Source organism: Eulemur rufifrons, chromosome 5, assembly GCF_041146395.1.
Source record: "Eulemur rufifrons isolate Redbay chromosome 5, OSU_ERuf_1, whole genome shotgun sequence".
Lineage (NCBI taxonomy): Eukaryota > Metazoa > Chordata > Mammalia > Primates > Lemuridae > Eulemur > Eulemur rufifrons.
This window is the reverse complement of record NC_090987.1, coordinates 53,407,655-53,478,290: the sequence shown is the minus strand read 5'-3', so window position 1 is coordinate 53,478,290 and position 70,636 is coordinate 53,407,655. Positions and strand designations below refer to the sequence as shown.

The 70,636-nt window shown below is 49.5% G+C and overlaps 1 protein-coding gene across 2 annotated transcripts; it reads left to right on the top strand.

Annotated features, from left to right (window-relative positions):
• Positions 1-13,972: 13,972 nt before the first annotated feature.
• IMPA2 (inositol monophosphatase 2) lies at positions 13,973-68,495 on the top strand. 2 transcript variants are annotated; one of them, XR_011233595.1, is made up of 9 exons: positions 13,973-14,272; positions 28,840-28,973; positions 36,477-36,581; positions 44,601-44,646; positions 46,530-46,638; positions 60,222-60,330; positions 60,899-61,050; positions 62,429-62,779; positions 67,552-68,495. XR_011233595.1 is itself a non-coding variant. In XM_069468572.1 (8 exons), the coding sequence occupies exons 1-8, from the start codon at positions 14,177-14,179 to the stop codon at positions 62,542-62,544; spliced, it is 867 nt and encodes a 288-aa protein (XP_069324673.1). In that variant the 5' UTR covers positions 13,973-14,176; the 3' UTR covers positions 62,545-67,363. The 2 variants fall into 2 exon arrangements, 1 of the variants encoding a protein (XP_069324673.1); XM_069468572.1 differs by lacking the exon at positions 67,552-68,495 and having other exon boundaries at positions 62,429-67,363.
• Positions 68,496-70,636: the final 2,141 nt, after the last annotated feature.

The window sequence follows — 70,636 nt, the reverse complement described above, 5'->3', positions numbered from 1 at the left end:
TCAATGAAATCCAAGAGAAAATGGAAAACCAACTCAAAGAAACCAGAAAAACAATTCAGGAAATAAATGAAAAATTTACTAAAGAGATAGACATATTAAAAGAGAAAACGAGGCCGGGCGCGGTGGCTCACGCCTGTAATCCTAGCACTCTGGGAGGCCGAGGTGGGTGGATCCTTTGAGCTCAGGAGTTCGAGACCAGCCTGAGCAAGGGCGAGACCCCATCTCTATTAAAAATAGAAAGAAATTATATGGACAGCTAAAAATATATATATGGAAAAAAAATTAGCCGGGCATGGTGGTGCATGCCTGTAGTCCCAGCTACTCGGGAGGCTGAGACAGGAGGATCGCTTGAGCTCAGGAGTTTGAGGTTGCTGTGAGCTAGGCTGACGCCACGGCACTCACTCTAGCCTGGGCAACAGAGTGAGACTCTGTCTCAAATAAATAAATAAATAAATAAATAAAATAAAAAAATAAATAAAAAAAAAAGAGAAAACCAAATGAAACTTCTGGAAATGAAAATTTCATTTAGGGAAATACAAAACACTGTGGAAAGGTTTAAGAATAGACTAGACCAAGAAGAAGAAAGAATTTCAGAGCTTGAAGATAACTCTTTCAAATTAACTCAGCCAGTCAAAAATAAAGGACAAAGAATCAAGAGGAATGAACAAAGTCTATGAGAAGTATGGGTAGACTTTTGGTTGTTATACATAACAGAATCATAGCATCCCCGAAGGTGAAGATGAAAAAGCACAAGGGCTGGAAAATCTATTTGAGGGAATGATTGAAGAAAACTTTCTTGGTCTTGCTAGAGATTTAGACACCCAGGTATGATAATTTATGCTCAATGAAAACCTGGGAGATTCACTGCAAAAAGGGAATCACCGAGTCATACAGTCATCAGACTGGCCAAAGTCAACATGAAGGAGGAACTCCTGCAATCAGGAGGTAAAAACATCAAGTAACTTACAAAGGAAAACCCATCAGACTAACAGCAGACTTGTAAAGAGAAATCTTACAAGCCAGAAAGGAATAGGATCCTATCTCTAATCTCCTTAAACAGAATAACTGCCAGCCAAGAATTTTGTATCTCGCTAAACTAAGTTTCATAAAATAAGGATAAATAAAGTCTTTCCCAGACAAGCAGACACTAAGGGAATTTGCCACTACTACACCCACCCTGCAGGAAGTACTTAAAAGTGCATTTTACATGCAACAGCACAACAGACACCAACCATTGTAAAAATACCCAAAAGGTTAGCTCACAGCTCTTATAAAACAATAGCACAAGAGGGAAAACAAAACAATAAGATGTCATCCAACATCAGGAAGAGAAACCATCAGACATATCAATACTAACACTCAATGTGAACAGTCTGAATGCCCCTCTTAAAAGACATAGACTGGCTACATGGATTAAAACACAAAACACAAGTATCTACTGTCTCCAGGAAACACAACTAACCCACAAGGACTCACAAAGACTCAAGGTGAAAGGATGGAAAAAAATATTCCACACAAATGGAAAACAAAAGAGAGCACATATAGCCATTCTCATATCAGATTAAACAGACTTTAAATTAACAATGGTAAAAAAAAAGACAAAGATGGTCATTATATAATATAATGGTAAAAGGAGAAATTCAACCAGAAGACATAACAATCCCAAATATATATACACCTAACACAGGAGCTACAAGTTTCATAAAGCAAATTCTTCTAGATTTAAGCAAAGAAATAAACAGTAGAATCTTAATAGTCAGGGACTTCGACACTCCACTGACAGTACTGGACATTGAAGCAGAAAATGAGTAAAGAAATGCTGTAAACAGGACTCTAGAACAAATGGAGCTAACAGACATTTACGAACATTTTACCCAAACACTACTGAATACACATTTCGGATTCCAGCAGGGTCCACTGGCACTGGAACCCATCCTGGACTTGCCGCCTGGTACCAGCACGAACCCATCGCGTTTGAACTCGCTCCCAGGGAAGCCACTGGCTGGAGGCAGAGAGTTCCTGCAAGCTAGACCTCCTTTTTCGTGGTAAAAGTCTGAATTTACTTTATTCTGAGCTTTCTTTAGGGCCACTGAAAGGAGCAGTAAATCCTAGTTTGCTAAGTTCTTCCGGGGTTGTTATTACTTTGTTCTAAATTGCTTTAAAAATAAAAAAGGAGAAGGAAGGGAAAGCAAGCATTGCCTCCGTTAGATTCACGTTTGATCAGCTTGGTGTGATCAGCTGATTGTTTGCTCTTTTCAAATCTTTTTTGTCTGCACCAGGCCTTTACCTTGTATATGAGAGCAACTGAGATAAAATTGCTCCAAAGATAAAGGACACTTGCTCTGCCCAGCCCAAAGCTCGAGTATTCTTAGGCTACTGAGAATCTTGTGGCGGTGTAGGCAGGGGGAGAGGCCAGCAGTCCCACAGGGCTCCCTCATAAGCAGAAGATCATTTAAACTGCGTAAGCCCCTCCGGGCAGTGCCCAGTAAGAGGTTGGCACTCGGACAACCTCGCTGCCCCCTGGACAGGTGAGCTTTCCCACCACACAGGGGGCAAGAGCCTGAGGGTGACACTCGCAAGCAGCACACTTTCCACCCAAGCTCGTCCTTAGCTTGGTACGAAGGGGGAAGGAGGGGAAACAGGAAGTAAGACGTCTAGCGTGGAAACTATCAAAGGAGGGCTGCCTCCCAAGACACCCGCTGGATTCATGACTGCAAATTACGCACCTCATCTTGTAAATGTTTGGCTCATTGGATCAACATCACTAAAAATTAAGTTAGTTTAACTTGGCCAAAATGGGGCTCATTTGAAGTTCCAAAATTGGTTTATTTACATGCACAATTGGAAAGAGCCAGCTGAAAAGTTAAAAAAAAAAAAAAAAAAACCAAACAGGGACAGTTATTTCAAATAACATTTAAAAACTTCTAAAAGGGGGAAATGATAAAAGTACTTCCACACAGGAGGTGAACCTCAAGATCTTGGAGACCGTTTCTTGACTGGAGAAATTACCTGAAGTTTCCGCTTCCTCACCTTCTCCCGCTGCCACTCCTACCCGTCCTGGACCTTGTTGTCCTTTACTTTCAGAACTGCCTCGCCCAGACCCTCCTCCTCCACTCCCTCCTGCACCACCCAGGGAAGTTTTAGGCGCGCTGTTTAGGGAGAAACCAAATCCAAGGGAGGAAACTTCCCATACCTGTCCAGGCTGAGCAACACAGACAGACACAGTCTGTACAAAAAAAATTTAAAAATTAGCCGGGCATAGTGGCACGTGCCTGTAGCCCCAGCTACTCGGAAGGCTGAAGTGGGAAGAGCACTGGAGCCCAGGAGTTCAAGGCTGTACTGAGCTGTGATAATGCCACTGTACTCCAGCCTGGGCAAGAGTGAGACCCTGTCTCAAAAAGACACTAAAATAGCCTTTTCCCCTGGACTAAGGAAGACCTCAGAGCTCTCACTACAGGCATTTCCAGAACCCAGCCAGGATCGTATAGTTTTGCTGAAAAATTCAGCCTAACCACCAGAACCTATAAACCTGGCTATTCAGATTTATACTAATTAACTCACATGCTAGTATCTGAAAGAAAAACTAGGGAATGGGCATCACAGGTAGGCTGGAAGGATCCACTAAGCAATTTTCATAAACAGACAGCTGAAGACAGGGAGAGGCCTGAGAACTAGCAAATCCACAGGTATCTGCTGAGACACTGGCTGGTCTAAAGCCCAGCAATATAAATAGAGACCAGACAAGACTGCGCCGGAGTGTTTTGAAAGATTTGAAAACATTTTCAAACAATATTAAGAAATAAATGAAGAAGGTCTAAGGAATCATCAGAATGATTCTTTATTAAATTCAACCTTCCTTAACAGATTGGATGAGCAATTGGCCAAGGTGGCCAAATTGCACCAAATAAATCAGGATTTTGTGCACACTTCAGAATTGGTGAACTTAGCTAATAAGTTGGCTAAAGTTATACAGAAAAAAAAAAAAAGATAACAAGGCACCTAAAATCATGAATTTACAACTCCAATAGCTCGGGTGGCCCCTCTTTCAAAAGGGAACCTCAGAAACATCTATATTTGTCTGTTATTATCATAAAAAAACAGGACATCTTTAAAAAAGATTGCAAAAAGCTGAAATGTGTACAAAAACAAGAAGGGGGGAGGAAAAAGGAGAAGAAAGATGGGGGCTCTGAGGAAATAGAGAGGGCTTTTCCCTTCCTCTTAAGCAACACCCTGGGGGGTGGAGATTTGAGTAAAGGGAGAACAAACCGAAACGTGAGTGGACAGGGGAGCTGCCCTTTCTGCCTCAACTCTGCTTCTCTGAAGAGCCCTCCTCCTCAGCGTAATCAAGCCCTTCAAACCGGAGGGGTGTCTAATCAAGCACTTTTACTTAACAGAAGTAAACATTCGGGACATTTAATGTCTAATGAGGGACCACACATAAATATGGACTGAGTAACTGGAATTCTTACACACTCCACCCAAACACTAAAAGACAGCGAAGGGGGTCTCCGGGTTTAGCTGGCTATTGCCGTCACTGGAGCCCCAGCTTTTCTGTGTCTGTGTTGCTGAAGAATGACCAAACCGACCACATATATTAGACATCACAAGGACAAATAACTATTCAAAAAATTTTTTTCATCTTATGAAAGCCCGCTTTTTGGGCCACCTAAATTATCAGCTGCTGTCTCTCCTTTGCGTTCCACCCTCAAAACACGGAGGACAATACAGGCCTATTGGTTACTGTGGCCGGAATTAGACTCTGTAGCATGTGGACTGCCCTGGCCTGAGGCCATTTCAGCCGTAGTCATGCTCCTTAAAGCCACTCAGGGAACTGTGGCGGAGGCTCCCCAACCATTCTGTTCATGCTCTTTTGATCACATCACACAGCGCTTTGCTATATTCTCTAATCCTGCTACTTTGCTGCCTGAAATGACTCATGAAACACCTCCTAACTGTATTTTCCTAACAAGACGTGTTTTGATGCCCAAACAGGATTTACGGGAGACAACACTAGAAAACACTGGTGTTGTCTGGTTCACTGATAGATCATAACTAAGAGATAAATACTGGAAATATTAGACAGGCTCTGCTGCTGTGTCCCCTGTAGACAACACAGAGAATAATCCTTTACCTAAAACAAAATCAGCACAGCTAGCTGAGCTAATAGCACTCTCTCGAGCATGTCAGTTGGCCAAAGATCAAACATCTAATACACTGACAGCTGTTATGTTTTTGGTGTGGCTCATGACTTGAAAGTGTTATGGAAACACTGAGGATATTTCGCTCCTCTGGACAACCCATCAAACACGCTCTCAGGTTTCTGATCTTCTAGACGCTGTCCAATTACCGCCCCCCCCACACACACACAAAAAGGGACTATTATTCAGATTCCTGGACATTCCAAACTCAACTCCCCGAGGAATAAAGAAAGTAATTTTGCTGATACAGCAGCCAAAAAAGCTGCTTTAATGACAATATCAGAAGAAACTATAGAGGTGGCTATGTTTAAAATAAGCCCTCTCAGAGGCTCACAAAACAGGGGTGAGTGTGACTTACGGACCCAGTAACAGACCTACTTTGCTTTTGGGATTTCAATTTCCTGTACTAAGCACATCCATGAGTTCACTCACTGGATACCTAAAAAAATGATTATTTGAGGAAAACAATGTTACCAAAAACCCTCACTCACAATATCTCATAAGATTTATACAAATTTGTCCTAAACATAATTCAGGAAAGTCTCTTCACGGATCTCAAGGGTATCTTCCTCTCCCCACTGGGCCTTTTGACAAACGGATTTTATCCAGTTACCCCCAGCCTAACAGTATAAATATGTACTGGTTATGATTTGCATGTTTTCTCATTGGGTTGAAACATTTCCTTGCAAAAGAGCCACAGTGCAAGCAGTAGGAAAATCTTTATTGGAACAGCTAATTCCCTCTTGGGGAATTCCTTCCAAATTACATAGTGATAGGGGAACTCACTAGCGGAACTCTCTCACAGGAGAGAGGGTCTACTCAATTTGTAAAATCTGGCCCATTTTCCAACATTTTTATGTACATACGACCCCCCGTTTTCTGGGTTGATAAAATGAACAAACGAAATAATAAAAACCAGCTAACAAAATGAATGGAAGTCTTCTGTGTTACTTGGCCCAAAAATCTTCCATTGGTTTTGGTTACTCTAAGAACAACTCCCCTCAGAAAACATCAGTTGTCCCCATATGAGATAATTACATGTCAACCTATAAGACTGAATGGAAGATTATATGAACCAACCTTACTGAAAGGGGATATATTCCATTATTGTAAAGGCTTAACTAAACTTCTCTCCCAAAAGGCTAAATTGATAAAAGACTCTTTTTATAGTGTGCTACCAGGGGGCAAAGATCTTAAGTATCACGACCTCCAGCTGGGGACCATGATTACTGGAAAAGACATCACCTAAAGTAGCAGTCTCCAACCTTTTTGGCACCAGGAACCGTTTTCCTGGAAGACAATTTTTCCACAGATTGGGGAGGAAGGAGATGGTTTCAGGACGATTCAAGCGCATTACATTTATTGTTCACTTTATTTCTATTATTATTACATTTTAATATATAATGAAATAATTATACAGCTCACCATAGATTGGGGATCCCTGACCTAAAGGATTCCCTGGAACCTCATTGGAAAAGACATTACCGGGCATTATTGACTGATCGTTGTGCAGCTGACTTGAAGGGGTTGACTCCTGCATTCACAGTTCCCATTTAGAAAAAGCCCCAACACCTGAACGGACTTCTAAGCCTGCTGGAGACCCCCCATTAAAGATCTCTAAGATTCCCAACTCCTCTGAGGATGAGAAAAAGATGACATCTGAGGTCATCAGCTATTCCCAAGATACCAGGCCAGGCCTGACCTTATGATGAGTTTCTTCTACCTAGACCTTCCTGTACCTTTTGTTTTGGTATTTTCTTGTTACTATGACTGATGTCTGGTAACTCCCCCTCCTTTGTTTGATCTCCATTCCTCCTACTGGGAAACTGCTAATCTAATGAATATGGAAGTAGGATACACCTTTATGTTTCAATAGCAAGAGGACATTAGGACCCTGATATCAACTTCTTAGAATTAGCCCAATATTCTTATAGCCTATGGCACCTTCTTTTCAGGTATAATATACTATTTGGGCCACCATGTAGGAAAACACATCCAGGAAGTTCTCCCAAATTTCATCGTATTTGGTTGGGCAGTTGTTACCTTTTTTTTTTTTCTTTTTTCTGTTACCCAGGCTGGAGTGCAGTGATTCCATCACAGCTCACTACAGCCTCGACTCCTTGGCTCAAGTGATCCTCCTGCCTCAGCCTCCCTAGTAACTGGGGAGTACATGTGTGTAGCACCACACTCAGCTATGATTTAAATATTTTACAAATAGGTCACTGCATTACCGTGAATACAGATGATCGATGACTATCCAAAGTCCTTGGCTATAATGGAAGACTGTTCTGTACCTTTGTTACAATATTTCTTGTCCTAGGGATCAGAGGCTCTTTTACTGAAAAAAGACAGCTGCAAGAAAAGTCAATACTTATCAATCTAAAGTAGATTAGAAGGAATAGTCTTTCAGGAGGAAAGTAAGGTTAGGAAGCTGCATGGATAATGATACCATATTTTCCCAGTGGATAGTTGATGGGCCATGTTAAATAATAATATTTGAAATCCAATTTCAGTTCTAGATTGTAAACCAAATTCAGGAAGAATGGTACTGTCTCCAAAGCATTTGGAATCCTGAAATCAGAGAAACTTGGCACCTAATTTCTATCCCTGTTCAAAATAATATATGATATATGGGACAAGGACACTTTTTGTTAGAAAGAGAAAAAGATGTGACTGTAGCTATTTCAGAATTTGCTCACAACCAGACAATATTTGATTTAAATCGTACTGCTATTTGGCATAACACTGGGTTCATAGGGAAGCTACTTTTAGAACAAAACAATACTTACGATAATGAGGACATTGATAACCAAATATTTTGGAAATTGGAACTCAACTTCCCTCAAATTGCACTCCCAGTGGAAAATAAATGGCTGAATGAACAATTAGGTATTATAAATTATCAGTTAACTACAGTTCTAAAAGAATCCAATCAATGGTATCATAAGATACAAATACATACCAAAAAAAAGAAATAAAACTATAGTATTAGTCACAGACTATTAAAATGTATGTTCAGGGCTCCTTTCTGTGACTCTTTTTTTCATTGTCTTTTCCTCAATGGACCTCTCTTAGTAATTCACTACATTATTGATTATTTTTCTAATGTTTCTATGTTACAAATATAAATGTAGGGGTTACAGATGTCGCTGAAGAAATAAAACTCCAGCTAAAATCATGCTAGTTCATCAATTTGAACTAACATACATAAAATGTACAGAAAGGCAGTCTCTGTTGCCTGTTTGTCTACCACATTCTTTTCCTCTATTTCTGACCAACTGAGGAAGGGCATTGCATTTTGGTTTTTATCTCAGAACTCCCCAGGTTTATTAAAAGGACATCAATTTGGATATTCTTCCACCAGACTCCTTAAGGCTCCTCACTGATACTGCTGACCCCACAACACGTCATCACCTCTGAAGAACAGTGTAGGGTCCGTTCTCTTTAAATCCCTCAAATTATTTGGACTTCAAAGTCCTCCTTTGGAGGATTTTGACCAAAAGGGGAGAATTGTCAGAAAAGAAAAAATCTGAAGGAGACATTGTTTCAGTGGCCCAAGACAGCTGCAGTGTGGCCACGTGGGTAAGGGAGACCAGGCCTTGCCCGCAGGCTGGACTCCGGTAGACAATCCACTGGCGTGCACCCGTAACGGCCTCGCCCGTCAGATGCGGCACAAGGCAGCAGAGAATCACCCATCTCTCCGCAGACTCTCGCCGCCTGCGTGTCGCCAGCCTTCTGCCCTGGGCTCGTTAACCATACATTGGTCACTGAGCACCAGTCAGCATCATAAGAAAGTCGCCTTTGCTTCACCGCCCCCGCTCCCATTTCTGTGGACTGGGCACATACGAATGCATGTCTAGTACAGCACACGCCAGGACACGTTCTTGGTCCACACCGAGTTTGTGTTCCTAGACTAGCAGTCCTCAAGCTTGGCCCAGAATAAAGCTCACTTTATGAAGTATCACAAGAATGGAAAAACAAACACCACGTGTACTCACCATTAAATTGGAACTAATAGATCAACACTTACGTGCACACATGGAAATAACATTCATCGGAAATCAAGCAGGTAGGACGGGGGAGGAAGGGACGGGTAAATTCACACCACATCGGTGCAGTGCACACTGTCTGGGGGAGGAGCACACTTGTGGCTTCGACTGAAACGGTACAATGGCAATTTATATGACCAAAACGCTTGTACTCCCGTAATATTCTGGAATACAAAAAGAGAGAGAGAAAAAAATAAAACTCACTTTAGATTTCTTTGTTATAGTGCCTATTATTTAACTCTTCAGCAACATCATCATGGAGAATTTGAGATGCGCAGGATTGAAAATATCAGAATTTTTTTTTCATAGGACTAAGGCCTTGCAGGTTAGGGTTTTAGCAGATTGAAGGTGGCACCAGTTATTGAAGTCCGATTTCACAGCCTCCAGGATCTGCGAAGGTGGGATCTGCAGGCGTAGAATCCCCATAAGGAAGGACTGGAGGGCGGATTAAAGAAGAAAGCGTCCGGAAAAACCTTTGGAAAGATGTGGAAGCCTGCACACCATGTGAATTCTGAGGGAGTGTCTGGTACAAGGTTACACTGGGCAGGAAGGGGAATGATCAGCACGTTCACCCCTTCCTCAGTGGCATGTAATGACTTGGGAGATTTTTCCAGAGTAGAAAAAAGTGTCTTTCGTTTTATAGTAGAAAGAAATAAGTAGAAATAACCCTGTGGAGAATTTTTTTAAATGGACAACTCTGCTGAAACACGGCTTAGTAATGCTGTGGGGCCACGCATGGAGTGCCGGGTGACACTGAAATGCAGAGCATTTGCTGCTAATCATCTGTCTGACTAAATTTAGGGAAAAGTTGTGGTGCTGGCTGACTGCGATTATTGCATAAGTGAGCCTGAGCAGCTCTGATATTCGGTTCCTGGAGAGCTTTGCACTCCCTGCGGCCTTCTGCAAGGCCTCTTGGCTGAGAAGAGCTCCTTACAGCCGTAGCACGCTGGTGCATGCACAGGGCAAAGCTCCTTGGCTCCCAACCGTGTCAGTCTGCTCAGGCTGCCACAACAAAGTATCACAGACTGGGCGGCTTAAACAACAGAAATGTATTTTCTCACTGTTTTGGAGGCTCACAGTCTGAGGTGAGGTATCAGCAGGGTTGGTTTCTCCTGAGTCCTCTTTCCTTGGCTTGCAGATGACGGCTCACCTGCCGTGGCCTCATGTGGCCTTCCCTCTTGCATATGAATTCCTGGTGTCTTTCTCTGTGTCCAATTTCCCTCTTCTTAGAAGAACATCAGTCATATTAGATTAGAGCACATCCTAATGGTCCCAATTTAACTTAATTACCTCTTTTTTTTTTTTTTTTTTTTGAGACAGAGTCTTGCTCTGTAGCCCCAGCTAGAGTGCAATGGCATCATCACTGCAACTTCAAACTCCTGTGGACTCAAAGTGATCCTCCTGCCTCGGCCTTCCAGAGTGCTAGGATGACAGGTGTGAACCACCGCGCCATTTTAACTACCTCTTTAAAGGCTCTATCTCCAAATATAGACACATTCTGAAATTAGGATTTCAGCCTATTTATTTAGGGGGAAGGGACACACTTCAGTCCATAGCATCAATTTTCCACATGTAAGGTTAAGAAAGGTTAGACATTATCTTGGGCCACTTCTAGGGATTTAGATGAGATGAAAGAAACAAGGAAAGTGCATCAAATGTCCAAGTCAACATGTGTCAGTCCTGGAGAATAAGATCAGATTTCAAAGTAACCTGGGGAAGCTAGAGAAGTGGACAGAAGAAAAGAAAAACTTTGCCTGACATTTTATTTAAACTGTTTTGTTCCAGAAGGGATATGAGGGGAGGGGACTCCCAGGTTAATAAGGACACAAATTGCCCTGAGTGCTTTTTCACCTTCTCACTGCCAACCCCTGGCTTTTCTGACCCCTGCCCAGCACTTTGCATGCTGTCTCCCGATGACCAGGTTGTCCACTGGGGCTGTACCCTGGGAGTTGGGGTGGGAAGGGGCAGTTAGGAAATAGCTTCTCGAGCCAGGGCACAGTGTTCTAGGTGCTTACCAAGGTTAGTGTGGTTTCCAGGGCCTCTGAAAGAGGCAACGTGCAGATTAGTGCAGAGTACGTGCTGATGAAAAGCTATTTTACATTTCCACTAAGAATCAGCATTAATGCATGAGAGATTTGTGTAAAGTAAAAATAAAATTCAGGCCAACTGAATGGACCCCTTCTTGGCCAAAGGGACTCCAGAAAAAACATTAAAACTGAGTGTTCCTGGCCATGAAGGGAAGGGAGGTCAGACACACCTCATTATACCCCCTCCCTTTTAGAATTTAGACACAATTGACCAGCATTAATGTTAAAACAGAGATCATGAGATTGACAGTACAGACTCTTTGTGATAATAAGATACTAAATTATTCACAAGATCTAAGGCCATACAAGGCAAAGTTTAAATCACACCTACAGGCCATCAATTGGCTTAACAGATCACTTGAGTATATTGTCATTTGTCTCTGATTAACAGACTTTCCTATCTTAAAACATCCCAAGCCTTTAGACAAAGCTTTATTTCTTTAACCAACTACAAATCAAAAAAATCTCTGAACCTGTAAGTCCCTACTTCAAGATAGTTCACCTTTTCAGGCCAAACCAATGTATACCTTCCATGTATTGATTTGTAATTTTACCTGCAACTACTATCTCCCCAAAATGCATACAATGAAACTGTAAGCCAACCTCCTTGAGATCACTTATTCGAGGCTTCTTGGGTTTGGTTACCCGGACTGACAGTCACTCATGTTTGGCTCAGAATAAACCTCTTTAAATTATTTTACAGAGTTTGGATTTCTTTTCTGTTAACATTTGCATTATCCATTACAAAAAGTTGATTTCAGTATTCAATGATTAACAGATACTTACTAAGCACATGTTAGGTGCCAAGCAGTATGCTGATTGCTTGAGGCTACATTGGTGCACAAGTGACCAGTCTTTAATAATAACAGCAAACATGTATGTGCCAAGCACATGTATATTAACCCATATAATGGTTAACAAAGACCGTTTTACAGTTGAAGAAACAGGGGCAAAAAACGTTATTTATAATTTGCTCAAATCCACAAGGAAGAAATGTGGCAAATACTTTAATTTCAAAAAATCTGACTGGCTCCAAGCTACATTCTGGTAAAAACCACGCTATTCTGCCTTAAGATATTTGGCAGTTAGGCAAGGAATTTTTAGTCTTTTTCTCTAGATGTTTAGATGGCCTGAGATCCATAATCAAAATTTATGTGAAGACATAACTGACTCCAAGACAGTCCAGGGAGCAGGGGCAAAGGTGCGCAGCGGAGCTGGGAAGAGGCCGAAGAGAAATTTCATCACTTCCTAATTTTGCTGGGTGTTGGAAGTGATCTCTAATGAAAACTTGTTGTGAAGACCAAGAACTGGATACATTCATTTTAAAATAAAGCATTCAAAGCCCAGTCTTGTTTTCGGAAGTCCGGCTCTCTACCCTGAACACCATGACAAAAATACGAACAAAAGCGACAGAGCACAGCTCACCCTTAGCCGTCCCGCACTGTCGACATGGGAGCTGGGGCGAGCTTGGTCTCAATTTCTGCACTGCAGGATTAGGAGACTGGGAGAGCCTGGCGTCCCTAAAGCTGTATCAGCTGCCTTTCTAATTCCCCTTGTTCGTAATTTTTGTGTCTTATACTGCACACCTCAGGTTTCTCCACAAGGCGTTTCAATATGAAGTGCTCACAGACAAAAACTAAAAGCGTTTAATACCATTATTAGGTTTCAAAAAAAAAGACCCCTCAAAGGTTCTTGTACATTGTTTTCCCAGACTCTCCGAGGTGCCACTCCTGAACCATTTTCTGTGGGTCGGCATTTTTTACACAAGGGGTAGGCACAGTAGCTTATGAAATTAAACTCCTGGAAACCACGCAGAGACTCTCTCAGGAGGCGCCTTGTACTGATGTTCACGTGGTGCCAGTTGAAGAATCCAAGGTTGAAAAGGTCATTCCTCACTACCGAGAGCCTCATCGCACTCAAGTTCAGCCCCAACATTTGAGTTTCGAGTTTAAACAGTTTATCAAACCCAGTCACTGCCGCCGTAGAGTTAGGTTTTTAGCTGGCATGAAAGCTTGCTCGCATCCCCAGACCCCTGCGCGGTCCGCGCACCCGCGGGAACACCTGGGCTTTGCGCCCCGCAGAACCGAGCGCCCAGGCGGCGGCCGCGCACACTGAGGACAACGCGCGGCGCCCCGGGGCCTTCCGCTAGCCGAGAGCCACCGGTCGGAACGTGTGGACCGGGCCGCCCCCCGCGCCCTGGCCCGGAGCGCCCGCCACAGCCCAGGGGACGCCTCGCGCCACGTGCGCGCCGGCCGCCGGGCGGGACCAGCGGGTGGGGACGCTCCTGCACATCCGCTGCTGGCCTAGAGTCGCCTCCTCCGCCGCTCAAGCCCACCCGGGCAACAGCGCCCCGGGACCCCGCATCGCCGTCCCCACCCCTCCCTTCTAGGTCGGGGCGGGGCGGGGCCGGGCGCGGCGCGCGGCGGAGCGGGGCGGGGCTCGGGTGACGCGCGGAGGGAGGCGGGACGAGGCTCGGCGCCCGCAGCGGTCGGGACACGCTCTGGGGGGCGGGGCTCGCGGCGGGGAGCGGAGGGGCGAGGCTCGGCGCTGATTGCGCTCAGGACACGTCTGGCGGGCCTGGGCGCGGAGCGGGCGGGTCCGAGGGCGGGCTCGGGGGCGGGTCGGGGGTGGGGTCGCTCAGCGCGGCTCCCGGGCACCGCGGGTTCGCTGCCCTTCCCGCCCGCGCAGCTGTGGGGCTGGCTGCGGCGAGGCGCGGAGTGGCGGGAGCAGGTGGAGGGCGAGCGGGGCCTGGTGTCAGGGCGGCGGGAGCCGGTGGGTGCTGGGGTCTAGTCTCTGGGTCCGCGAAGGAGGGCTGGAGGTGGCGGGGCCCGGCGAGGCGGCGATGAAGCCGAGCGGCGAGGAGGAGGCGGCGCCCGGCGCGGGCCCCTGGGAGGAGTGCTTCGAGGCGGCCGTGCAGCTGGCGCTGCGCGCGGGACAGGTGAGCGCGCGGTCTTAGGCTGGGCCGGCTCGGAGGGCCCGGGAGGGCAGCCCCGCGGGGCGGGCTGGGCTGGCGCTCTGGCCGCGTCGCGCCCTCTCGGAACTTCTGCAGGTCCCGCAGACGTCCAGGCGGCCGCGCGGAGCCTGTCCCCGGGGCCGCGGGCGTGCGCCCGGGGGTTCTCGGTGCGGAGCAGGCGGGCGCCTGGTGTTCGCGGACCCGGGTGCCGGCGCGGGATGCGGTGAAGTGTTCGCGTTTGCTTCCTGGACACACCTTTGTTCCCTTCGCCCTGGGGAGGGGGACGCCGCGTTCGTCCCGGCGCCGGCCGCCCCTCTCCTTTGGCAATGGCGTGGCTAGCCGTGGGTTTCTTAACCTTCGCGTCTGAGAGTGGGCTGGAATGTAAAGGTCCCTCCAAGGCTAGAGCACTACTGTTCCCAACTGTTTGTTTTTAAGGACTTTGAACTGACCCAGCGGCCAGTCCGCGTGGGCATCTGGCAGCGTGGCGGTTTGATGGCCCTGCCTTAGGCATCCTGAACCCGTACTTGCCAGACCCACAGCCCGACAGGGGTTCGTTCCTCTCGGTGCTTGGCGCAGACTCAGTGTTCAGGAGGAACTTGGTGCACGGCCTGAAAGGATGAAAACCGAGCGGCAGAGCTGAAGAAAACTGGCGAGGGGGTTTTAAATGGAGCGCAGCTCCTCTGTTCGCATTCGCTTGGGCGTGTTCCCTGCGCGCTCCTCGGCCCCGCGCGGGTGTTGGCTCTCCCTGGCTGGCGGGGTGGTGTAGGACGACCGCTTGCTCTGTTTCGCCGGTTCAGCTACGCGAATGTGTTCTGGTGATTTGGGGGACAGGAGTGGTGTGAGCAGATTGGCCTTTTGTATACTAACAGCATTTTTTCCTCAGATCTAACAGTCGGAAATGTACCTAGTTTCCCTGGGTGTTGAAACCGGACTGTTAACCAATCTTAAATTTGAAGTTACCAATCTTAAATTTGTTACATGCAAAGTGGCTAGTGCTTTACCTTAGTGCAAGTCTTCCAGGCCTCTTTAAAAATTAATCTGCAACACTGCTTGGACAGATATCCCTCTGTGATTTTAAGGACCAAAGACTCAGCCTGTAAAGAATGGATGAATGAAGAGTGCTGTGAAACTTTACCCCCGGGCTCCATCACCTTGCCCTCCTATAGGAAAGGAGGACCCCAGCCTTCCTGCAAGTCCGATGGAGCGTGCGCCGGCAGGCGTTCTTCCCTTCCAGAGCACGCCCCCTCTGGGTGTTAGGTTCCACCATCAAACTTTTCTGCCTTAGATACTGAGAAGCCAGTTTAGGATTTACACGCTACAGTGTAAACCCTGGTGGGTTAGGTTATGAGTTAAGTTATGGGTTACTGTGGCTTTCAAATTTAGATCCTTGAAGAAACAAGGTTTAAAAAAATGTTTTTTAAGTTATTTAACAAATGCTCGTGGAACTTGCAATATAGCAGGCACAGTTCTAAGGCCCCTATGAATTTTAACTTATTTAAGAGATATTTTATGGTTTTTTTTTATTTTTGCAACTTGCCAACAACAACAAAAAGCTTTTTTTAAAAGAGGGGGAGGGTTGAAATAAAGATTCTGCCATTAGGAGTCTGGTCAGGAAGCCCAGGCTGGGGCTCCCTCTTGGGCATTATGCTGATGCTTCCTGCCTCCCCTGCACTGGGTGAGGGAACAGTGGAATGGTCTGTGGCTGGGACAAACAGAAGCCACACAAGGTCATAGGAACCTGTGTACAGAGGGACAGATTGTCTTCCTCACGTCCTTACAGCAGGCCCTGTACTCACTGGAGAAAACAGCCCAGTGAGGGCTGACAAAGGGTATGTGGTGACCCTTTGTGGGGACCTCCTTGGCTAAGGGCGTGTTTGGCACAGTCACCATGGCCTCAAATGCCCACCCTCTGACCAGGGCCCAGCATTCTGCTCTTTTATTGTTCACTGCTCCCGAGATGGGAGTCTGGGTTCTGGATGCTGAGAGGTGGGGCTGAGGGAGGAACCTCCCGAGAGATGAACGTCTTATGAGTGTGCACTGCGACTCATCTCGCAGACACTGGTTCTAGCCAAGGCGGCCCTGGACAGTCTGCCGCCACCTCCCCTCCGCCCCCTCCTGGGAGGCCTCTCTGCCCCAAGGGACTGTCCCTCCGGACACCCATTCCTTCAGCACTCCCTGGAGTCATCCCTGCCTGGGGGCCCAGCCAACCCACCACTGAGGAGCCTCCTCCCTGGCTGCTGGGCTTTGGGGAGGGGTGACCACAGCCCTGCCCAGCCACCCTCACAAGTGCAAATAACCATCTTCATTGGCATTGGTGCTTGTCATGTGTGAGCAAGAGTGCGTCAGGCAACTCTGCTTTTTTAACACCCTGCAGGGGTGGATCCAGGCTTTGTTGGACCTGAAGCTTAGACAGTTTAGGGGTCCTCTTTAAGAGAACAACAATTACAAATTTAAATTTAGATGCAAAAAGTTATTTATTTAGAATAAGAACAATCTCAACTGTAATAAATTTTAAGATGTTAAGAAATACTGCCAATATCACAAAATACAAAAAAAAAAAAAACATTTCTTTTACTGCTTGTCAATCTTCTGTAATATGCTTTTCACCTTTTTTTGGCCTCATACTCTGCATCTTTGAATAACAATGATTTTGTATTATTTTCTATCAAGAGAATAGAAAGATAAATTCTGCCTTTCCTGTAGCATGGCTGGTTGAAATGTATTACTGATAATTTAGAAAAGTTTATTTAGGCTTCATATTTGTTACCGAGAGCAATTGGCCTTATAAATTTTTGAGATTGTGGTCAAATTGAGTGGCTTCTATCAATTTTCTTTTATATATTAGTTGTAAGACATGGAAGGTTTTCCAGAAACTCCATTCCGTTGAAACCTCGTTTCTTTCCGTGATTCACATGGTTTCAGTGGCCGCTGCTATGCGCACACTCACCTGCTCCCCCTCTGGTCCTGCATCCCCATGCCAGGTCAGTTGGCGTGGCGGGCAGGAGTGGCATTTCTGGAGGCTGTTCCTACACTGGATGGCTAAGGGTAACCTGCAGACCAGTGTGAGGGTAAACTCCACGGATGTCCCATCACAGCCAAAGAAAGCGCGTCTCTGCTCAGCTTCCCTGTAGGCAAACTGCTGGTGCCCACTCCCGTGCCTCCTAACGCAGTCTGACGGAGAGAGGTCCTAGTGGGGAAAGACGAGGTTAGGCCCACAGTCAAAATACTGACTTCTTTTTTTTTTTTTTTTTGAGACAGAGTCTCACTCTGTTGCCCAGGCTAGAGTGAGTGCCGTGGCGTCAGCCTAGCTCACAGCAACCTCAAACTCCTGGGCTCAAGCGATCCTCCTGCCTCAGCCTCCCGAGTAGCTGGGACTACAGGCATGCACCACCATGCCCGGCTAATTTTTCTATATATATATTTTTTTAGCTGTCCATATAATTTCTTTCTATTTTTAGTAGAGATGGGGTCTCGCTCTTGCTCAGGCTGGTCTCGAACTCCTGAGCTCAAACGATCCGCCCGCCTCGGCCTCCCAGAGTGCTAGGATTACAGGCGTGAGCCACCGCGCCCGGCCCAAAATACTGACTTCTGCACATTTATAAAAGGCATTTGGGTATGACCTTGTGATCACTTTGTTGGGGCCCCTTACAGGCAAGGGGGGCGGCCTTGATGCCTAAGCTTCATTAGCCCCGCAGTTAATTCATCTCTGTTCACTCCTGACAAAATCTTAGGACAAAGCCCAAAAACACAAACCCACCCTCAGCACCGTGGACTGCTCCGTCCTCTGGTTGGCCCTGCACACCCTGAAGACTGTTTTCTGGGGCCTGGCCTCGAGAAGGGACCTGTTGTCCAGCCCCATCCAGCAACCTGCTTGGTGTTTTCAAAACACACGTTGCATTTTCCTGCCTTTCTCCTGGCCTCTGGCTGAGAACTGTACCCTCCCGCCAGAGCCCGACTCCTGAACCCCTTCCCAGTGGCCTTCCCCATCTCCCCTGCGCCTCCCTCGTCCCCGACCTGGCAGTCGTCACAGCTGTGTTCGTCCCTGGCCTAGGTGGTCTCTCTCCCCACAGTGGGTCCTTTGACTGTGGCCACTGCGTGCCCACCTCTGGCCCCCTAGAGCAGGAAGCACACATTGGTGGGCTCTGACCCCATGTCACCCACTCGGCTGTCTGGCTTTGCCAACACAGTGTTGTTTTTCATTGTGATTTTCCTTTTTACCAGTTATTCACGCAGGGAATGTAATAAGCAAAGTAACACTAAAAGGACCGACCTGAAGAACAGCAGCGTCCTGTCCTGGCCCTAGGACAAATTGAAAATTGTTTGCAGTTTTCTGAGAGTTACAGCCATTTTCTAAGTTAATGTACTTCTGCCACTCTTTCCCGAGTGCCCCGTTTTAGACGTTCTGTGTTACGCGTGTAGCTGCTTTGCCTATGTGGGTCCATGTCCACATTAGGACGGCCACACGAAAGTCATTCACACTTGAGCTGGGCAGTATATTCTTTTCTTTCTTATGCAATTTAGATTTTCCTTAAAGTTAAAACAAGTTAAAGTTTTCTTCATTTGCTTCGTTTTCTACCTCCCTGTTGTCAACCATCCATCTTCCTAAGGGAGTTTTTGATGATCTCCTCAGTGGGGTCAGGCTCCTCAGATACTGCTGCAGGGCAGTGGCTCTGAAGCCCTGGCTGGCCTCGGAGCCAGGAGGGCTTGTTGCAGCAAGCTGGGGCCACCCCGGGTTTCTGACTCCCCAGGTCTGCAGTGGGGGCGAGAGCTGGCATCTCTGACGTTCCGGCTGATACTGATGCTGCCAGTCTGAAGGCACACGTTGAGAACTACTGCCATGTAGTATTTTGTTATGTGAGTACCTCACTGTCTGTGCCTTCAGCTCTTGAGAAGCTTTGGGTGATGTCCAGTGTGGAGTTAATATGCACCATGTTGCTGTGCCATCCCTGCGTGTGTGTTTGGTTATGTGTGTGTGCGCTTCTGTTGGGGATATATTAATAGTAGGAGGGGAATTGCTGTGTCATTGAGAATGTAAATTCTGCCAAGTAGTTCTCTAAAGGGGACGTGCCAGGCCAGGCACGGTGGCTCACAGTTATGATCCCAGCACTGTGGGAGGCCAAGGAGGGAGGATCGCTTCATGCCAGGAGTTTGAGACCAGCCTAGACAACATAGCAAGACCCCATCTTTATAAAAAATTTAAAAATTAGCCAGACACGTGCACCTGTAGACCCAGCTACTGGGGAAGCTGAGACAATAGGCTTGCTTGAGCCCAGGAGGCTGCAGTGAGCTATGATTGTGCCATTGCACTCCAGCCTGGGCAACAGAGTAAGACCCCACCTCTAAAAAAAAAAAGGATGTACCAATTTATATTCTGCCCAGCAGTGTGTAAGAGTCCCTGTCACTCAACATCACATTTTCCACAATACTTGGTATGGTCTTTTACATTTTAGCCATTCTGATGGGCTGGAGGTGGTATTTTATTGTCATTTTAGTTTGCATTTCCCAGACCACTAATGAACTTAAATGCCTTTACACACATTTACTGGCATCTTTGATATTCTTTGTTTGATTTTAAAGTGGTGGCACTAAAACACTGATGAGAAATTTATCCATTCATCCAACAGATACTCTTTGAACAAGTCTAGAAAGGACTTTAGCCTTTAGTCTGAGTGTGACGAGAGGCTTGGGGCAGGGAGCAGAGCTGGAGACGGGACGGGAGGCCAGATGAGAAGGGAGGGTGGGTCGGACTGGGATGCAGTAGCAGGCGGGGAGGAAGACTCATCCCCAAGGCCGAGGGGGCAGGTGTGTGCTGGGTTGGGTGTAGGGTGTGGGAGAAGAGAGGTGCTGAGGATGACTTCAGGGGTCTGGGCCTGAAAAACTGGTTGCATGTCTTTGCCACTTCCTGCGGTGGCGAAACTGCAGGAGGAACAGGTTTGGAGGTGGAAGGCCAGTGTTCTCTCCTGGGCATGTTAAACTTGAATTGCCAGCAGGTTTCTGATGGAGATGCGGATGTGGAAGTCACTGGCATGGAGATGGGATTCGGGGCCGCAGTCTGGCGGGAAGAGAGCAGGCTTGTTCACAGACGGGCCTTGCCAGAGGATGAGCCCAAGTAAGCTCCTACTGTCCTCTTTGGGAGACGCCCAAATACCAGTTTGAGCAGGTTTTTTCTTGGGTAGTTCATTTCTCCGGAAAAGTCTCCCCCTCTGCTGCAGGGGCTGAGCGCACCTGCTGCTGGGGGAGGGCGGGAGGCGGTGTGATCACGCCACTGCCCCAGACACCCCGTCCCGCCTTCAGCCCTGCCTCACCTGGCCCCTGCCACGGCCACCAGTGTCCGCGTAGCTCCAGAGGGTGGGGTCAGCCTGCATGAAAACTGCAAAATTGTCACCAACATTTAAAATATCAGTGAAGACAGAATTCCTGTGAGACAGCAGCTGGCGAGTGCAGAGTCGCAGTGGCCCCTGGCGGGGAGGGCACGTGGTCTCCAAGTGTCAGGGCCCACTCGACCTGACCCTGCCTGAGAGGCTACCGTCAATCTCCTTACATAACATCGTGAGAAAAGCAATGTCTGTCTTATACCCATTTTGCAAACAAGCTGTTCAAGAAAAATGGGGAAACGTATCTTTTTCCCAGAGGCATTTGCACCTGCAGCTGGTTGTTGGCCCCTAATCCCAGCCGTGGAACTGGGGTGGCAGTGAAGTCCCCTGCACCTCCGCCACCAGAGAGTGAGCCCTGGCCCCGGAGGCCCCGAGATACTGGCTCCCCAGCATGAAGTGCTGACTAGTGGAGATTGCTGTCTTTGGGGCTGGGGAGAGGGGGGAGGCGGAAATCACTTAGCCCGGGTGTGGATAAGCTGCTGGTGAGGTCCAGGCGCCCCCGCAGCCCTGGAGTCGGGGTCTGCAGGGAGGGAAGCTCAAGGCATCAGACTGGCCTGGGGAAGGACAGGGGAGTCCAGGCCCCTCCCTCTCTTCCGGCCTCCTGCAAGGCCTGCGCCTGAGGCTGGCCTGGTTTGCAGCCTCTCTCTGTCTCTGTCTCTGTCTCTGTCTCTCTGTGAGAGATGAGGCTGAGCCAGTCTCGGGATCCTGTGCTGCTGTCCCAACTCCTGCCCTGCAGGCAGACTGGCACCGCGGGGGCTCACCTCTAGTGTAGGAGATGGCAGCGTGGCCCATTGCTGGCACCAGACAGTGTGCAGGAGGACTGAGGGAGGTCGTCCCCAGGCCTGGGGTATGGAGACAGCTTCCTGCAGGAAGTCACAGCTGAGTTGTATCTTTAAAGTGATAAGCAGGAGTCAGCTAGAAAGTTAAGTGCTGGGCTTGGGGAGAGTGGGTGGGGGGAGAGAAGGGGTCAAGGTCGAGTGAGAATGTGACGGGCAGGGTGAAGTAGGACGCAGCTCCAAGGCCCTGTGAGAAAGGCACCTTGGCTGACACTCGAGGTGGAGGAGAGGAGAAGTCTGGGGGACACCAGGTGGCGTGGAGAGCAGAGCTGCGGGTGGGCGTGCTGCTCAGGACTGACCGAGCGTGGCTCTTGGTGGTCGACTAACTGAGTTGGGGCGGACCCGGTGATGAATTGCAAGTCAGGGGAGACCTAGGATAGAGAACGTCTGTGTCTCCGGCTGGGGCGACTGGATGGCTTGTCTGTGTCTCCGGCTGGGGCGACTGGATGGCTTTCGTTGCTGAGAGAGAAATCCGAACAGGAGAGGGAAACCGCTGGTGGCGGCTGCGTGGGGATCGGCTGGGCGAGTGGCTGAGGATTTGCACTCTGGCCCCGGAGCGCCTCCGCTGGGCTCCCTTTTCCTGAACTTTACAGCTGTGCGACCTTGGGCAACTTTCTTAATTTCCTTGTGCCTCGGTTTCCTCATTTTTAACATGAGAAGAATAAATATTATTATCCTCAGAGTTAGGGTGAGGATTAAGTAACGTGGTGCGTGTGAAGCGCTCAGATCGGTGCCAGGGCAGAGGGGGCTCTCAGGAAGTGTGAGCTCAGCACCGTGTGGCGATGAAGCCCACACCATCTCCAGGGAGCTCCGCCACGGACTGGCAGGCACAGGCGAGGGCACTTCAGGTTGTGGTCTGAGGGCAACGAGCCCGTAGAGTGGTGGGGAGACAGGAGGGAAGACGCAGGACGTGGTGGTGGCCCCAGAGGATGGCACTGCCACACAGAGAGTGCTGCTGGGCATGGGTAAGGGTGGCCGCTGGCTGGCCATCGGAGGCCGTGTTCCCTGCAGGGCTGAGGGAGACCAGAGCCCGCACGTGGGAAGAAGGTCAGCTGGGAGGATGGAGCGCGGAGAGCCTGAGACGCACTGGCCTGGGAGCCCGAAGGATCCAGGGCCCCTGGACCGCCTCTGCCGAGACAGGCTGCTCCTCTCTCTCCCCACGACGGAGGTGGGCGTGGTTGTGATGCGTGAACATGACACTATGCGATTGCTATGTTATTACCCGGGTATCTAATGAACTTTTAGGTATTATCAACTGGCACATGTATTAGGGTTCTCCAGAGAAACAGGACCCGCAGGAGGCTGGCCAGTCCGGTCTGCAGAGCGGGCCGATGTTCCAGTGTGAAGGACAGGAGGCAGGAAGAGCGGCCGATGGGGAGGGAGCCCCAGGCCCGTCGGCAGGATTCTCCCCTCTTACTCATGGAGGCCAGTGTTTAGCTCTTCGGGCCTTCAACTGATTGGATGAGGCCCACCCACATGACGAAGGGCAGTCTGCTTTACTCTGCCTACTAAAATGCTAATCTCACCCCAACACACTCTCACAGAAATGCCCAGAATAGTGGTTGACCAAATATCTGGGCACCCCATTGCCCAGTCAAGTTGACATGCAAAATTAACCATCACACCCGTTCACTTGCATTCAAATAAGTCTAGAACCTGGAACACAGGGCGCACTGTCAGGCCCACACCTCCAGAAGCCACGTTTTCTGGAGGAAAGACAGGCTGCCCACGGTTCTGCTCTGGCAGAGTTCCTGGGCATGCTGCCCCGTGGGGATCGCGCGGAGTCAGGTTCAGGAGCACACGCAAGTACTCACCCACCTTCAGGGGTGGCTGTGACGATTGTATGAGGACAGCAATGCAAAACCGAGGTGGTGACACAAGAAAAGGGCATTTGGACGTGTCTGTGAGTGTCGGCCTCGGTGTCTCTGATGCTGGAGCTGATGGTGTCCCTTTCTTCTAGATTTGGAATTCAGGCTTCAGTGACTTTAGGCCCAAATTTTCTATATTAAACATTAACAGAATGTTATTTGCAGAGCGAGACCCAGCCCTTGAGGTCTGCGAAGTGCAGGCTTAGTTAGTGAGTAGATGGAAAACATTAATTAAAAACAGCATACACTGACTTCTTGCCAGTAGAATGAGAATGTTCGAAATCTCTGAGACTGAGGGGAGTAGCCGGGGCAAAGGGCACCGGCAGGTACGGCAGCCCGCGGGTCGTCCCCCGAGGGTGGACTGTGGCTGGAGGGCCGGGCCGTTGGAGTCCAGGGCATGTTTGTGTTAGAAATACAGCACTTGGCTGGAAACACCCTACCATCACCTGTCCTCTCAGTGCAGGGAAAGTTACGAAATTAGACTCTTCTTAAGCTGGTATTTTAGCAGCCCGTTTGAGACTTGCACATGGTGTGTATGGTAGGTTCTTGTGTAGAGCGGGGAAGGCTTGTGTGTATGTATCAATCAGTTTGTGTCCAAGACCTTTACATACAGTTCTTCATTTAGTCCTTCAGACAGCCCAGTGTCTTAGGTATTAATGTTACTACAGAGGCAGAAACGAAGGCTCCACGAGCCAACTGGAGTTTGAGCTGATATGTGTCTGATTCTAAAGTGTGGTTTCTCCTCTCTGTTCCCATTAATGTTATGAAATTGGTGAAAACAAGAATTGCATTCTAGATGGGAATTTTTCTTCACTTTCTTCATGAAGAACTACGGTCCAGGGTTTCCGAGTGTTTTCAGATTAGCTGACAGCGCCTGTGGGTGCATGCTGCTGTGTCCGCAGCCTTGCTGGGAGAAGTGTGCCCTCCAGTGGGGTCAGGACAGTGGCCTGGCAATGATCGAATACCGCGGGCTGTGCGGTAGCCGACCCAGGAGAAGGGGCCGGGCTGGTGAGTGGATGGCCACATAGGACGGCTTCCCGGAGGACATGTGGCAGGGTGGGCAGAGGCCAAGAGCACAGGGCAGGAGGGATAAGAGGGATGTCATTGTCAGCACAAGGGACATCGTGTGCTAAGACACAGCGGTGCAGCAGGGGGGACAGCTGGGGGGATTGAGCCTTGCATGGGAAGTGTCCGGGGTGGCTGCCCAGGCTGGGTGTGAAGGGCCTCACCTGCCAGACCTAAGACAGCAGGTGATGGCGAGGCCAGGCCTGGCGGAGCGGTAGCGGGGTGGGACAGGCTGGTCGGGGGAATGCCTGCCCTGCTGCTAGAGGACACAGGCACGTTCGAGCCCCGTGGCCTTCCTTGTGATGTACGCCCTTAAAGAAAACCATCAGAGCAACCACAATAATAAATATTGACAAAAACAGGGAAAAAAATAATTTTAGAAAAGAACATCACACAACACACAACATCCTGCCTCCGAATCCACACACCTTCCCTCCCTCATGTAGTGCGTGGCCAGGGCCGTGTCCCCCGGCGGGCGCCCAGACTGCAGCAGACACTCCAGAAACTGCCCACACAGCCCTCGGCGCCCAGCTGCTCGGCCCGCAGAACTGCGTATGTTTTGGATCCGGAAAACCTCGCGCACAATGCTGGGGAGGGTGGGTGTGGCTTTGCCGGAGCACTTACTGAAAATGAAGAGTCTTCTAGACTTCGTTTAACTGCAAACTCAGCGAGCACCAGCCAGGAAGTCCTCATCGATGCCCTCAGCGGGTGTTCGTGGCTGCCTGGTGCATCTGCGGGAGGTGGGCACAGAGGGACAGGGCTCCTTAACTGGGAGTCAGCAGCGAGGACACGTGGGCCAGCATTGCTGGTTGGGGTCAGAGCTGGCCCGTCAGCACCACACCCACATTACAGCGCCCGGCCGGGAAAGGACATGGAAGGCAGTGTCCTTCTGAGGATGTGACTCAGAAGTTGCAGGTCTCACTCCAGGCCTGTCCTCTCAGGTGGAACTTGGTGCCAGCGCCACGCCTCCCTGCGTGAGGGGCAGGCAGTGCCGGCTTCCGAGGAGGCTCTGTGCTTGCTACAAGGACGGAGGGGAGACTGGGTATTTGGGGTCAGATGGTGTCTGCTACAGGACAACTCCGCAGGCCATTGTATATCCCCCCTGGGGCTCTGACTTTGTCCTCATAGTAACAGGCGACATCGAGTGCTAAGTGCTGGGGAGACGCAGTGTCGTGGTCAGTGTTTAAAAAGCGAGTCTGGCTCTGGCTCTGGCTCTGGCGGGGAGGGTGGGCCTGGCTCCAGGCAGGGGACTTGTGGACAGAGGCTGCAGCACAGGGTGGTGGACTTGGAGCTTTTTAACTGAGAGCCATAAAAACAGGCAGACAGAATGAAGGGCCCGGTGGTCTGCATTCACACCGACACTGCATGGTGCAGATCTGTCCAAGCAGTCTGATGTGTGTTTTATTCACTCACTCGGAACCCTGTGCACCTGCCGTGTGCCAGGGCCGGTTCTGGGTGCCAGAGTGCAGCAGGGCACCAAGAGAAAGCTCTGTCCTCAAGGGGCTCGTGGCCCAGCAAGGAGAGATGTATAGACGGCAACAAAACAGGATGATTGAAGGTGGGGACGAGTTGCAGACAGAAGGCTCAGAGGACAGGAAGTCCCTGGGCAGAAACACGTTTGGTCAGGGCCTGCGAGAAAACGTGAGCGGGCTGAGGCAGAGCCCCTGGGCTGGCCGGTGGGAGCAGAGACCGGAGGGGCGGGCAGGGGCGTCCGTGCGGGGTCCGGCTTGGTTCCGACAGCAGCGTTGGATGTTTCTCGGCAGTAAGGGGATCTGCTGGGATCGACATCTGAGCGTCCTCAGCCCGGCTTCTGCAGAGAGGCTGCGGGGCTGCGGTTTTATGGTGCTTCCTGTGTGGGGCCACAGGTGTGAAGTAACCGTCCTCTTGGCAGGGTCTTGGGTCAAAACTCAGAGCTCCAAACCCTCTCCTGCCGAGTCAGACGTCCCGGCCCCTGGTGTCCCTCCTCACTCCGGCGCTTGAGGACCTGTTCCAGCCCCTCACTGCTCAAGGGTGCCCCCGCGTCAAGGCCACCGCAGAGCCATCAGAAACGCAGACTCGGATCCCAGCTCAGACCTGTGCAGCCACCACCTTCACTTCCGCAAGACCCCACGTCCCCTCTGTGCTCTGTGCTCTGGTTAGGGTGTCCCTCTCACCCCTCTCTCCCCACACCCCCTCCTACTCTGCTGACACGCGCACAGACACGCCGAGCCACCATCGCCACATAGGGTACACGCCCTGTGGCCTGTCCGGACCAGCTCACGGTTCGGGGTTCCTGGAGACGGGCAGGCGCTCTGTGAGTGACACGTAGAGGAATGTGCAGGTCACAGACGAGGGGCCTGTGGAGATGCGTTTGGTGAGAGATTACCGTGTGCAAATTGATGTTTTAAGAAAATTAACCTGACCGTCAGGAGCAGGATATCACAAACACAGGACAGAGGAAGGCCCCGTGTGGCAGGGGCTGGAGGCAGGCATAGGAGTGTAATGGGGCCATGTGGCTGAGGGACCATGTGTGACCACTTTAGGCTTTGCTTTTTGTATGATCTGTCTCACTCCAAATTGTCTGTGATGTGCAGCTGATATTTTTGCAACGAGGATTTTTTTTTTTTTTTTTTTTTTGAGACAGAGTCTTGCTCTGTTGCCCGGGCTAGAGTGAGTGCCGTGGCATCAGCCTAGCTCACAGCAACCTCAAACTCCTGGGCTCAAGGGATCCTCCTGTCTCAGCCTCCCCAGTAGCTGGGACTACAGGCATGTGCCACCATGCCCGGCTAATTTTTTTCTATATATATTTTTAGTTGGCCAGATCATTTCTTTCTATTTTTAGTAGAGACGGGGTCTCGCTCTTGCTCAGGCTGGTCTCGAACTCCTGACCTCGAGCGATCCACCCGCCTCGGCCTCCCAGAGTGCTAGGATTACAGGCGTGAGCCACCGCGCCTGGCCTGCAACGAGGATTTTTTAAAACCTGCCTGGGCTCTGGCGGTGGTGGGGGCAGGCACTGGGACGGGGCAGTGGGAAACAGCAGGTGAGGGGCATCGCGGGTGGGATGCTGGCATCTGGCTCCTCTTTTCTCTGGAACTGTGTCTGAGCTCCCCTCTCATCGTCATCGGGACAGCACAGGGCCTGCTGTGGAAGTTTGTCAAAAGCTCACAAAGGCCAGGTGAAGGGGCTCATGCCTATAATCTCAGCAGTTTGCAAGGCCAATGGGGGAGGATTGCTTGAGTCCAGGATTTTGAGACCAGCCTGGGCAACATAGCAAGACTCCATCTCTATAAAAAGTTTTAAAATTTGCCAGGTGTGGTGGTGCAGGTCTATAGTCCCAGCTACTCTGGAGGCTGAGGTGAGATCTCTTGAGCTCTGGAGTTTGAGGTTGCTGTGAGCTATGATCATGTCACTTTACTCCAGCCTGGATGACAGAGGGAGACCCTGTCTCTTAAAAAAAAAAAAAAAAAAAAAAAAAAAAAAAAAGTCTGGGTGGCTGGACAATTGAGAAGATACTCTTGAAAGAAATGTAGGATTTTTGGGTGGTAGACAGTTTTGGAGGAAAGATCTGAAGTGGTTTTTAGGGGCCTGTGTCATCACGATAAGGGAGACGTCAAGTTGTTACAACAGACAGAAATGGAGAAGAAAGGCTGGGTGGAAGTGAAGGTGGCTTTTTATTCTGCAAACTGAACTGGTCCTTCCTGAAGTGACTGATTAACCACCCTCCATCCCTTCCTGTTTGGGTCTCCAGGGTGTTCCTGGAGCTGCCTCTGTCTGGGCAGAGGCCCTGGTGCCCTGGGGCTGTCCCAGTCCTCGTCTTTATGGGTTAGACCGGTGTGTGGTGTGTGGTGTGTTGGCCGCTGCCCCTCTGCCCCCAGCAGCTCCTCCAGGCCGGCCCTGGGCCCTGACGGGCTTGCTCAGCGCGAACATGGCACTTTGGTTGCGAGGGCACGTCCCATTTCATTTGATACATAAAGTGAATTAGGGAAAAGAAGTTTTTACTTTACACTGAAATCTCCTGAATTCAAATTTATGAGATTATATGGGGCAAAGTTGTGTTACATCATCTTTTGGGGGGAAGTTTCTACAGATGAAGTTTCTTGCTCTTTTCAAAACCACCGTGTTTTTCTTTTCCTCCAAAGAAAAATTGTTTCACCCATAGGACAAAATAACTTCAAACAGTGAGTCTGTCTTGTAAAAAGAATAATGCTTTGGTGGAAACCCAGAGAGCCTTGGGTGTGACATTAAGCCCTGAGGTCTGTCAATGGTGGGAAAAGTAAGTGGCCCAGAGACCCGCACCCTCTGCCCCGTCCCCACCCCGTCCCCACTGCAGGCCGACCTCAGAGCCAGCCTCCAGGGCGGAGCGCTCGTCGTCGTGTGCCTGGGAGGGTGATGCTTGCAGGTTTAACCTGGCTCCTGTGCTTTTATTTCAGATCATCAGAAAAGCCCTCACTGAGGAAAAACGTGTCTCAACAAAAACTTCAGCTGCAGATCTTGTAACAGAAACGGATCACCTCGTGGAAAATTTAATTATTTCCGAGCTGAGAAAAAGGTTTCCTTCACACAGGTAGGTGTATTCCTCTTAGAAAACACTCAGGTGACACTCGCCGTCCTCGTAGAGAAGGCAGGGTCTGGCGCTGGGGGTTGCCATTTGTTGATGGGTCAGACTCGAAACCTTAAGCTCCACGGCCTGACCCCAGATCCCTCAGTGGCATAGTAAACAAGCTGACCCTGTTTTGTCTCACGCTGTCTCCCAGGCTGAAGTGCAGTGCAGCCTCGAACTTCTGGGCTCAAGCAATCCTCCCACCTCAGCCTCCTGAGTAGCCAGGACTATGCTACCACGCCTGGCTAATTTTTAAATTTTTTGTAGCGATGGGGTCTCACTGTGTTGCCCAGGCTGGTCTTGAACTCCTACTCTCCAGTGATCCTCCGGCCTTGGCCTCCCAAAATGCTGGGATTCTAGGTGTGAGCCACCACACCTGGCCCTGTTTTCATTCTTGTTACTATTGTCTTGACAGCTGGCGTCATGTCAACGTATCACCCTACAACTACTGAAAAGGCTCTACTTTGTACAGCACTCTGGGCAGGCTCCTGCCTCCCTGTGCTGAGCTGTTTGGTATTTCTGGAGGGGTTCAGTAGACGCATGCCCCACCCTCCAGAAGCCCAGAGCGGTGATGTTCCCTGGCCGCCCTCGCCTGCGCGGCTGCCGTGCCAGTGTTCCCAGGAGGGTGGGGCGCAGTGCGGACACCAGCCGTGTGGGGCTCCTTGCCAAGGCCACACCAGGCCTCTCCCCACAGGAGGGCTTTTCGAGGACGCCACTCTCCTCTTCCACTTTTTCGTTTGAGACTGGGTCTCACCACGTTGCCTGGGCTGGCCTGGAACTCCTGAGCGCAGGTGATCTTCCCATCTCAGCCTCCCAAGTATCGTCCTCTTCAGAGCAGATGGTTTTAACCTTTGTGGGATCACCCTGTGGAGAAGTCGATCTTTTCCCCTGAAAAATTAAAATATTTACATAGCGTTTTGCATACAGTTCAAGAGAGCCAGAGACTGCAGACTGAGACCTCTTCTTTAGCTCTGGGGGCTCTGAGACCCCTCCCTCCCTCCCAGAGTTCTAAAGGACAGATTTTGAAGAACAATACCTTGGATGCAACAGGTCTCTTTCCTTCCTCACGTAGACTCTCTTAAAATTGTTGGATTCCTAAAACCGGAATAGCAGTTATTGGATTTCTGGGCATCCGCTGTTGTAGCTGTCAGTTCAGGCTCACGCGGACGCAAGCAGCAGAGGCAGAAGGGGACGCAGGCCACAGAGGCAGAAGGGGACGCAGGCCCCGGAGGCAGAAGGGGACGCAGGCCGCGGAGGCAGAAGGGGACGCAGGCCCCGGAGGCAGAAGGGGACGCAGGCCCCGGAGGCAGAAGGCTGTCGCCCTCAGCATCTGCTCAGCACGGCAAGCCCAGTGCAGTCTTTTCCTGTGGTTGATTATATAAATGAAAGAACAAGCCTGTGCTAAAACACTGAGCCTCCTTTTTCTCGTTGTTTCCTTCTACCTAGTTAGGTTATCTCAGGATCACCTGCTCTCCCTTTGAAATTCTCTCTGCCAGGGGGCTGTGTTTGTTCTGTTGACAACCTTTGTGTTCAAGCTCTTAATTTCCTATTTCCTTATTAGGCTTGAAGTCACTATTTCTGGCATCTGGTATAAGATTTATAAGCTCTAAAATATTTGTGACTTTTAAAAACTTTTTAAAACCCAATTTTACTCACATGGCAGTGTCAGAAGAGGTTATCCTATAGGTGGCTCTTATTCTTTGAGAGGAAACACGCTACAGTAACCAGCCACCTAGTTTAGGTACTTCCTTGCCTGTTTTGGTCTGGAGGCTTCTGTGGCCATGACCACATGGCCGTGACAGAGGAGGGCTGGCTCATTTGCACGGGTCTGATGAAGGCAAGAGCAGGTGCAACGAAGCCGTCGGGGCTCTGGCGCGCTTTAACCGGATTACCCGGAAACTGCACTCAGACTGCACGCCCTGCTGTGTGTGTTGGTAGTGGTTGCCGGCGGTTTGGATCCAATATTGCTTAAATATGTGGACTCGATTCCGTTTGTGAAAGGCAAACGTAGATGCTCATGGCTGTATACACAGGGTAAAAGTTAATATATCATGGGGTAAGCCCAGGTGTCCGCACCTCCACCTGCAGCCTTAGGGTCGCCAGGGCCCGCTGGGCTTCAGAGCCTCTTGAGGAAACCATGGCCCAGAGCAGTGGCTCTTAGGTGGGGCATGTATCAGGCTCGCCTGGGGAGCACCCCCTGTGGGCTGGCACCAGGCCTCCATCTCTGAAAATGACCCCAGACATCTGTTCGAGAACCAATAATCGAGAGCCCTGGTTCCTACACACCATTCCATGAGCTCGTGTGGGCGGGACAGTCAGGGCCAGGGACTTTGGCTGCCCCAGGGTTAGCCCCAGGCTCCGTGTCACCCCTCATCCCTGGCTCTGAGGGTGAACGCTGGGCTGCAGGGAAGGCAGGCTGTCTTCCTGTTCTCTGCCGAGCTCGCCTCGAAAATTCAGATTAAAAAATTCAGATATGTTGTTTTTCAACATATCTATGTGAAGTGCGTTTTTTGCCAGTGACTAAGATTACAAAGAAAGTACTAGAATCTTGGACATTTAGTTGTTTTAGCTCACAGACATATTGATAGATTTGCAATGAGAAAAAATTGCATACATATTACAAAACAGTATATTGTAATGTTTCTGCTTTCTGAGTATTTAAATACAACTCCAAACAATATGTTTAATACACAGTTGCCTGTCATCCTTTTTTTGGAAAGACTTTTATTCTGAGCTTTGATCTTTCCTTATTTTCAGTCTTTTGTGATACTGTTAAAGATAAAGTATAGCTGTTTTGGTTTTTTTGTTTGTTTTTGTTTTGAGGCAGAGTCTCTGTCACCTGGGCTGGAGTGCAGTGGCATCATCATAGCTCACTGTAACCTCAGACTCCTAGGCTTCACCTGTTCTGCCCCAGCCTCCCAAGTAGCTGGGACTACAGGTATTTGCCACGGCACCTAGCTAAGTTTTCTATTTTTGGTAGAGACATGGTCTTGCTCCTGCTCAGGCTGGTCTCAAACTCCTGGCTTCAAGCGATCCTCCTGCCTTGGCCTCTCAGAGTGCTAGGATTACAGGTGTGAGCCACCCTGCCCGGCCTGTTTTGTTTTTAATACAATAAAAAACAACCTGATGCAGGTTCCCTGGTTTTATTATTTCATGTTATGCATCTGTGAAATCCAAAGTCTTGAGTCCCTGACCTGGAAGACCGGCATAGACCGAATCTGAGAACAGTCCGGTTCACACTTGCCTCTGGCTGTGGCCCTAGCAGCTCTGGCCGATCACTGCACTTCCCAGGGCCTCAAACTCCTCTCCTATGACAGAAGGACCCGACCAAGGTCCTCCCTAAGGCCCCAGCATCTGGCTCTAAACGTGCTGTGGTAACGACAGAAAGCAAACCAGCAAAGTAAGGCCAGGTTTTTACAGGTTGGGTCTTTGAGGTTTGTTGGATGCCTAAACCTGTTTTCAGTTGTGATTCTGAGTTAGATACAAATGTAGCTGCTCTGAAAATATTCTGTAGCATTGCTGAACTAGTATTGATATAAACCCTGTGCTTGTCCCCCTCTGCCGAGCAGCCTTGTCGGAGATCGTCTGGGTTGGCTCAGGCAAAGGACAAGCATGGCAGCCCTAGTGTAGCCCCCCGCCTCCTCCGCCCGGGGCCAGGGCCCTTTGTGAGCTGGTGCCCAGCGGTGTGCCTGGCGCAGTGCGGTGCCTGCTGATGCACCGGTCAAGCAAAACACCAGAGTCCTGGACATGGAAACACATTCCTGGCCACCACCAGCTAGACATTTGCTTCCAGTCGTTCTGCACTGGGCTCTTGTGTCACCTTCAGGCAGGAGCCTGTAGAACAGCTGGCAGGGACAGGGCAATGGCTTGTGAGGATGGGGCAGAGCAATGTTCGTCAACCACTTCATGGACTGATCCTGACCTTGTCACAGAGTAAACAGACTAAGTGGCCAGAAGAAAAGTCTTAGAGGCACTTGGCTGTCAAAATTACAAGGAGGGCCAGGTGTGGTGGCTCGTGCCTGCACTCCCAGCAACTTGGGAGGCTGAGGCAGGAGGATTGCTTGAGCCCAGGAGTTTGAGACCAGCCTGGGCAACATAGTGAAACCATATCTCCAGAAAAAACAAAAAATGAACAAAAAATTACAAGGGGGGTTTATTACAACTAATTTTTTTTTAAAGAAAGGAAATGGGTTAAATTAATGCAGTAGAATGCATTCTGACTTCTTACCAAACTTTTAACCTTAGTCTAGTTGCTGTTTCCTCTTGTCTATCGGATAGACTTAGGAAAGGTTCTTTTTGCTCCCTGAAGTTAGTCACATGCATTGTTTTTCTCTGTTTATGTTATGGATTTATGTAGATGTTCCAGTGACTTGTAGGAAGGCCTCTGTTATCTCATGCTTACCTGTGTGCGAGGCGGACTGTCTCCACTCCTCCTGCTCAGAGCTGTAGGATGTTCTTTCCTGTTCTGTAGGTATCAGCTTCCTACGTGAGAGAAATCAGGTTTAAGTAAATAAAAATTGCACATCCCTCCCCACATACGAGGGACATATTTTTGGTGCCTCCAAAGACTGGACGTGGTCCACGCCTCTGCTGCCTTCAGGGGCCCTGCCCACAATGCTGCCCACAGGTATGAGGCCAGGAGGGCCCGAGGGATGTTCATTCCATCTTTCTGATGAGCAGGTGGGCTCATGAGCAGAAGGTACAGAGGTGGGCAGAGAGGAGGAGAACTCCAGGGCATGAATTATCAACTGCTGAAAAGTCCAGCACTCAGTGTGGGCACTTTGATTATTCCCATCAAAAATATTATGCAAGCCAGGTGGGATGGCTCACGCCTGTAATCCTAGCACTCTGGGAGGCTGAGACGGGAAGATCGCTCGAGGTCAGGAGTTCGAGACCAGCCTGAGCAAGAGAGAGCTCCATCTCTACTGCAAATAGAAAATACTATCTGGGCGTGCTGGCGCATGCCTGTAGTCCCAGCTACTCAGGAGGCTGAGGCGGGAGGATCACTTGAGCCCCGGAGTTGGAGGTTGTAGCGAGCTATGATGATGCCACTGCACTCCAACCTGGGAGACAGGGCAAGACTCTATATCAAAAAAAAAAAAAAAAAAAATACGCAGAGCAGAAGCTTTGTTAACAGGAGCATTATGGATACTGCTATGAAAACAAGTTGCTTGGTGACCTCCACCTGCACATTTGGCACATGAACAGACAGAGCTCACAGCCCTGAGTGTCCCAGAAGCCCCTCCATATGCTGGGTGGGTGGCCTGAGTGCTGCAGGCTGTGCGTTCTGGCAGACCTGGGTGCTAATGCCTGCAGACACGCGCCCCCTCCTCTTCCATGGCACCCAGCAGCTACCTCTCAAACTCTCCAATTTCCTACTTGAAATCAGATTTAAAAAGGAGAAGAATTGTGCATTTCCTCCTCAGCTTCCTGGGAACTTATCTTTGCATGTGAGTCATTTCTAGGCCCTTCTGGACTTGAATCATGTCTTTTCACTGCTTTGTCAACCTTGTGCCCACCTCAAGCTTTGGCACTTGCTCCTTGTATATGTGTGCTTTTAGGATGTGGACCTTTGTCTTTAAAAACATAATTGCAAGCCATCTCAGGGGAGGAAAATCACGCAGCTACAGAAGACGACATCAAGGCGTGTATTTCCAGATCATTTACCTATAAAATGAGGGGCTGTGTGCATGCAGTGTGCAAACTTCATGACCCGTGAGGATGGTCCCAGTGTGGTTGGGGGACCAGGATGCTTATGGCACATGTGGCAGCTCCGTGAGCATGGTGAAGGGACATGGAACACATGCTGCTGTCTCTGAGCGCCACGGCTGAGGACAGCACTGCTCTGCAGAGCTGCGTCTACACGCCAGCGTGGCAGCCGCTCGCCCCATGGACTGCAGAGCACTTGAAGGTGGCCCGTGAGACGCAGGAGCTGCGGTCATAATGTTACTTAACTTCAATGTAAACCGCCACACGTCGCCAGTGGCTGCTGTAATGGGCAGGGCAGTTACAGAGGTCTCCACTGGAGTCTCTCCATTCACGATGACATCTTGTCAACCTCATCTGCAAGTGCATTGATGCCAGGTCTTAGGTTCCTATAGGGAAGTGGCTTCCAGAAGCGCTTCGAGGCGAGGGCCAGGCAGCCCCTGACCATGATGGGTAACACACCAGACATTGGCAATAGGACACGAGGCATTTCTTGTGTTTTCACTCACGTTTCCTGCTTAGTAAGATGTATTCTCCGCAGGCCTCCTTTTCCTCTAGAGCACACATGAACATGGCACGAGAACCTGATAGGACACCTCTCAGCAAGGCCGCGTGTCCTGCACAAAGCACACCTTTGCCCAGTGCCTGCCAGGGCCCCGCCCTCGCAAACCTGGCACGGTTCTGGACACGCACCAGGCGCGCTCTGTGCCAGGCGCCGTCCTATATGCTGTGGGTGTTTTCTTCAACCCCAGGACTCTCTGGGAGGGTAAGCGGCAGCCAGCTCCGCAGGGACCGGCCGGCAGGGGCAGGAGGTGCCCTCCCTGGGGTGTGGCAGCGTGCAGCGGGGAGGGGCGCAAAGGGCAGGATGAGGGCGACTCGCCCAGGGTCCGGCCTGAGCAGTGGGTGCCTGGTGACGCGATTTGCTGAGGCAGGGACAAGTGGAGGAGACCAGGAGTTCCCTTCTGCGGAGGTTAATCTTGAGATGGCGGTTGTCTTGGTCAGTTCCTCATGGGACAGGTGGCACAGTCAGATGAGGATAGGTTGGGGACATGTTTGCAGAGGGCGCCTTACAAAGGAGGGGTTCGCACAAGGCCCACTACAGAGAGGCCACAGGGAGTGTTCCTGGAGGAGGAGGGAGCGTCCTTCCCCCGCAGCCTGCCCCGGCCTGCTCCCAAAGGAAGCCAGAGGCCAGGGTAGGAGGCGTCTTTGGAAACAAGATGGCGGGGGCTGCTGCTGTCACCTGTGTCTGCAGTTCAGGGGATGCCAAGCTGGGAACACACCTGGGCAGTGTCAGTTGCAGGTGACATTTAACCCCTCGGTGCCTAGGTCCCAGCACTGCCGGGAGGAGGGCTGAAGCCGGAGTCCCGGGCCCGCCCGCAAGCCCGCGTCCTGCACACTGCGCTCTGCGTCTCCCATCGGCCTCTCTCCAGACCGAAGTTAAAGGAGAGTCTGGCTTTGCTCCGTCGCTGTTTCCCCGTGTTCGTCACTCTTCTCTGCCTGCCCTGCTCGGATTCCCCGAGCTCTTCCAAAGCCCCCGACGCTGAGGACTTGCTCTGGTTTCCAAGCCCCGCTGAGGGGGCAGACTGGCAGACATGGCAAAGCGGGTGGTCTTTCAACGACGCTGCCTCTGTTGGACCTGGAGAGACCACAGTGAAATCTGTTCCCTGTGCCTACTTTCCCTGTAGCGGGACTGGAGGCACTTTGAGGTGAATTGTTCTGCGTTCTCGGTGCGTTTTCTCAGCCTGAGCTCCTCCGCTGCAGGTTCATTGCAGAAGAGGCCGCAGCCTCTGGGGCCAAGTGTGTGCTCACCCACAGCCCGACCTGGATCATCGACCCCATCGACGGCACCTGCAACTTTGTGCACAGGTAAGCGGAAGCAGGGAGCACCTCCACCGGGGGCTTGGCCCGTCCTCTTCTGTGGGCTTTTGCCTTTTCAAAAGCAGCGTTTTTAAGGCAGGAGTACATAAACAAACCTATGGTCGGTTTATAGTGTCAGTAAAAAGATCAGATCTTGATATTTCTGAAATAAGGTTTTATATTTATGAGAGGCTCTTGGAGGGTGTACTTGTTTAAAAACTGTGTGTTTGTTATGTTAAAAATGTTGGGTTGCGTTTAAGAAGGACCCTTCAAGGAGATCCCCGGAGAGGCAGGCAGAGTTGCTCCGTGAAGCCTGTGCTGACCGGCAGCGGCAGAGCCCGAGGTGTAGCGAGTGGCACGTGACAGGTGCGATCCGAGAGCCACCTTTGGGCGCACGTGAGAGCAAACCTTGTGGTTACAGAAAGCAGGAGGCTTGGGGAGCCCACAGGAGCTGTGGAAGGAGGTGACGGGAATGGAGCTACAAAGCTGGGGAGGTGACAGGGAGGAGACGGGGACACAACCACAGGTGCTCTCTGATGGCTGGGGAGGTGGTGGACCTGCAGGCTCCTGTCCAGGGCCATGCACAGGTGGCTGAGGGCCTGGGGCACGGAATGAGAGGCCAAGTCCACAGAGGGCGGTTCTCTGACTTGAGCGTGCCAAGAGCCCTGCAGGTTCCCATTCCCTGGGGCGGGGCGGCCCACTGCTCACAGTTCCCACAGGCCACGCCAGCACTGCCAGACCACAGGTGGCAGTGAGAAGTGAGAGCAGAGCCGGGCTGTGGGGTTCCTCGCACCCAGTGCCAGCCTTTGTTTTTTCTCTAATGCTCCATTGATATTTAAAGTGTGTAAAGCAATTCTGAGTACCATGGTAAGCATAGCCTTTTCATAGGTGAGGGTCACCTTGAGAATGCAGTCATGCCTGCACAGGTGACGCTTTTTAGGCACTGGAGTACTGTGTCACCAGGCTGTCATTTCAACTGAAGTGTGACCCCCAGGGTGAATGTCACAAGGGGAGCACCCGTGACTCTGTCCCGCATGTCGCTCCAGGGTGCGCATGTCGGGCATGTGGTGGGCTACGCACCGCCCCAGAGTGAAGGCCACACGTCCATCTGAGGGTCTTCCCAGAGTACCAGAGCCACGGTTGCCAGTACTTCCCTCTGCAGCCCTTGGGGAATGGCCAGAGAGGCTGCTTGGAGGAGAACATCAGTTTCAGAACAGACTCCGGTGTGGTGTGGACAGTTCCAGAGCACCAAGGGCCTGCAGTGCAGAAGAGAAAGCTCTTCTGAGCGTCGGCGGCTGCTCCGGGAGCCAGCAGGCCAACGCTTAGCATTTTGGAGCCCCGCACACCCGCCGTCAGGGTGGCATTGTGTGCAGCTGGCTTCTCATTTTTCCTGTCAGCCTGCCGTACCCAGACTATCCTCATTCCCACCTGCTTTTTATTTCATTTCAGAGTATTACAGGGATATAAATGTTTTGGTTACATAAATTATAAGTGTGCCCATCCCCCAGATAGTGTGTGTTGTACCCGTTAGGTGTGAATTTACCCATCCCCTCCTCACCTTCCCACCTACTTGATTTCCAATGAGTTTTATTTCCATATGTGCACATAAGTGTTGTTCGATTAGTTCCGATTTGATGGTGAGTACATGTGGTGCTTGTTTTTCCATTCTTGCGACACTTCACTTAGTAGAATGGGTTCCAGTTCCATCCAGGATTATATAAGAGGTATTAGATCGCCATTGTTTTTTGTGGCTGATTAGTACTCCATGGTATACATATACCACATTTTATTAATCCACTCGTGTATTGATGGGCACTTGGGTTGTTTCCACATCTTTGCAATTGTGAATTGTGCTGCTATAAACATTCAAGTGCAGATGTCCTTTTTATGGAATGTCTTTTTTACCCTTGAGTAGATGCCCAGTAATGGGATTGCTAAATCAAACGGTAGTTCTACTTTTAGCTCTTTGAGGTAGCTCCATATTGCTTTCCACAGAGGTTGTACTAGTTTGCAGTCCCACCAGCAGTGTATGAGTGTTCCCATCTCTCTGCATCCATGCCAATATTTATTGTTTTGGGACTTTTTGATAAAGGCCATTCGCACTGGGAATAAGTGATATCTCATTGTGGTTTTGATTTGCATCTCCCTGATGATTAGAGGTGTTGAGCATTTTTTTCATATTTTTGTTGGCCATTAGTCTATCTTCTTTTGAAAAGTTTCTGTTCATGTCTTTTGCCCACTTTTTGGTAGGGTTGTTTGATTTTTTCTTGCTGATTTTCCTGAGTTCTATACAGATTCTAGTTATCAGCCCTTTATCAGATGGGTAACATGCGAATATTTTCTCCCATTCTGTAGGTTGTCTGTTTGCTCTAGTGATAGTTTCCTTGGCTGTGCAGAAGTTTTTTAAATTTGATCAGGTCCCATTTATTTATTTTTGTTGTTGCTATGATTTCTTTTGGGGCCTTCTTCATAATTCTTTGCCTGGGTTAATATCTATAAGAATTTTTCCAACATTTTCTTCTAGAATTCTTATAGGTTCATTCCTTAGATTTAAGTCTGTCATCCATTGTGAGTTGACTTTTGTGAGAGGTGAAAGGTGCGAATGCTGTTTCAGTCTTCTACATGTGGCTATCCAATTTTACCAGCACCATTTATTGAATAGGGATTCTTTTCCCCAGTCTGTGTTTTTGTCTGCTTTGTCAAAGATCAGATGGCTATATGAGGATGATTTTATATCTAGGTTCTCTGTTCTGTTCCATTGGTCTATGTCCCTTGTGCCAATACAATGCCGTTGATTACTATAGCTTTGTAGTATAGCTTGAAGTCTGGTAAAGTGCGCCTCCTAATTTGTTCTTTTTGCTTAAGGTTACCTTGGCTATTCAGGCTGTTTTCTGGTTCCATACAAAGCATAGAGTTATTTTTTCTAGATGTGAGAAAAATGACATTGGTATTTTAATGGGGATGGCATTGAATCTGTAAATCACTTCAGGTAATATAGACATTTTAACAATGTTGATTCTGATGATCCATGAGCATGATATGTTTTCCTATTTGTTTAAATCCTTGCAGTTTCCTTCCTCAGTGTTTCATAGTTCTCCCTGTATAGGTCTTTTCCTTCCTTGGTTAAATATATTCCTAGGGATTTTATTTTCTTTGTTGCTATTGTGAAAGGTATTGAGTCTTTGATTTGATTCTCAGCTTGACTATTGTTGGCATATAGAAATGCTACTGATTTGTGTACAATGATTTTGTAACCTGAGACTTTTCTGAATTTACTTATCAATTCCAGGAATCTCTTGGCAGAATCTTTGGAGTTTTTTAGATATAAGATCATATCATCAGTGAAGAGTGACAGTTTGACCTCTTCTTTCCCCTTTTGGATATCCTCAATTTTTTTCTCTTGTCTGATTGCTCTGGCTAGGACTTCTAGCACTATGTTGAATAGAAATGGTTAAAAAAAAAAAAAAAGTCAACCTTGTCTGGGTCTAGTTCTAAGTAGGAATGCTCTCAATTTTTCCCCATTCAGTATGATGTTGGTTATGGGTTTGTCATATATGGCTTTTATAATTTTGAGGTATGTCCCATCTATGCCTATTTGGTTAAGAGTTTTTAATCATAAAAGGGTGCTGAATTTTGTCAGATCCTTTTTCTGCATCTGTTGAGAGGATCACATGGTCTTTGTTTTTGCTTTTATTTATGTGGTGCATCACATTTGTAGATTTGCGTATGTCGAACCATCCTTGCATCTTTAGGATGAAGTCCATCTGGTCATGGTGGATTATTTTTTTGATGTGCAGCTGAATTCGGTTTGCTGGGATTTTACTGAGAATTTTTGCCTCTATATTCATAAGGGATATCAGTCTGTAGTTCACTTTTTTTTTTTTTTGCTGTGTCCTTTTCTGGTCTTGGTATCAAGGTGATATTAGCTTTATAAAATGAGTTGGGGAGGATTCTTTCCTACTCGATGTTATGAAATGATTTCTGCAGTATAGGTACCAGTTCTTCTTTGTAGGTCTGGTAAAATTCTGATGTGAAACCATCTGGTCTGGGACTTTTTTTTTGTTGGAAGATATTTTATTGATGCTTCAGTTTTGTTACTTGATATCGGTCTGTTCAAGAATTCTATTTCTTCCTGATTGAGCCTAGAGAGGTTGTATGTTTCCAGGAATTTGTCCATTTCCTCAATGTCTTCAAGTTTATGTGCATAAGAGATTTTTATAGTATTCAAAGGTGATATTTTGTATTTTCATAGTATCAGTTGTAATTTCTCCTTTTTCATTTCTGATTGAGCTTATTAGGGCCCTTTCTTTTCTGTCTCTGGTTACAATCTAGTGAGAGGCCTGTCGATTTTGTTTATCTTTTCAAAGAATCAACTTTTTGTTTTATTAATCTTCTGTGTAATTGTTTTGGAATCGATTTCATTTAGTTCTGCTCTGACCTTAATTGTTTCTTTTCTTCTGCTAGGTTTAGGATTGGTTTTCTTTTCCTTTTCAAATTCCTTAAGATTATTCATTAGATTGTTGATTGTGATCTTTCTGTCTTTTGGACATAGGCATTTAAGGCTATGAATTTTACTCTTAGGACTGCTTTTGCCCCCTTTGTCATTTAGTTTAAAGAATCTTTTGATTTCCATCTTAATTTCCTCTTTGACCCAATAATCATTCAGCAGTAGGTTGTTTAATTTTCATGACTTTGTGTAGAGTTGAATTTTTCTGTTGGAATTGATTTCTAATTTTATTTCACTGTGGTCTGAGAGATACATGGTATAATTTCTATCTTTTAAGGTTTGTCAGGACATGTTTTGTGGCCTAGGATTTGATCAATCTTAGAATATACTCCATGAGCTGCTAAGAAGAATGTACATTCAGTAGTTTGGGGGTAAAATGTTCTGTAAATGTCTGTTAGGCCCATTTGTTATAGAGTCTTTTTTAAGTTCATTGTTTCTTTGTTTATTTTCTGTTTGGAGCATCTGTTTCATTCTGTCAGAGGGATGTTGAAATCCCTGGCTATTTTAATGCTGCTGTTTATCATTTTGTTTAGATCAAGTAGGATTTGCTTTATGAATCTGGGTGTACCTGTTTTAGGTACATCGATATTTAGGATTCTTCTGTCTTCTTGTTGAATTGTTCCCTTCACCATTATATAATGACTGTCTTTGTCTGTCTGTAGTTTTGTTGATTTGAAGACTATGTTAGCTGATACGAGAATGGCTACACCAGTTTTCTTTTGGTTTCCATTTGCATGGAATATTGTTTTCCATCCCTTTACCTTGAGTCTGAATGAGTCCTTGTGGGCTAGATGCATTTCCTGGAGACAACAGACACTTGGCTTGTATTTTTTATCCATTCATCCAACCTATGTCTCTTCAGTGGGAGTCTAAACCATTTACATTTATTGAAAGAATTGATAAATGGGGTGGATTTCTGTTTATCCTTTTGGGTAGACCCTTATTGCCTTGTTTTACTGCTTGAGCCATTGTGATATCTGGGCTCTGACCTTTAGCTTTTGGATGGTTTTACACTGGTGGCTGTTTGTTGTGCTTGACCAGTGTATAATGCAGATCTGAGTACTTCCTGCAAGGCAGGTCTGGTCTTGAGAGATTCCCTCAGCATTTGCTTGTCTGAGAGTCTTTATTTCTCCCTCATACAAGAAACTTTGTGTTGCAGAATACAAAATTCTAGGCTGGCCATTATTCTGTTTGAGAAGACTGAAAATGGGACCCCAGCCCCTTCTGGCTTGTAAGGTCTCAGTTGAGAAGTCTGCAGTTAGTCTTACAGGTTTTCCTTTGTAAGTTACCTGATGCTTTCACCTTACGGTTCATAGGAGTTCCTCTTTTGTGTTAACTTTGGCCAGTCTGATGACTGTATGTTGTGGTGATTGCCTCTTGGTGATCAATCTCCCAGGAGTCAGTTGTGCTTCTTGAACCTGGATGTCCAGATTTCTAGCAAGACCTGGGAAATTTTCCTCAAGTATTACCTCAAATAGGTTTTCTAGCTCTTGTGTATTTTCTTCTTCACCCTCAGGGATGCCTATAATTCTTATGTTAGACCTCTTTACATAATCCCACATTTCTTGTAGGCTTGCTTTGTTCCTCTTATTACTCTTTTCTTTCTCTTTGATTGACTTGTTTAATTCAAAGGCATTGTCTTCTAGCTCTGAGATTCTTTCTTCTGCCTGATCTAGCCTACTCCTAAGGCTTTCCACTGTGTTTTATATTTCCTTGAATGATTTTTTCATTTCCAGAAGCTCTGCTTGATTTTTTTTTAATAATTCAATTTCTTTAGTGAATTTTTCATTCATTTCCTGTGTTGTTTTTGTGGTTTCTTTGTGTTGGGTTTCTCTTTTCTCTTGTATTTCATTGAGCTTCCATATAATCCATATTTGAAATTATTTATTAGTCATTTCAATATTCTCATGTTGGTTGGTTTCCATTGATACGGAGTTATTGTTTTCTTTTGGGGGTGTCCTTTCACTCTGATTTTTCATGTATCTGGAGATCTTTTGGTGATTCTTTCTCATCTGGAGCAGCTTTTGCTTATTTTTGGGTTTTCTTTTGATCAGATAATGGCACACCCAGTTTAATCTCTGAGACAGTGGGTGGTGCTTGTTTTTTTTTTTTTTTTTTTTTTTTTGAGACAGAGTCTCACTCTGTTGCCCAGGCTAGAGTGAGTGCCGTGGCATGAGCCTAGCTCACAGCAACCTCAAACTCCTGAGCTCAAGCGATCCTCCTGTCTCAGCCTCCCGAGTAGCTGGGACTACAGGCATGCACCACCATGCCCGGCTAATTTTTTCTATATATATTTTTAGCTGTCCATATAATTTCTTTCTATTTTTAGTAGAGATGGGGTCTCGCTCTTGCTCAGGCTGGTCTCGAACTCCTGAGCTCAAACGATCCGCCCACCTCGGCCTCCCAGAGTGCTAGGATTACAGGCGTGAGCCACCGCGCCCGGCCTGTGGGTGGTGCTTGTGGGTGAGATTCAACTACACCCTGTATGATTGAGTCAATAAATGCTGTAAAGGGTGTGCAGATTTACCTCCCTGTCAATAGGTTGTGCTTGCTGAAAGGAACAAGCTACAATGTTGTTTTTGGGTCCTGTGGCGGCTCTAGTCCCTCCAGAGAAGCACTTGATTGCCCCAGGTGGTGGGTGGGGCCCTGGAGCTTGAGTTGTGTCCTTATTCTCCCTGCCACAGCAGAGGCGGGTAGGCAAGTGAGGCTGGGCTGGATGGGGCTGGTTTGGGTGAGCTTGCCCCCAGGCTCAGCCAAAGCTGGCAAGAGATCCTTCTTGCTGGACTCCAAGCCTCTCAGTGGTTGATCTTTGCCAATATCCTGCTCCTTTGTGTTCTCCTACTTCTGGGGGCTAGAAGTCCAAGATCAAGGTGCCAGTGGGGTTGATTACTTTTGAACCTCTCTTGTTCCCACCTGTTTTTAACCTCTGATGATCTTCACATAAAGGAGGGATTATCCTGAGGACATTGAACAGCAACAACAAAATCTCCAAATAAAACCACAGGCAAACTGTGACGTGAAAACCATCCTTGTGCCTCTGTAGCTCACCCTGCTGGCTGCTTGGGTGTTAAGCAGGGACAGGGACAGGGACAGGGTGTAGGTGGTGCCAGCTGTGTCCTGTGGCTCAGAATCAGCCCCATGGGGAGGCTGTGGCACCTTTCAGGCACCCCATGCCCCACCTGGTACAGGGGCCTGACCTTTTGGGAGGACTCTGCTGTCGCTTTGGGTCTCTGAGAACCAGGAAACTGATTATTCAAATCCAAATTGGGTATCAGAGGGTCATTGTTTTATTGCATCAGCCTCATGTGACTTTCAAGGTTATCTGTCGTACCACATGATCAGCTAAGTCTGTTTGTCTTGGAAGCAGTTAGTGAAACAATAGGAAGTCGTTTTTTAAAAACCAAGCCACCCAGGGTGTAGAAAGGTCCTTGTGTGCCCTGGATGAGCTGCACAGCACACGCAGGCTCCTGAGAGCTGGTGTTCCTATTTCAGGATGTAAACTGTTCTGTTTGCCTTTGCAGGTTCCCAACCGTGGCAGTCAGCATTGGCTTTGCCGTTCACCAAGAGGTAGGCGATGTGGCCCAGGGTCCCCGAGGGCCTCGTCCTTCTTCCCACTTCAGCCTCTGCTTGTTTTGCTGTCTGTCCTGTGCTTCTACCATGACTGGTGGATCCAAGTCTGGTTCCCAAATCTGAGAAAGTAAACAAGCACAAACCGGTTTGGGGGTGTGCCGGTGTGGGGCCAGCCCTCACCCCGCAGGAGGCTGGCCCTGGCCTCCGAGTGGTCTTCCCATGATGCTGCCTTGGAAGCGGAATTTCTGAGTTAGTCTCGGTCCGAGTCAGTCTCCATCTGACCCCTAGAGCGTGTGATCTAGTCACAACAAAAAGGAGCTCATATTTTTGGAGAACGTTTTTAATCCCAATATTCTATTAATTCTTTATCTTCCTCTGGCTGTTAGTATGAGAACGTGGCTCTTCCAAGGTTCCCATAGACCTTCTGAACTCCAATGTCATGGGTCCTGCGTGGAAGGCATGGGACTGAGGTTTAAGCTTTATTAGCCAATTCAAGCAGCAACGCTTAGAAGAGCCTTCGTTTCTCTGTAGTGAAAACAGTTTTATTTGAGTGGGTCTCCCCAGCGTGACCCTCCTTCAGAACAGCATTTGTTCATGCTAATCCTCGGTCTCAGTATATATTGCCTAGCGTGGGCACCGAGAGAAGTTTACACCCATCTCAGAATACTTAAGTCAAAGATAAGTAAGAATTTTAATATTGAAATCTGGGTAAGGACTTAATTACTGACTTGTTTCTTTGCTAAGTGTCAGGAAGCCCTGTGTGGGAAGCTGAGCCATACTTTAGGGAGACAATTGATGTCCGTGACCAAGATCTTCCCAGTGACCGGGGGAGGGGCTGCTGGGACGGCTGGCCGGGGCCTCAGCCCCTTTGTGGGTCGCTGTGTCTGTTCTGTTCCCAGTGACTGAGCGGGGAGGTACTCCCCCTTCTCCCAGGTCTGGGTCCCCTCACAGGCCCTCAGAGACCAGCACAATTCTAGGCTTGACCTGGATTTGCAGAGCCCTTTAAAGCCAGGGCCCCGGGAAGGGAGGAGGATGATTAAGTATCGCTAGAAACTGCAGGCTCTCAGCCTGAATGGCCCCCTCCCAGAAACCAGCCCGTTTTCTGTAGGTCGGGGCCTCCATCGGTTCAGCTCGCCCCAGGGCCAGCCACGGCTTTCCTAAGGCATCTGGCCTGAGTCTTCATTTTCCAGAGAGATGGACACTTGGCCGACCCCCACGCCAAGCATGCGCGCTCTTGTTAATCCTGAGTCGTGAAGAGTAGGAAGAGGAAAGGCAACAAAGGCCCGAGGGTAGGAGGCTGCATCTTTTCACACTGACCCCTTCATTTTGCTGTTTCTTGTTGGGAAGGTGGCATCTGACCTTTGTCACCACTTACAGCAGCAAGGCTGCCGCTTAGTGCTCTGCCCTGCAGGGACGAAGGCCCGGGGCTTGGTGTGTCGTTTCTGTCTTTCCGGGGCTGCCCTTGGGTTTTCAGATGTCTTCATTCTTCACACATCAGCAATTCTGAGGATGTCTTATGGGGTTTGGAGTCACAAGTAGCCTTTTTTTCCCAGTAAAAAAGAGCTTTCTAAAGAATTAAACTTTTCCAATAACTTTTGGTGACTAATGTACGATTATGATTGTTAATTTTTAATATAGTTGTTAGTCTTAATATATTTTAAAATGTAGTTATTTAACAAAAGAAAACTTTTTTTCATGTCCAGGTCTAGTTTTAAATCTAGACACTGATTTTCTTCAGTTCCTTTTTGAAAGGTAATTTCTGTCTCATCATACTGCGTTCATCTTAACGCCTAGAGCAGCCTTCATCTTTGAATCACTGTGTTTTTTCCGTGTCAAATGAGTGAACCACATTTGTTTTCTGTCCTGCTCTGCGCCCGCAGCTCGAGTTCGGAGTGATTTACCACTGCACGGAGGAGCGACTGTACACGGGCCGGCGAGGCCGGGGCGCCTTCTGTAACAGCCAGCGGCTCCAGGTCTCCAGAGAGACAGGTGGGGCTTCGCGGGGCTCATCTCAGGTCATTCTGATGGAGGCGTGTGAATGGAAAATGCCGAAGTCACCGTCACGTGGGGTGGTGGTGGCAATCTCCCGCTGATGCTTTCATCTCTTCTTAGGGACATCATGTCCCTGACGGACGGAAGTCGAGCCAGTTCCGTATCTTGATGTGTTTGGTGATATGGCCAGGAGCTTTAAATAGTCTCACATCCTTCATCCTTAAGGCTGAGAGGACTCTGGTCACAGTTAGGATTGGTCTGGTGGGACTGGGTGAGCAATGCAGGGCCAAGGACAGGCAGAAGCATGCTCTAGCCCTCAGGTGCCCAGGTGCACCTCGGTGGTCCTGATGTCACCCAGGTGACGTTACCCAGGTGCAGTCTGGGGCTCCCTGGGTTTAGACTAACAGCATTTGGCTTCAGTTTCTGTGAGAAGCGGCAGCCTCGGGAGTGAGTTCCATAAACAAGTGGTGTTTCCACGCACCTTGGACCCTGTGGCTATGGCCTGCCCTGATTTCCTTGGAGCAGAGCCTCAGGGACATCCCGTAGCTCTTAGGAAGGGGCCAGTGGCCGTGCACGGTGGCACACACCTGTAATCCCAGTGCTTTGGGGGGCTGAGGCTCACCTGAGCCCAGGAGTTCAAGGCTGCAGTGAGCTGTGATGATGCCACCGCACTCTAGCCAGGGTGACAGAGTGAGACCCTGTATCAAAAATATATAGCTAGCTAGCTAGATGATAGATTGATAGATAGAAGATAGACCGGTTGATAGAGGATTAGATAGAAGGGGCTCCTGTTGCACCCGCACTGTGTGCAGCCGCCTGTCACGAGCAGCAGGCCCACTTAGGGTTCCCACTGACTTTCTTTGGCCTTTCTCCCATGTTGATTAAACCAGTGCTATTTTATTGCATTGTGAGATAGGTATGTCCTGTAGAGCTGTGGTCCCCAAGCCCTGGGATGGGGACGGGTCCTGTCCGTGCCTGTCAGGGACTGGGCTGCCGAGCTCTGCCGCGTGCCCTTCCTCCCCACCCCGTGCGTGGAAAACTGTCTTCTGTGAAATGGTCCCTGGTGCCAAAAAGGTTGGGGACTGCTGCTGTAGGGGACAGAAAAATGCCAGACAGAAATAAAAGGAAGAGCCCCAGACTACAAGCAACTGGATGAGACGACTTTAAAAGCTCCTTTGTATCCATGTTGGGTTTGAGAAGGTAGAAAGCGCAGTTCCTGCTAATTTCTACCTCGCCTGTTTCTGGAGCTGGACGTCATGTCCCCCAATCCCCGGTCACGTCCCACTGCTGTAGGTCATGTCCCCCTTCATGGGACATGATCTGGACACCCGCCATGTCCAGCCTCTTTTGAAAATGCCTTTCCTAGCGCCCTTCCCGAGTCGTCTCTCTTTATTCTGCCATTTGTTCCTCCCTGGCTGACGCCTGTGCCCACACGGCCCCAAAGGCGGTGAGAGGAGTCAGGGTGTCGTGAGCCCCTGTGCCCAGCGCGAGTGGCGGGCTGGGGCAGATCGGCTGTTAGGAGATGGCCCGCCACCGTGTGAAGGACGAGTGAAGGAGGGGTGGGGACAGTGGAGAGGACAAGCTGCTGCTGCAGAGCCACTAGAACCGAGCGCGTCTAGAGCGTTGGAAGGGAGAACGCACAGGGGCCTCAGGGAGCCGGCGGGGCTGCCTGGCCGGTTCCTGCTTCTGAATCCAGAGAGCCCGGCCCGTTTCTCCCGCTCCGGGAGTGTTTTGTTTGGCTGTGTAAAATGCAGCGTTAATTACAGCTCTGCACGCCAGGAGGCACCCACTCAAGCCTAATTGTGTAACACGGTGGTGAGGAAGCGTGTTATTAAACATGCTCGGGTGAACTTTGCTCTATATTTCGTTGGATTGTAACACTGAGCTCTATTCACACACACCCAGCTTCCTGGTTGGCCGCCTGCGCGGCTCAGCCGTGTGTTGCAGCTCACATCCCGGTGAGGCCTACTGCTACAAGCACAGCTCGCCCGAGCCCCGGGCAGGGGCCTTTCCTGGTCACCACTCCGTCCGGCCCCCAGGAGGCGCCTGGTGACTTGGCAGAATGAAAGCAGCTCCCGTCCCTGTGGCATACATTGCCCAGACTGCACACTGCTGTGCCGTGGCTCCCACCTCGCTCCAGAGCGCTTCTGTTCCAAAGCTCATTGGCAGCTTTTTAAAAATTATGGCAGATGAAGTACAGTGAGTTGCTTTCAACCCTGGTCATTTTCTTTTTGATGAGTTACTGGATTTCAGTAGGAGATGAGAGTAGACTCTGTGTAGCAGCAGCATCTTTAGGCACTGTGCAGGCCTGATTTCAGGTCCTGATTCTGCCACCTTCTAGGGCAACTTGAACTTGAGCAAGTAGGTTAACCTTTCCGAACCTCAGTCCTCATGTTTAAAATGCGGATGATGATGCCAAGAATAACTGTGAGGATGAAATAAAGTTATATATTATACATAAAGCGCCCAGCGCGGCACCAGGTACATAGTGTCCAAAAGTGAGAGCCATTATCCAGAAGAAACGGAAGTCATTGCACAAGGCCAGTCAGGTCTCGACCCGCTGTTAAAATTAGACTGCGTTTCTGGAGGACACAGCTGTTAAAACCACCACTTCTAATCCTGTCTCTGCTTCCCTTGGCCTCCTTTTTTATTCCCATTATGCCTTTCTGGAATGCCGTCAGCTCACAAATTAAGAAACAGAAAAGAACTCCACCGTGTAGAGGTAAAGGACTAGATGAAGGCCAGAATTTCATTAGGAGAATTTTCTTCAAATTCTACCCTGCGAAATTTCAGACATGAAGCAGGCAGAAAATGTGACGCGGCGGCAGCACTGCCGGGTAACTCCCAGCCACCCCCGGCCCCCGACACAAACCCCAGGCATCAGGTGACTCGCTAGCGAGGATGTCAGGATGTATTCATAGCTCCAAACGTACAGACTGTTCTTTTAGAAACATAATCACAACACCAGTGTTCTGCCTGCCAAAAATTATTCATTCCTGAAATCATCAAATCTCCAGTCAGTGTTCAAATTTCCAATTGTCTCATTTTTTGGAAAATGGCCTTCCAAGGCCACAGTCTGGGTTTTGGGGGACTTATTGCTCCCAAAGGGTCAGTCTTTGTTGCTAGGCCTTTTCAGTGGACAGAGCTAGGAAGTGAGTTGGTGTTTAACTATAAAATTCATGTGAGTTATGCTGATGTTTTGGATTGAAATTCATGAGTGCTGGCTTTTCGACTTAACTCTGTGTCTGCTGTCCCCGGCGCTAAGACCCCTAGTTCACAGGGACACCAGGAACGATCAGATTCATGATGTTGCTTGTTTGCTTTAAACCCACAATACACATTTATCAGTTTCGGACTAACAGTGCTAGCCCCGCTGTCAACAAATGATTACTGAAAACAGTTTGAAGGGTTTTTAGCTTTGCTTTGTCTTTTTGGGCTTAGTGCCTCTCCCAGTAGAATATGCCGTCATGTTCTCTCATTCTGTCACCTCCTGAGAATGATCATTTAGGTGCTTGTCTGTCTATTTTTAACTTACAGGGATTACTTTTTGAAAATCTGATTTCATTTTATAATTATGTAAAAATAAGCACAGCGTCCCCAAGTCAAATCCATAAAGTATATTCAAAGAGGTTTGGCGTCTGTCCTTGTCCTCCCAACCCTCCTCTCTCTCCCCCATAGATAACTGTTCAAGAAATTTAATAGTTTATCCTTTCATTGTCTATGTTAAGTGTTTTTTAAATAAGCAGCTATTTTATTTGCTTTATTCTTTGTTTTGGTATAATTTTTAGTGTTTGGAGAGTTCTATATTTTTGTTTTTATGATTCCCTTTATATTAAAATTTTTATAGAATATACCTATTCCCTTCTTTTCAGGGTTACTGAACTTAGCTGGTAAGCTCTTCTTTACTGCTTCTTCTCATACTCCAGTGTATGTTTGAAACACGATATCCTTTTGCTCTCAGTAACCACGAGGCACTTGGCAAGCGTATTCTACCGGCCACACCCTCTCCCTGTTCTCACCCTTGGGTGGTTGTCGTGTGTGCGTGTCGGCAGAGCGCCTGGCTGCTGTGTGCCCACTCTCACTTTAAGGCCGTAACTCAGTCTTGGTTCCACAGGTACATACAGATTTAACACTCCCCACTGGTCCTGTGTGTCGATGTATCTGCAGTTTTTGTTGTGTGATTTCTATGCACTTTTTGATCTTAGGACCAACCCATTTGTACTTCCAAAAAAATTATCGAAGTCCCTCAAAGAGCTAAATCTGTTGATATTTATGTATTAGAAATTTAAAATAAGAAATCTCTAAAATATTTATTAATTCATTTTTAAAAATGAAAGATTCATATTTAAACATGAATAATATATTTTTATAGAAAATAATCTTTTTTTTTTTTTTTTTTTAAAGACAGAGTCTCACTCTGTTGCCCGGGCTAGAGTGCCGTGGCGTCAGCCTAGCTCACAGCAATCTCAAACTCCTGGGCTCAAGCGATCCTTCTGCCTCAGCCTCCCGAGTAGCTGGGACTACAGGCATGCGCCACCATGCCCAGCTAATTTTTTATATATATTTTTAGTTGTCCAGTTAATGTCTTTCTATTTTTAGTAGAGACAGGGTCTCACTCTTGCTCAGGCTGGTCTTGAACTCCTGACCTCGAGCAATCCTCCAGCCTCGGCCTCCCAGAGTGCTGGGATTACAGGCGTGAGCCACCGTGCCCGGCCAAAAATAATCATATTTTCCAAAACAAAAAAAATTTTTCAGGGAGGAGAGTAGCATTGCTTTACATTTTTTCCAAATCTCTTTATGTCTGACTTAATAGAAGACAACTGGATTTTCATATCGGCTTCTGTATTCAATCTGTTGTAATAAATTGTTTTGATGTATGAAGAAAATCTGGCCTCACACAGATACATAGCTGGAAAACAAAGCAGTTATTTTAATTGTCTTTTCAGATAATTGAGGATATTCTTCTATGATCCTAGACCAAAACTCAGTGAGTAGTGGTTTCCTAAAGGCTAGTTGCAATGTGACATTTCAGATAGCAGTGGGTTTTTGGTTCTTAGTCCCACTGAGATCCACTGGGATGTCCTGTACTTTGAATAGATCTTTTGCCCATGGATGGTTTTGTAACTTCATGCGTTGTTCACTGGGTAATGGGTTCACTGAGATTTTCAATTCTTCCTAATGTTGATGTACTTCATTATAAAATACTAAAAACTGTCATGCTCATTAATATCACCATTCTTTAAGTCTTTGAAGATGTCAAATTTACGGTGGTAGACACTTTTTCCCAAATTCTAATTTCCACTTGAAAGCTTGAATTTTATCATTGGAACCTTGGCAACTAAAGTGATGGACTCACTTCTTTCTTTTTCAAGAAAATGCCTTCCAGATACCCAAGTCTGAATAACCATAGTTTATCTAAAGTCTCTTTGTGTACTTCCCTTCTTGTCATAGAATATTCAAAAGACATCTATTTAGATTCAAGATCTGATGCAGTTAATAATTTGTGTTATTCTTAAGTAAATCTATGTTTTCCCCACTGTGTGGAGCAGCGTTGAGGACAGCGCGGGGGCGGCAGCTGCGGGTGGCGCCTGCCTTGCTGTGGTGAGGCCCCGGCAGCCGGCCCTCGCTGCTGTTCTGTCATCAGCGCAAGCGTCACCGCAGCGAGGAAGGCACAGAGCGTCTTAGCATTACACGAAATTGTCTAAACTCCACACTCTCCTGACAGTCTCAGGGGCCACAGTCTGAGAACGTCTGCTCTAGCTGACTTCTCGGGAAGGAGGGGCTCAGCTCACGAGAACAACATTCCCTGAGTTCCTAGGTGTGCATTACAGTTTGTCGGTGGCCTTTGTATTTGAAAGTCCATTTTTCTGGTAACAAAACCCACGGCTCACATTCTCTTGTCCTGAATGTGTCGAGTGTCTCCATTGTCTTTTGGTATAGGCATGGGGTCGAAAGTCTGAAGACTGATTTTCTTTCGCTTATAAGGAACTTTAGTTTTCTGGATGCCCAAAGACCTTTTTTCCCTTTTCCTTTAGAGCAGAGTAATTTTTTTTTTTTTTTTTTTTTTTTTGAGACAGAGTCTCACTCTGTTGCCCAGGCTAGAGTGAGTGCCGTGGCGTCAGCCTAGCTCACAGCAACCTCAAACTCCTGAGCTCAAGCGATCCTCCTGTCTCAGCCTCCCAAGTAGCTAGGACTACAGGCATGCACCACCATGCCTGGCTAATTTTTTCTATATATTTTTTTAGCTGTCCATATAATTTCTTTCTATTTTTAGTAGAGATGGGGTCTTGCTCTTGCTCAGGCTGGTCTCGAACTCCTGAGCTCAAACGATCCGCCCACCTCGGCCTCCCAGAGTGCTAGGATTACAGGCGTGAGCCACCGCGCCCGGCCCCTCACTTTTCCTTGTATCCTTTTTACCCTTTTCCATCAATTTTTTTATTTTTAAAAATTTCCTCCTTTTCATGCTCCTTTACAATTTCTTACAAAGCATGATCTATTGTGTTTATTAATTGTTTGTCTTCTTTTCTAAACTATTTTCTAACTTTTTCCTAAGTTCTGTGACCTCTAATTTTGAGTTATGCTGTCCTCTCACGCATTCATGTCTTTGGCAGAAAGTGGGTCTGTTTGTGGACAGATCTTTCTGGTGTTCTTTTATTGACTGTAGACATGTTAGTCTGCTCCTTACTCTTTTTTTTCTCCTCATAATTGTGTATGGGATTCAACCAAGAATCTTTTTAGTTACTGTTTGTTGAAATTCGTGTTCCTGAGCTTGGGGTCGGGGGAGGGTTTGACTCAAGTCCGTTTGTGGCTTTGTGGCTCTAGCGCTCCCTCTTCTGTTGCTTTTGTGAAGTGTTCAAAAAATTGGCCTTGTCTTTAGATTTTCTTGTTTCTTTTTGGCTCTGTTCCCCGCCTTTATGGTAATCTGGACCCTCTCTTTCCTCTGTCCTGTTCTTCCTGTCCGAGTGCTGGGTCCTGCCCCGAAAGGACAGGCCCGAAGAGCCAGCTGTGAAGACCACAGGGCGCAGCGGCTCCCGCGCGCCAGACCCCGCGCCCGCACCGCACCGCCAGGGCCCCGGGCTCGGGATCGGCGCGAGCGCAGCCCCTCGGGTGGCCCGCGGTGGCGCCTTGGCGGTTTCCCTGCCCGCAGCCCCTCGGGTGGCCCGCGGTGGCGCCTTGGCGGTTTCCCCGCCCGCGGGTCCCGCAGACACTCCACGCTTCCCCCCTTCCTCCTGCGCGGATGCCCAGCCGGGCTCTGCCGCCCGCTTGTGTTGGGAGCTTGGGTGCAGCCGCTGGGGGCGGCCCTTCCGTAGGTCGCGTGCGCTGTCTTGTGCTCTCATACTTGCTGGTTTGTGCTCATCAGATGGGATTTAGGGAGTTTAAAAACTGTGGGGTGTTACATAGGTTTCTAATTCTGTCTTTACCAGGATTCTAGAGAGTACCTTTCCCCCCAAATTACTTGGATTTTTTGAAAATAATTTATTGAGTTCAAAGTCAAATAACCTAAAATTAACTGTTCCAAAGTGAACAGTGCAGTGGCCTTTAGTCCGGTCATAGCGCTGCGCGGCCACCACCCGGCGAGCGCCCAAGGCAGCTTTCCCGCCCCGAAGTCAGGCCCAGTTTGTCCCCAGCCCCTGGCAGGACTGTTCTGGCCAGTGCCTATGTTTTTAAGTTAGGTGAAGTTAAATTTCATTTTCATATGGATAACGCACTGGTTTAAGTAGTCCCAGGGCCAGCGGCTCTGCAGAAGTAACCATTTCCCCCTCTCTGTAGTGTGCACGCAAATGACTTTCCTCCCCTACCTTTCCATTGTAAGGTTTCTCTTAAGACAGCAGTACTTGTTGATACTCTGGGTATTTTAACTAGTATTACTCAACCAGTAAAAGGATTTTCAAACTGGCAGAAGTCACAGACCTTTCTTCACCCTAAAATCTATTTACTGAAAGAATATACAGAGATGCCTTACTTCAAAATCTACTAGATTTTTTTTTATTATGGTAAAACATATATAAGGTTTGCCATTCAGATTGTTTTTAGGCACACAGCTCAGCGGCAGTGACTACATTCACAGTGCTGTGCGGCCATCCCCACTGTGCATTCCCAAGTTGTTTATTATCTCAAACATGTGCCGTACCCGTTATGGAATAACTCTGTCCCCCCATGAAATCACAGAATATTTTGAATTAAAAGCATGTAAGTATTTGATTAAGAGCCAAAATGTGGTAAATATAGGACAAAGGGTAAAAAAAATGCAAAAATTATATTAATTGTAGAAAACCAGTCAGAAATAATCACAAGACAAAAGTAGAGGCGATCATAATAAATTGCCTTTTTCCCCTTATCTGAAGAAACATACAACAGTGAAAGCATTTTGCCTACAGGTGGCAACACTCAGGCTTCGTCTTTACTCTGTTCTTGATTTCATTGGGGAAAAATATTAATACGAGGGCAAGGATAAGAAGGACTGAATTCACAGCAGCCAGAAGAAGGTGCTGGATGCACAGCAGCGCTTTCACAAATTGGAAAATGGGGAAGAAACCCCCTTTTTTCACGAAGTCAGCATCCAGCCTGAGTTAAGTCTGGCACCGCCTCATGAGCAGATCACCTCCCCTTGGTGACACGGGCTGGCAGTGCCGTCTGGAAGAGAACAAGGGCGTGCTAACTGGGAGAGATGGCTGTTTCCTCCACGTGACTCAGCTTCCCTTTGTGAAATAGCCCTGGCATCAGGGTTGGTTTAGAGAGAGATGTCCTGGTTCTTTGGCTCCTTGCTTGGAAGAATCCCACGCTGGGCTGCGCTGGGGTGATGACGGACACGAAGCATTTCCACACAAGCAGCTTTCACTGCAGATCGAAAGTAAGTTCCAGAGAGAACAGGTCTGTCCTGTGAGTGGAAAAGACCCTGAGTTTAAAGACAGAGTATGGAAAGTATAGTACAGTCTCACGGTCAGCAGAGAGTGGACTGCGCCAATAAGGAACAGTGTCGTCCCAGGGTTAGGATTGTCCTTTATGCTAATCCCTAATAGTATGTTAAGCTGGGGGTGGAATATTCATGTTTTTTCAGGGAAGTGAGTGGAGATTCCCAGAATCACGTACCCTCCCATTTTCTGTCCCTGTATGGCTGGCTCCAGACTCGTGGCACTAGGGGTGTGGTTTTTGCTGTGCTAATGGAGAAAGGTTACCTGCTGACAGGTTCTCCATTCCTCTGCACGTGCCCCGGTGGAAGGAAAGTCCCTAAACCACCATCTCCCGCTGCTGTGGTTTGTACTCCCTCACTGGTCCGTGCCACCTGTGTACCCTCACCCCTACCTAACTCCGGGGTGCTCTCCCCGCGTCAGCCCTTCCTCAGGTGCAGAGACTGGGCCAGGCCTTGGCGAGTGGTCACATCTTCTGTTCCTGGTTAGGAGCAGGTGCTTGTCTGCCTATGGAAATTCACTGTTCCCCTAGTTCCTGGGGGATCTTCAGTGTCTTCCTTAATATCTTCCCAGGGTGATTAAGACTGGAGCCAGGGAACGCCCTGTATGTACAGACTTCATTCTCTTCATCTCATCTCTCAGAGAAAGTCTCTCTTAAAGTATATATCCGGCAGTAAGGGATACTTGTTAGGGGTGTGAAAATAATACAGGATCTCTCATACCTGGCGAGGTTGCTGGAAGGTGTGTAAAGTTGATGCAGCTTTTCACAGGGCAGTTTGGAAAATTATATCAAAATCTAAAATACACACACTTTTTGATTCAGAGATCCCACTGCTATCAATCTATCTTTAAAAAAATCAATATGACTGTAGACCTATGTGGACAGATTTATTTTATAATTGTTTATAAGAAAAATGGAAAATGTTCATCTCTAGGGCAATGGTTAAATAAATTGCAGTTATCACAGTGAATGGAATGGCATGTAGTCATTAAGAGCAAGGTACTGATGGTAAAGGACGTATATGAGATGTTTTTATATTAAAGCAGTAACAGAATAACCTACAAAAATGTTTTTAAAAATACTATGGGTACATGTGTGGGTGTGTGTAAGATTCGAAGTAAATTAGAAATAGGATTGGGGGTGGATACAATGATTCACACCTGCAATCCCAGCACTTTGGGAGGCTGAGGTGGGAGGATTGCTTGAGTCTGGGAGTTGGAGACCAGCCTGGACAACATAGCAAGACTCCATCTCTACAAAGTATGGGAAAATTAGCTGGGTGTCATGGCATGTGCCTATAGTCCCAGCTACTCAGGAGGCTGAGGCAGGAGGATCACTTGAGCCCAGGAATTCAAGGTTGCAGTAGCTATGATGATGCCACTGCACTCTAGCCTGGGCAACAGAGCAAGACCCTGTCTCAAGAAAATAAGAAAAGAAATAGGGTGGGCTCAGGCAGGATGTCACTGCCACTACACTTCCTTTGCCCTGCATGGCCTCCTCTGGGACAGTTCATCCTTCCTTGATTTTTCTGGCTAAAATAACATGTAGGCCATCCAGTTTTTTCTTCTCTTCTCTTTTCTTCTTTCTTCCTTCTGCTTTATTGGATCCACAGCAAAATTGAGCTAAAGGTGCAGAGAAAAAGTTCCTATGTTTCCACCCATGCAGCCTCCCCCACCATCAGCATCCCCACAGCCCGGTGTGTTGTTTCCCCTGAGGAACCTGTGCTGATACCTCGTTATTGCCCCATGTCCATAGTTATACTCAGGCTCACTCCTGGTGTGTTATACATTCTTTTGACAGCTGTGTAAAGGACATGTTGGCTGGGCGCGGTGGCTCACGCCTGTAATCCTAGCACTCTGGGAGGCCGAGGCGGGAGGATCATTTGAGCTCAGGAGTTCGAGACCAACCTGAGCAAGAGCGAGACCCTGTCTCTACTAAAAATAGAAAGAAATTGTATGGACAACTAAAGTATATATAGAAAAATTAGCCGGGCATGGTGGCACATGCCTGTAGTCCCAGCTACTTGGGAGGCTGAGGCAGGAGGATGGGTTGAGCCCAGGAGTTTGAGGTTGCTGTGAGCTAAGCTGACGCCACGGCACTCTAGCCCAGGCACCAGAGTGAGACTCTGTCTCAAAAAAAAAAGGACACGTGTCCACCACTGCAGTGTCATACAGACTAGTTTCACTGCCCGGACATTCCCCCCTGCTCCCCTCTTCACTCCTCCCCCCCCAGCCCCTGCAACCACCGATCTTTTCACTGTCTCCAGTTTTGCCTTGTCCAGAATGTCAGCAGCCGGAGTCACACAGTATGTCATTTTCACACTAGCTGGCGTCTCTTGCCAACATGCACTGAAGTTTCCTCCGCAGCTTCATGGCGTGATGGCTCATTTCTTTTTAGCACTGAACAATATTGCACTGTTTGGATGGACCGCAGTTTACCATTCACCTCCTAAGGGACATCTCGGTTGCTTCCAAGTTTTGGCAATAATAAATAAAGCTACTGTGAATGTTCATTTATAGGTTTTTGTGTGGAAACATAAGTTTTCAACTCCTTTGGGTGAATACCAAGGAGCGCCATTGCTGAATTCTATGGTAAGAGTATGTTTAGTTTTCCAAAGTGGCTGTACCATGTTGCAGCGAATGAGGGTTCCTGCTGCTCCGCGTCCTGGCCAGCCTCTGGTGTGGGCGATGTTCTGGGTTTGGGCCCCTCTTACGGTGCGTAGTGTGTCTCCTTGCTGTGCTAATTTGCACCTCCCTCGTGACATGGGGCATCTTTTTATATGGTTTCTGGCCATGTCTCTCTTCTTTGGTGAGTCCAATTTCTATTCTTAATTTTCATTTAACAGGAACTCCCAAGTTACCATACATTATCTTTCAAAAGGGCATTTTTAACTAAAATATTGTAATTCAGAATTAATTTCCCCCCAAAGTTAGTGTTGTACATAGTATTAGATTCTTATAAAATGAGAGCTCCCGTAGTAGCAAAGGGGCAGATGGGTCTCTCAGGTTCTGTCTGAGAGATTTCCTAGGTAAGAGGATGATTCAGAAATGGAGACACAAATCGGGCCCCTGAGCGAAACAGCTTAACTAACAGAGGCGGTTTTTCCCTCCCTTGTGGAGCGGCTTTGTCTTGTCATCTAAGCACACCTGGTTTGGCTACGTCCTGCCTGCGCAGGGAGGCCTGACGGGACGGCACCGAGGTTGGGCTGTGTTTGGGTATGAGGAAAATTCTGCTTAACTCAAAAGTTTCTCCCATGAATTGAAAATACTAGTAATGTAACAAACCAAACCAAACAGAGCCGCTTAGCAGTGCTTCCTTCCGTGCTGGCATTGAGGGAGGGCACTCACTCATGCAGTAACTGTCGGGTGCCCGCTGTGCCTGGCCCTCTCGCTGTCTTTTCCTTCACAAGAAGTCTTTTTTCACCCTGGAAAAATACCGTCTCCGTTTGTGGCCAGGTAAGGGTGGGGTTTGGAGGGCGAACGATGGAAAGCTGAGTGGATCCTGTCCACGACATCTGGCAGTGATGACGCCAGCGCCGGGACCGAGGCCCCATGGGTGGTGTCCGTAGGGCAGCCCTTGCCCAAACACCCGGGAGGCAGTGTGGGCCCGGCTTGCATGCTGGGTGTGTCTGCAGGGAGCAGCTCAGCCCTCCTGGAGGCGGGCTGCTTTGGCGTGGGTGCTTCTCAGAAAGTGTTCAAGTGTCAAATGGGAGCTCCCGTAGAAGCAAAGGGGCAGGTGGGTCTCTCAGGTTCTGTCTGAGAGATTTCCTAGGTAAGAGGATGATTCAGAAACGGTGACACAAATTGGGCCCCTGAGTGAAACCACTTAACAGAGGCGGTTTTTCCCTCCCTTGTGGAGCGGCTTTGTCTTGTCATCTAAGCACACCTGGTTTGGCTACGTCCTGTCTGAGCAGGGAGGCCTGACAGGACATGACCGAGGCTGGGCCGTGTCTGGGTGTGTGGAAAGCAGGGACAAACCACGCCAGTCCCCCAGCGGTGAGTCAGGGACGGAGACGGAGTCCCAGGCACGTCCCTGGCCCCGAGCCGGCTCACCCATCCTGGCAGCTGGCAGCGTTGCGCCCGTCACGCAAACCTGTGCCTGGCGCACCGCCTGCGGTGGCAGCGTGGAGGGCCCACAAATGGCAGGCGCAGCCTCCGCTGTGTCCAGAGGGTCGGAGCTTCCCTTTCCAAAGACAGTATTGTTGAAAGTCGATTTCTCCAAGGATGTGTTTCTGTCTTTGTGATCACAGCCGTCAGAGAATGAGGCATTTTTTTTTCCTCCAAACATTGGGTGTTCCCAATTTGGAGTCATTTTGGTTTTATTTGTGATTGAATGATGGTGATTTTCATAAGCCTCCAGATCCTTCCAAGGTCTTCGTGCTACCTGTGTAAGACAAAGTATCCCAGCAAAGAGCACCGAGAAGTCTGCCCCGCCAGCCGTCTGAAACAAGTGGTCTGGCAGGAGTGCTGGCGAGGTAGAGCCAGAGCGTGGGTTCCGCCCTCCTCTTCACTGTGTCCTTTTCCAATGTGGCTACCAGAAAGCTGTACGCATGAACCACTCATGACATGATCCTTACTCTGGAAAGAAAGGCTCACATGTGAGGTTTGCTTCAGGGCAAACCCCGACTGCTCGGTTGATTTTTCTGATGCTGGGAATTCTTTCTGTTGCAGATCTCTCCAAGGCCTTGGTCCTGACGGAAATCGGCCCCAAGCGTGACCCTGCCACTCTGAAACTGTTCCTGAGCAACATGGAGCGGCTGCTCCACGCCAAGGCTCACGGGTACGGACTTTCAGTTCCGGGAGCACCTGTGGCCAGAGGGGAAGGCTCCAAACACACGCTCTTGCTAAAAGCCCCAGGGTTTTGAGGGCACCCCTGTGTGGCAGGAGCAGGAGGGGGCCGTGTGCGCCACGTGGTGACACCAGGCCCAGGGAAGCTGGGCCGTGGGTCTGGCCTCTGTGCGATGCCACACTCCAGTGGCTGCGGGGCCTGTGTTCCTTCTGATCGGTGTTTAAAGAATCTGCATAAATGATCTCAGGGCTCTGAGCGCACCTCACGTGTCCTTACAGTCCTCCCTAAGTGGCGCGGGCTTCAGACGGATGCTGCGCTGATTTGCCTCCTAAATGGCGACTGAGGCCCAGCCCCGTGGCTCTCCCTCCCTGCGGGTCTGTGCTGTGACCGCATTGACAGTCAAGCCCAAGAGAATTAGCAATTCGGGCCTATAGCTGCACTGGCCACATCTTGGGGGCCCTGAGGCTGTGTGCCAGCAGGGGTGACCACTGAAGTCGGCCTCACGCTGCGTGAAGAACCCCACCTCCACCTGCAGCCGCCCTCCTTCCCTGTCCCGCAGGGTCCGAGTGATCGGAAGCTCCACGTTGGCGCTCTGCCACCTGGCCTCGGGGGCCGCCGACGCGTACTACCAGTTTGGCCTGCACTGCTGGGACCTGGCAGCCGCCACAGTCATCATCAGAGAAGCAGGCGGCATCGTGATGGACACTTCGGGTGAGCCCTCCTGTCCCCTGGTACAGCCGCAGAGGCTAGACAGTGACGCTGTGGGCAGGGCGCTTCCGGGGGTCCCTATCACACCGAAATCCCCCACTTCTCCGGAGTTTCTGCCGACGAGACTGTGCCAGGGTGCCACGAGGCAGTGCCACCCCACCCCTCAGCCTGGCCTGCCCGCCACCCTGCCAGGCTGTAGGATCAGGGTATCCTGACCGGATAACAGCAGCTCTTCATGCTCACACACCGTCGACAGTTTTCTAGGGGCTTCCACACACACCCAGATGCCACAGAATCCGATGAGGTGGACAGAGCGGGTGTCGTGTCCCCCAGGTGTCCGAGGTCAGGGGCTTCCCCACCACCCCATGGCTTGGTGTTGAGCCAGCACCGGTACCGGGCACTCACCTGCTGCTGGGTCTCAGGACCGTGGATAGGGAAGGTGGCCTGGTCGTCTGCGTTGAGGTCACAGGAGCCCCAGCGACTGGCCTGCGAGCCAGTGAGCCCCTGCGTCACGCTCCCTGCTGTGTCCACTTGCTTCAGACAGACCGAGGGGCGAGGCCAGGCGGCTCTGGCCAGACCCGCTCTCCCCTGGCTCTCAGCCCAGAGCTTGTTACAGAAACACTGTGGCCCACGCGTAACTACTGGGTGTGAACAGTGAATCTTTCGTAATTTGAGGTCTCCTTTTTTCCTATTTCTCCTTCAAAAGACCCTAATTGCGCTAAGAGAAAGGTATAAAATGAAGAGGTGTCAGCTGTAGTGGACTAAGTAGGCAAGTTTCACATTTGAAAAGCCCCCAGCACTCTGGATTCTACCACGAGCGCCTCGAGGCTTGAGGACGTGCGTGCAGGTCTCCAGTCACGCGATCGGTCCTGTTTCACACCCCCAGGAAGACGCAGGGCTTCGTTGTCGGCCCCCTCCTCCACTCCCCCCCCCTCAGAGTGTGGTCCCCAGGGCAGCGGGGCACCCGTGGGGCTGTGGGACAGGCCGGCTCGGCCCTGCCCAGACTGCTGAGTCAGAGCCTGGATTCACAAGGCCCGGCGGACGCACGTGCACCATCAGGGCAGGGAAGGACGGCTCCCCGCCCCGTCTGACCACGCTGGCCTGGCACTGCGCTTGACGTTCTCCCAGTGCAATCTCTAGGACGCCGGCAGCTTCGGGGACTTGCTGGTCTGTACAGCGCTAGGCTGGTGGGAGGTGACGGGCCCTGTCCCCCTCTTCCTTGCTGGGCTCACTCCTCGCCCACCGGTTTGCTATAGGCACTGGGACTCGGCATGGTCCCGTGCACTGTTTTCCATGGCGCGTGTGTGCGCGCTAAGTTGTTACGCGGGATTGTCTGGCCGTCTCCAGTAACCGGGACCTGGCTCTCCCCTGTCTTCCCCAGGTGGACCCCTCGACCTCATGTCCTGCAGAGTGGTTGCTGCCGGCACCCGAGAGATGGCGATGCTCATAGCTCAGGCCTTGCAGACTATTAACTATGGGCGGGACGATGAGAAGTGACAGTGGCGGACAGGAGAGCAACTCCGAAGGCTTCCGTGGGGTGCTGCGGGGCTCCCTGGGGAGCGGGTGGCCCCAGCAGCCTGCGCTCCTGGCCAGCGTCTCAGGCTTTGCTCCCTGCTACCCCCAAGGGAAATGTCCTGCTAAAGTGTGCGGCGAGCCTTTTAAATCCACTTCTCTTTCACCGGGATTCGGTGTTTGGCTGGTTTCTCTCTGTAATCGCATGTAGCCTTGTCAGGTTAGTACATGTTCCTCTATCAGAGCTGAATCTCCTACGAAATGCATGTTGATAATCCAACCTTGATTTTTTCCATAATACAAATCTCAGGTAATAGGCTTTAGGATTGCCGTCAGGCGTGCTCGTTCTCGGGCCCCCTGCTACTCCAGAGTGCAATCAAGCAAAGCCAGGCCTGGCCGCCTGCCCCCGGTGGGCGCTGCTCCCCACGAGCCCGCGGGATGGCGGCTGCACGCGAAACCCAAGGTCGACGGTGTGCGACATTGGCCGCCTTTGATAAGCACTCTGCAAACAGCTTCAGTAATTGTCGTGTCGGTGTTCAAAGTCCAAGATATGGGACCAACTGAAGGAAAACTAACAGCCCAAAAACAAACCTCTGAAATGCTGTTGCTGTGATCCATTTAACGGGGAGAAATTGTACCCTATTTCCCGGGCCTTGTTTGTCGTTTCCCGTTGGGAGGCAGATTCCCGTGGGAGAATGATCCCGATGAGCCTGTTAGCCAGCCGGGTGTCCTTTCTGAAGTGCGAGAATTGAGAAAGTCGGTCTCCAGACAGAAAATTCCGACCCACTCTTAACGTTTCCTCTCATCCTCCCAGTTTGCTGTCAGCGCGTGCAGGGTGTTTGGGTCTCCCTGGCGTCGCGGTCTGGCTCCTCAACGCCAGTGGCAGAGGGCGGCCCCTAACCCAACCCCGCCGCATTCACCAGCTCACCCGGCAGCCTTGTCAGCCCTGGCCGGCCACGCGACCCTGCTGCAGGCGCTGGGGGCCACTTGGGCACCCTGGCCCCAGCCGTCCTGGGCGAGCCACAGAGGCCCGGTCACTGCCCAGGGACAATCTGAGAGGGATTCCAGGGAGGAGGATTTTGGGGGAACAAAATGCCCCCGTGCCTTGCCTCCACTTCCCCTGGGCTGCTTTTTGATAAATTTACTGTCTAAAAGAAGGAGTTTCCTCTTCTGGTCCCAGTAGGGTGGCCGGGTGAGCCCTGACGGCACAGGAGGTGTGAGGACTCGGGTCTTGTTTGGGACTAGGAGCCCATGGTGTCTGCGTGGGGGCCACAGCTTTGGGGGAGGGGAAGACCCCCCTCGGGTCACCCGCACCCTCTGGACCACGTCCCGCCTCTCATTGATCCCCCCATGGAGGTGGATGATTCTTCCAGAGACGCCCATCCCACACTGAGATCTTCCACATTGTGAGAATGTTCCGTAATGACATCCGTCTCTGTTCTGATTTTAACTGTTAGGTCCATGAATAATAACTGGTATTTGAGGAACAATAACCCTCTCGCCCTCCTCCTGATCCCCAGGTGATGCAGCTCTGTCCCCTCCCCAGGCACTGGGGGCGACCCCTCCGCCTGGGTGTGTCATCCCGCAGTCACTGAGGAGCGTGCCGCGCCCCACGTCCTCTGCTGGGCCAGCCCAGGCTCCCTCTGCCCTTGGGTCACGCACATCACCCTGTGGAAGCCCTGGGTGGCCCAGAGCCCTGAGTGCGCAGAGCACACTCTGCCTCGTGCCCTGCACAGCTGGATTATAAAGCCCTGGTGGGACACCTGTCTTGTCCTCGCTGTGTCACCTCATTCCCGCTACCCATGCCGCAGCCTGTCAGGGTCTCCTTGGACCCCGGTGCTCCCTACCAGCCTGGTGCCATCTCTGGGAGCTTCTCATCTTCGCATTTGCTCAGCGTGCTGTCGGCAGCTCATTCAAAGCGGGGAACATTGGCGGATCGAGAGAAGCGCCGAGTCCTTCAGCCCCTCACCCAAGAGCTCTCCAGGTGCTCACGGGTCCTCTACCACCTCTGAGGGTGGCCACAAGACCAGTGCCCAGCGCAGTCACCGTGCTGCAGCCAGCTCACGTCCATGCCTGGGCCAGAGGATGGCAGTAGATCCTGCCGGAGGTCTTGCTGAAATCCGGGTTTGTGGAGCTGTGCTAACACAGTCGCCATTAGCCACGTGCAGCTACGTAAAGTTGAGCTAATTAAAATGAGATTACACTTAAAAGCTCAGTTCCTTGGTGGCTCTGGCCACGTTTCCAGTACTCAGTTCTCACATGTGGCTGGTGGCTGCCATGTCGGGTAGTGCAGAGTCATCGTCTCAGAATGTTCTGTTGGTGGCACCACACAATGACTCTTTAATAATCTGAAATCTTGGTTTATTTAAGTCTATTTTACGGAATCTGCATTCTTCCCTGTTTTTTTTTTTTTTAAGTCTCCAGTCTTCAAAGATTCCCTGTAGCAGTCTTGCCCATGAGGTGACCACTGTGTGATGGGACCAGGCAGCATGGAGCAGGGTCGACAGGACCCAGCCTGGGCCAGGCAGGGCCAGAGCCAGTTACGCGCCTGCTGTCACACAGTGGAGCCAGACTGGAGTCCTAGAGTTGCAGACAATTCTGTGACACTGACTCCACAAGGGCAGCCCTAAAGGGAAAGGCTCGCGCGGGGAAAGGAGCGGGAGGGACAGCTGGGCGGCTGTGCGCTGGCGGGCGCGTCTGCTGGAGAGCTGGCTGAAGCGCCGGCTCCTCTCCCGCCGCCCGGAGGCCGGGCCGCCTGCTCTCTGGCCTCAGCCCAGGCTGCAGCTGCTGCCTCCTGACAGGTGCAGAGGGGACTGAACGGGGGGCCTGTGAAGACCTGGCCAATGCCCTGCACGTCACTGGCACCCAGTAGATGTGAGCACTTCACCAGCACCCAGAACCTTCCAGCCCGAGCTTCCCCAGATGAATTTGAGAACCAGGATCACCAGGTACCCAGCTGCGGGTCCCAGCTCCGCGCAGTGCACATCCAGGACACTTGGGACACGCACTCAAACAGAACCGGGGCGAGCAGCCAGGCAGTGGCAGAGCATCTTCTAGGTTCTGTTTCTGCTGAAGTAACTTCAGGACAACAGGAAAGGAATCTTCTGCTGCCCCTAATCCCAATGTTGCGGGCCGCCCCTCCTTCCCAGTCCTTGTGCTGCTTATCTGTCACACAGATAGAAATACGCACCAGCTTGGCCACTGTCCTGCACCGGACACAGCTGTGAATTGGGCCAGATTCTGCCTGGTGAGGAATGACTTGCTGGGGGCCTCAGGGCCACTGGTACTTTAGACTTTTCCAGAAGCCAGCAGAGATTCTTTCAAGTGCCTGCCTTGCTCTGTGGGAGCAGTGTCATGTGTTGCTACTTCTGGAGCCTTGGGTCGCAGGCAGAGAGACGTCATCTGAGCACTCAGGAGTGCTGAAGTTCAAGAGTGTGAGGACCCCCTGGACACCTGCAGCCAATACCGTCCTCATCCTTCCCCCGAATCCTGTGTGCGTATGTGTGTGACATATATGTTATATATTAAAGCCATATTCAAATTAATTTGGGGCAACCAAAATACGTAAGAACTTGGATTCGATTTTCCCAGTGAGGTTAGTTGTAATAAATTTTGAAGATTAGTGATATAAATGAAATGAAAACAGTCATTCCAGCCGAGGAGAGCGAGCTTTGTAGGTTTCTGGTGGGGGGAGGAGCAGGACCGGGCTGGGGAGGTTTCGGTGCTCAGATGATAGAATAACTGAGCTAGGGAGCTCTCGCACGCGTGTTAGAAGAGGTGATGTGTGCAAACGAGGTAGGATTGTCTAAGTCTTGTAGTTTCATACTTTGCTGCATTTTCCGTAGGAAAAGGTCATGATTGCTTTTTAAAACTGTTTTGTGAGCTCCTCCCCTAAACGCTGTGTCACCCTGGGGAGCCTCCCATGCCGTCTTCACGGTGGCCGGCTTTGCTCTTCAGGAGCTGGACACGGGCGCGCAGGAACTTGGACGTGAAACGCCAAATGTGTGCAAGGGTCGGGCGTTTCCCATCTGCTCTCTGGGAACCTGGAGGAGGGCTTGGCTTCGGTCGCCTGCAGATCCGAGAGGAGCCGCGTGCTCTACACAGACACCCCAGGGCACAAATTAATACTGTGTTAGGGATTGTGCTTGAAATATAGTTGTCCCATGGCCTCTGAGTGATCATGGCCACGCCAAATATATGTCGGGGGAACACAGTGGCTGCCAGAAGTGAGCAGAACCGCCTGCCCTCGGTCCCCACGAGATGGAGACACACGCTGTGCGGCCAGGGTGCTCGCCGCTGTCCACGCTGGTGGCTCCCCCTGCTCACTTCGGTGGCACTGGGAGTGTCGGCACTCTGACAGTGTAACAGTTTTAAAGTACTTTTCCTAAATATCAGTCTCGTAATCTGTAGGCTATATTTACATGTCCCCAATCTTTAGCCGTTTCATTTCCTGCCTTGAGTGAGCTACTTAAGATAGTGAAGATACCATTAAAATGAAATATGGGGGCACGTTCTTTGAAACCTGCCTGTAGTAGAAGGAAAAAGGAGAAATTTAAAAGCAATACCAAAATATGATAAAGTTTGACACTTTGAACTTTAGGCATACACTTGGGATTTTGAAACATCGACCATAAATTTCTAATGCTTAAGATTAGGAAAAGAATGTTCAAGAGAGAATGAATCTATAGAAGTGTAGCTGGACAAGGATCAGAATTCTGGGTCTGAGTTCAGGTCTTGGCTCTATGCTAATTAGCCACGTGACCACGGGCACGGCATTGAGGAAACCGGGGCCCCAGGGGGTACCTGTGATGTTCGCGTATTGAAGATCTCCGGGTACCTGTGATGTTCGCGTATTGAAGATCTCCAGGCTCTTTCCAGCTGCTTTGCCCTCTGCCTGGCCAGTGTTACTGTCGGGAATAGAGAAGTCTGTGTTTTCCAGCTGTGAAAGTCAATAAATTTTGTTTTTAATTAACTTTTCACATATTTCCATAGGTTCACTCCTGAGTGAGCACTGTGTCTTGCCACGTTTTGTAATAGTTTTGCCTTTGAAGAAACAGCCGATCCAGTACCTGACCAACTGCCCTGTCTTTCCAAGATACCAGATAGTTCCAGCCGCTCGGCCACAGGGACCCTTGAGGAGACTGGTTTTTCTTTCATCTCTGGAAATAGCTTGATTTGTCATCTTATTGCTTCATTTGCACAAATTTTGTTTAATAGGACTTTTCAATAAATAGTATGGATTTTTTAAATGAGAGTTGAAAATGTATGCTCAAATTTCTCCGAATTAGTAATTATCCCTTTAGGCTTAGATCTGTAAGTTTTTATTTTCTCAAAATATACTCAGAACAGGTCTTCTGTACAGATATGCAAGAAATCCCTTAAATTCTTCCATGCGGATTTTTAGATAAAATGCTCATTCGTCGTGGAATGTTTCTTAGTTCTCAAATGTCTTACGAACGTTTCCTTCAGAGAAGTGACTCCCTGCAGGAGAGGTCTCTCCCGGCCCGAGGGCAGCGGAGGCCGAGGAGAGGAGCTTATGCAGAGGCCCCGCTCCTCACTCACCTGGTCCGGGACCTGGGGCTGACTTGGGAAGCTGCTGGCGTGAGCATCGTCACCGCGGCTTCAGGAGGAGCAGAGCCGACCGTGGAGAACGGGCGGTACCGGAGCCAGGGCCAGGCACACGCTGCCTCCAGAACTCCGGGCTGGCCTGGCCCTCTGCCCCAGTGGGCCTCCCGAAAACCACCTGGGCTGCTCACTTCCGTGACCGGCAGGGTCAGCACGACTGCCCCCTGAACCATGTGCCCACCTGACCTTCGGGGAGGCCATTCATTCAGAAGCCCCTTCACAGGCTTCCAAATGCTTCCCCCTAATTTTTTGCCTTTATTTCCACAGTTTTACTCAAAGTGCCTTGTGGACCAGAGTTGTCAAATGTTCTGGTGCCTTTATAGTCCAATCCCAGATAAAAGGTAAAACATTTGTCCTAGTGTGTCAGTGTCATTGTCCAGACAGGCCAGGAGTCGGGAAACATGTTCAAGGGCTGTGTGACCCTGAGAAGGTGGCATCACCTCTCCGTGGTTCCTGGGGAAGTGCGCGAGGTGGGCCTGGCTGGCCTCCCTCGGGGCCGTCGGGGGAAAGTCACGGGACAGTGCATGGCAAAGTGCCAACAGCTGTGGAATGTCCGCTGGGTTTGTCTTTTTTTTTTAAATAATTAAATATTCAAGAGTTAAAAGATCATGGTATCTTTTATAGCCAAAGGCTATTGGAGAAAACTGGAAATATATAGATTACACTACAGTGTGCACAGGTACACAGCTTTGCCTGATTTATTAGGCCATTTACCATCAGTTCTCCAACCCACACCAGGACTTTAGATACAGTCCCAGAAAAATACTCCCATAGCTTTCCTCAGTAGTAACCACATTAATCTCCGTGCTGTTTTCATGGATGTGAGGTATGAATAGCGCAGATTTTTAAAAGCACAAACATCATGCCCGTAATCCTAGCACTCTGGGAGGCTGAGGCGGGAGGCTTGCTTGAGCCCAGGTGTTTGAGACCAGCCTGAGCAAGAGCAAGACCCTGTGTCTACTAAAAATAGAAAAATTAGCCGGGTGTTGTGCTATACGTCTACAGTCCCAGCTACTTGAGAGACTGAGGCAGGAGGATCACTTGAACCCAGGAGTTTGAGGTTGCAGTGAGCTATGATGATGCCATTGCACTCTACCTGGGGTGACAGAACGAGACTCTGTCTCAAAAAAATACACCACTCAGCAGCTGGGTGACCTCAAGCTGCTTGGTGACCTCTCCGGGCCTCTGGAAAGTGGATTAGACCACATGTCTCCCAGGCTCATGCAGAGCAAGAGAAACAGCGTGTGTGCATCACAGGTGCGTCCAACATGCACAGGCGGAGCAGAAAGACTGCAGGAGCCAGAACAGAGCACCCAAAGTCAAGGGCCTGCATCCCAACTTCGGCCCCACAGATGGCCTCCCCTCCTGCTAGTGAAGGCGTCAGGGTGGAGTGAAGCTAAGTCACTTGTAAGGCCCCCCGTAGAGGACACGAGAAGACAAAGACCTGGGAGTCCACACAGATGGCCTCAGTGGGGGCCTGGACGGATCCCCCGAGCCCCAGCCAGCCACAGGGCGTCTTGGGATCGCTGGCCCCCTGGCACCGCTCAGTCACCGGCGTCAGCAGCAGCCCCACAGATCTAAAACAGCAGCAGTGAGTTGGGGGTGGACAACGGAGATGGAAGATGAGGACCTACTGTGTGAAAGGAGGGGGTTACGGCAAGGGACCCAGAAGGGCAGAGTCCACGGGGCCCAGGCAGGGCCACGTCACCAAGCTGGGCTGGAGAGGCCAAAATCTGAACTTGAAGTGGGACAAGAGGGAATGATGCCAGCCTTTGGGAATGGGAAGATTTTTACGTGTGACCTGGGTGCAGAAGCTCATATTCAAGAAGTGACACAGCTTCCTAGAGTGTGGTGTTTTGCAAGTGGGTTTCAGCCTAGGTCTGGTTACTTGCTGCACAAAGAGCCAATTATTGAGATAACCAAGATTGCCAAGGAAGAAAGGAATGTTTTTAATACGAAAGACACCTTGTTGGAAGAATGGGAGAAGATGCCTCAAATCCGTCTTCCCGACAAATGAAGCTTATGGGCTTTTTAAGGAGGGTCCACGTGAACTGGGGCAGATGGTAGAGGACTGTGGGTGTTGGTGTCAGGAAGCTTGCCGAGGGGCCTGCAGAATCTCAACCCCTTTGTCTTCCAGAAATTCTGTTATTTCTGGGAAACAACTCAGAAAGGTCGTCATGCCCTACTGGTCTGAGGGTCTAAAACGTGAGCGGGACAGGACTGTAAAAAGCATATAAGGCTCATTAGAATTTGTTTATAGAGCCGATTGCAGTGGCCTCACGTGGCAGCCTGGAGCAGCCCTCCTGTTTGTGACAGTCACATGTCCCATTTTAGCAGACAACAGTAAGCAAGAAGCCCAGCCCTCCAGGACTGCCCGGGACTGCCCGGGACTCTGCGGCTGGCACAGAGCAGGCGACTGGAAGAGGTGGCACAGCGCCGGCAAGGCGGCGCC

Coding starts and splice junctions, on each gene's coding strand:
- IMPA2 (XM_069468572.1), top strand. CDS start 14,177: ATGAAGCCGAGCGGCGAGGAGGAGGCGGCGCCCGGCGCGGGCCCCTGG. Junction 28,974..36,476: donor AAAAGGTTTCCTTCACACAG/GTAGGTGTATTC, acceptor CCTCCGCTGCAG/GTTCATTGCAGAAGAGGCCG. Junction 46,639..60,221: donor CCAGGTCTCCAGAGAGACAG/GTGGGGCTTCGC, acceptor TTTCTGTTGCAG/ATCTCTCCAAGGCCTTGGTC.